A 72,089-nucleotide genomic window follows, 5' to 3' on the forward strand; every position below is an offset into this window, starting at 1 on the left:
GAAGCAAGATATTTGGCATTTAGTTTATTGCACCATAAAATAGAAGAGGAGGAAAGTTTCCAACCTAATTCAGTGAGCAACATGTGTAGCCACAAGAGTTCAATAGTGGTGGAGGCAAGGTTGCAATACTCGAATTCTGTATTGGGGTGGGATATGGTATTTTGTTTGCGAGAACTCCATGTAATCAAATTGTTACCAAGATAGATGCAAAACCCCCTTGGGAATGCCTATCCACTGGGCAACTGGCCCAATCAGCATCTGAGAGAGCCTCAAGTGTGAGTGGCTAAGAGGGACGAAGAAGAAGTCCATGATCTAAGGTGGACTTGAGGTATCACAAAATCCGTTTGCTGGCTGACCAGTGAATGATGAGAGTAGAATTTATCATATTTTTTATCCCCGATTATTCTATCTTTTATACTAAATTAGCATCTAATTGGACTCATATTTCTTGTATTTTGGTCCAAGGTATGAAATAAGACATCAAGAGCAAAGAAAGACAAATCGGATGATTTTTCACAGTTTCGACATCGTTCAGTGATTTGGGCCTAACTCGCATCTCCAAACTCTGAGTGGGCTTATTCAAGATCCACTGAAAAGATAAGAGAAAAAGCCACAACTTTCATGTTTTGGGCTTTCGTAGATTCGGCCTGCATCGAAGTCAATTCCAGGCCCGAAGTCGTGGCAAATTCATAGGAAGGCCCAATCCGTAGCTGAAGCCCAACTCGCAGAAAAGCTTGGCTGAAGCCCAATTCGCAGAGGAGGTCTATTACGAATCTAAGAATAAGAAACCAAGAAGAATCCTTCTAGATTTAAATTCTTGATGTAATCTTAGTGTGATAAAAGGATTGAGTTCAAGAGATAAAGAGATAGGATTAGAATTAGGATAGGACTTTCTATTTCCTATAAAAATCAACTTCAAGAGAAAGTAGGAGACCACCCCCTCCCCTTTAATCTATATAAAGGAGGGGGCGGACCAGCTTTAGGTATCACTGGATCACTGAATCATTCAATCATTCAACTTCTGATTTGAATCAAGAAGCAAGGAGCAATCAGTCAAGAAGGGTTCAAGAATTCAAGAAGCTTCAAGAAGAGGAGATTTCAACACCATGGACGAATTCAAGGGTTCTTTCTTCCCCTTTGTTTGTTTTAATTCTTACATCATGAACTGATTTGTTTCTTGCTAGGGCTATGGAAAGCCTAATCATGTTGATGAATATATTTTTATTTTCTTGATTTATCCAAGATTGTGATTTCCATATAATCTATGAATTATTGTGTTTAATGCAATTAAGAGCTTGGCCACCTCTTAATTGATTTGGGTTATGTGAATGAATTGAGAAAGGAGTTCACATAATTGACAGAATAATTCATAGTGTGAATTGAATGATATATAGAGATATATATATACATGATTCATCTAAATTCAATGGTTTTCTTGGACTTAATGTACTTCCATCTTGAGAGCTCTACTCGAGAGATCGAAGGGTTACCTGATGGGCGTAGGTTTAGTATATCTCGAGAGAGAATATTAAATAAATTTGTGAAAATTTCAGCTTATGGGAATAACAATTAGTCTTGGATAATTAAACCCATCAATATTCATTGCATTGGTTAGGTGGACCAAAAGTCCTAGCGATTCCATCATTTGCATATTCGATTAGTGATCACCCTTGTTTTTACTTTTCTTTGTTCCAATTTTTATTTTCAGTAGTTCTTGTTTCCTTAAATCTAAATTTCGACTGTCCAAATAATTAGGGAAGACTGTGATTCTAATACTTATTTTGTTAAATCCCCACGGGAACGATATTATTATACTACTTGATAACTAGTGCACTTGCTAGAGTTATATATTTATAGCTATCAAGTTTTTGGCGCCGTTGCCGGGGATTTAATCCTAAAATAATATTAGAATTTGTTAACCTTGTTTAATTTGGACCTTTTATTTCTGTTTTTTTTATTATTATTCTATTTTCCTTTTATTTCTGGTATTATTTTTATTTTTATTTGTTTGTTCGAATTCTTGTTAGTTCAGAATTACTAGTGCATGACATGCACTAGACAGGAAGGATTAGCTGAATTCGATCCTGAGATTGAAAGGACCCTTCGTTTGTTGCAAAGGGCCAACAAAGGAAAAGAAAGAAAAGAGGTTGTCATCTGCGAACTAGCCATAGAGATAGAAGGAGAGATGGTAGAAGGAAATTGCACCCTCTTGGAATATGCTTGTCCAAACATTGATGGGGTGACATCCAGCATTTGCAAGCCTACCATCCATGCCAATAATTTTGAAATAAAGCTTGCAATAATTCAAATGATCCAAACTAGTATTTAGTTTAGTGGGTTACCAAGTGATGACCCTAATGCACACATCGTTAACTTCCTTGAAATATGTGATACATTTAAACACAATGGAGTTAGTGATGATGCAATTAGGCTAAGATTATTTCTTTTTTCATTGCGTGATAGAGCTAAAGATTGGCTCAACTCACTCCCTGTAGGAAGCATCACCACTTGGAATGATTTAACCTAGAAATTTTTGGCTAAATATTTCCCACCCTCCAAAACAACAAAGTTAATTAATGATATTACTACTTTTGCTCAATTTGAGAGGGAGTCCCTGTATGAAGCATGGGAAAGACTTAAAGAGATGCTTAGGAGGTGTCCTCACCATGGGATACCAATTTGGTGACAAATACAAACCTTTTATAATGGCATTACCCCCTCTAAATGGTCCATTATTGATGCAGCCGCAGGTGGTACAATCATGAGAAAAACTCTAGAGGGAGCATATGACTTAGTGGAGGAGATGGCACCAAACAACTACCAGTGGAGCAATGATCGAACCAATAAGAGGGGAGTACACCACATTGATTCCTTTGCATCCTTATCTGCGCAAATAGCCAATTTAAATAAAAGACTGGATAATTTTAGTATTGCAGCCATGAATACACCATCTAGCATCTCATGCGATTTATGTGGTCAAATAGGACATATTAATTTTGATTGTCAATTAAACAGTCCTTTTATTTCCCATGAGAATGCTAATTTTATCTTTCATACTGGCAGGTCAAACTACAACCCATATTCAAATACATACAACCCAGGGTGGAGGAGTCATCCAAACTTTTCATAGAGCAACAATCAGCAAAAGGCACTCATGGGATTCCAACCACAGCTGCCCCCACAAGAAAAAAAGAGTAATTTGGAAGAGATGATTTCTAAGTTCATCAATGCTACTGAAGCAAGATTCCAAAGCCATGAAGCATCGATTAAGAACTTAGAAGTTCAAATGGGGCAAGTGGTGAGCATGTTATCAGAGAGGAAAGAAGGAAAGCTGCCCAGCAACACAGAAAAGAATCCCAAAGAGCATGTGAACGCCATAGCCGTAAGAAGCGGGAAGGCAGTTGGCGAAATCCAAAAAGAAGACAAGAAAGCTGATGTGGCCAATCTGCAAAAGGAGGATGAGGGAAGTACACCTAAACTGAATTTACATGAAATTAAACTCCCTATCCCCTACCATGGAAGAATTTTGAAAGCTAACTTAGATAGACAATTTGAGAAATTTTTAGAAGTTTTCAAAACAAATACACATCAATCTCCCCCTTCTTGATGTATTGTCACAGATGCCAAAATATGCCAAATTCTTGAAGGAGGTGATGTCAAATAAAAGGAAATGGGAGGAATGTGAGATGGTAAATTTGAACGAAGAATGCTCAACCATCTTCCAAAATAAATTGCTCCCAAAGCTCCAGGATCTAGGGAGTTTTTCTATACCTTGCACCATAGAGAGAACTGAATTTGAAAAAGCTTTATGTGATCTTGGTGCTAGTATAAATTTAATGCCCTACTCTATTTTTAAAAGGCTGGGATTGCATGAACTAGCATCTACCACTATTACCCTACAGTTGGTCGATCGAAGCATTAAATACCCTAGGGGAATAGTGGAAGATGTCTTAGTTAAAGTAGGGAATTTTATCATCCCTGTTGATTTCATTGTATTGGATATGGAGGAGGATAGATCGATGCCATTAATTTTAGGGAGAACCTTTCTTGCTACTAGTGATGCTTTAATTGATGTGCAAAAATGTCTACTTACCCTTAGAATCAATGGTGAAGAAGTGGTGTTCAATGTATTTAAAACCATGGAACATCCCAACACAATTGAATATAAAATTTATGCAATCAATAGCATTGATGTTGGTGCAGCTGAAATTAACACATTTAAATTAGATGACCCCTTTGAAAGCTACATTATTAATTCATGTAAAAACATGCAGGTCATGGAGGAAGAGGTAAAGAAGGCGATGAACTATTTAGAGGACGACCGAGAAGGGTTCAAGCCAAGAAAAGGTAATGCTCATTATATTCCTAATGAAAAACCGTTACCCTCTGTTTTGCAGGCCCCTATTCCAGATCTGAACCCGCCCATGATGGATGAAAGGGGAGCACACCGAAAGCTGCAACCAAGAGAGTTAGAGGATCCGATTCATGATAGGGAAGTTCGTTTTTCTTTTTCCTTTTGCTTTTAGGTTATGTTTAGGTCGTGCTAACAAAAAAATAATAATAAATAAAATAATAATAATAATAATAATAAAATAATAAAAATAATAAAAATAATAAAAATAATAAAAATAATAAATATTTTTTCTTTTGTTACTTATGATTGTGTGTTTTTTTTCCTTTCTTAAGACCTTAATCATAGATAGCAGGGAAGTCCTCTTAAATCTCTCTCCTTGTTCTTGCTATGCAGATTCCATACATTGAGGACAATGTAGATCTTAAGTGTGGGGGAGGATTAAGGGGTTGATAAAATCTTTTTGAACTCTAATATGCTTTGATCATCACTTTTTAACCTTTACTTTTGAAATTTCTGCTCCTTAGAGACTTGTTTTTGAATAATTGCAAACCACCTTGAATCATGTGCTTAGGCAAGATAAACAAGAAAGGATGTAGGCAAATCTAGCTGAAATTTGTGACTATGGAAGGTATCTCAGTAGTTTGAAATAATCAACGAGCAAGATGCAATACAGAATTGACCCTTGTGAGCATTTGGTTTCTAATGGACAAATAGGGGTTGATTATTCTAGAACTTGTTTTGTTAGGCATGTTGAGACCACGATAATGAGTTCATGTATTGGAACGTGTTATCCAAAAAAAAAATTGAAAAAAAAAACTCGTGTGAGATGGAGCATAAAATGCACTCACACCGAGAGAAAAAAAGAGTTAGGGTGAGATGGAGCATAAAATGCACTCACACTAAAAGAATAAAAGGGTGAGATGGAGCATAAAATGCACTCATCCCTAGATCCCAAACCCTAATTCACCTTTTGATGCATTGCATTCATGATAAGTGGTGGAGATGTGATACATGAGCAAGCTTATGGTAATAGCATTCCTTGTTTCGTTCTGAAGAATCATGAGAGGGTATTTTTTGAATCTTGCCACATGTGATTATGAAAACAAAGAGGGCTTACTCTAGCCCTAAATTATTCATGCGAAGAGATGCCTGCTTCCCTTGATTGTCAATCTCACTTGGGGACATAAGGATTGGCGATTTAAGATTATTCCTTGACAAATTAAAAAGGAAAAGAAGTGGATGAATGGGAGGACCATTAATACTGGATCAAGGCATGCGGGAGAACAAATACCCTGTTGAGAGTAATCCAAAACAAATCTTTAGTTAATTTGTTCTTGTTTTAAGTTTGTTTTGAGTTTTGTCTTGCCCGAGGACGGGCAAGAGTTTAAGTGTGGGGGATTTGATGAGAGTAGAATTTATTATATTTTTATCCCTGATTATTCTGTCTTTTTACTAAATTAGCATCTAATTAAACTCATATTTCTTGTATTTTGGTCCAGGGTATGAAATAAGGCATCAAGAGCAAAGAAAGACAAATCGGATGATTTTTCACAGTTTCGACATTGTTCAGTGATTTGGGCCTAACTCGTGTCTCCGAATTCCGAATGGGCTGATGCAAGATCCACTTGAAAGATAAGAGAAAAAGCCACAACTTTCATGTTTTGGGCTTTCGCAAATTCGGCCTGAATCGAATTCAATTCCGGGCCTGAAGTCGCGGCAAATTCATAGGAAGGCCCAATCCGCAGCTGAATCCCAACTCGCAAAAAAGCCTGGCTAAAGCCCAATTCGCAGAGGAGGTCTATTACGAATCCAAGAACAAGAAACCAAGAATAATCCTTCTAGATTTAAATTCTTGATGTAATCTTAGAGTAATAAAAGGATTGAGTTCAAAAGATAAAGAGATATGATTAGAATTAGGATAGGACTTTCTATTTTCTATAAAAATCAACTTCAAGAGAAAGTAGGAGACCACCCCCTCCCCTTTAATCTATATAAAGGAGGGGGTGGATCAGCTTTAGGTATCACTTGATCACTGAATCATTCAATCATTCAACTTCTTATTTGAATCAAGAAGCAAGGAGCAATCAGTCAAGAAGGGTTCAAGAAAGGTTCAAGAATTCAAGAAGCTTCAAGAAGAGGAGATCTCAGCACCATGGGCGAATTCAAGAGTTATTTCTTCCCCTTTGTTTGTTTTGATTCTTCCATCATGAACTGATTTGTTTCTTGCTAGGGCTATGGAAAGCCTAACCATGTTGATGAATATATTTTTATTTTCTTGATTTATTCAAGATTGTGATTTTCATATAGTCTATATAATTGGACCCATCAATATTCATTGCATTGGTTAGGTGGACCAAAAGTCCTAGCGATTCCATCATTTGCATATTCGATTAGTGATCACCATTGTTTTTACTTTTTTTTTGTTTCAGTTTTTATTTTCAGTAGTTCTTGTTTCCTTAAATCTAAATTTCGACTGTCCAAATAATTAGGGAAGACTATGATTCTAATACTTATTTTGTTAAATCCCCGTGGGAACGATATTATTATACTACTTGATAACTAGTGCACTTACTGGAGACGATTGTACTCGGTTCCACCATTAGTTTGTAGAATTTTGATTTTACATTCAACCAAATTCTCACCATTCTTCTAAAAGGATTAAAAAAAGTAGATACTTGAGATTTATGAGTCATTGGATAGATCCATAAAAATTTACTGAAGCCATCCACAAATAGCAAATAATATCGATATCCATGTTTAGATAAAATGGGAGTTGGTCCCCAAACATCAGAATATAAAATTTCCACTGGACGAGAAGCAACAAAATTACTAGATGGAAACGACAAAGAATGACTCTTGCCTAATGGACAATCAGTATAGAAGGTACAGTCCTTATTAGAAAGAGGTAAACTAAAGGAACCGATAACATGCTGAGTAATCTTTGGATTGGGATGTCCAAGTTTGCGATGCCAAATAGAAGAGATGGTTCTATCTCCAAAATGAGCTAAGAGTTCACCATTATTATGCACTGTACAAAGCTGGTAGAGACCACCATTATCTTGCTTGTGGAAGAGAATTTTCTCGATCATATTGTCCTTTATAGAGAAGCCAGTAGAGTTAAAAATGAAAGTAACTTTATTATTACGACAAAATTGGCTAATCGAGAGAAAATTCTTAGAGATGTAAGGCACTCGCAGTATATTATGTAAAGTAATAGAGTTAGAAGAAGTATAAAATGTAGAAGACCTAATATGTGAAATGGGTAGACCTGCACCGTTACCCACATAATATGGTTAGTGTCATGATAGCCTTCATGAAGAGAGAGGTTCCCCAATTCCTTGGTCATGTGATTGGTTGCCTCGGAGTCAAGATACCAATTATCATCACGTGGAGAATGAGAGGTTGATGTAGTGTGAACCTGCATGTTGTTGGACTTAGTACTTGCTAGCTCAAGATACCGACGACAAGTTGTTGTAGTGTGCCCTTTATAGCCACATAACTAGCAAGTAACTCCAGAGGTTCGGATATCAGAATTGCCATTGTATGGCTTCCAATTGTTGGAATAAGTTGGCTTTCGATCAGAATCACCACCATGATTTGATTAAGGCTTAGTCATTTTTAATGAGGGGTACTGTGTGTCTTTCTTGTTATGAGCAATATTTGTAGATGGAGTATCTAGAGAGTGCTGCACATGATGGCATGCTAGACGCTTTTCAAATGTAAGTAATAAAGTTAGAGTATCTGAAAAGGATAAATTATCAAGTCTAGTAGCAACAGATAAAACAAATGTATCGTACTCTACTGGGAGTCCTCCAAGAAGATAATGAATCAAGTCCAATTCAAAAATAAGATAATTGGATGTAGCTAAAGAATCGGAACCTTTAATTTTTTGAATATAATCAGATGTTGACAAATTTCCTTTTTAAAGGTTGGAAATTTCGAGTTTGAGATCATGAACTCGAGCTTTATTGGTTGAAGAAAAAAGAGAATGTGGTATATCCCATACCTGTTTAGAGGTAGTGCATCCCACAATCTAAGCCAATATAGGTTTAGTTACAAGGGATAATAAGCCAACTCATAATTAATTGGTCTTGTTCATGCCAGGCAATGAAGCCAGGATTGATCCTTTTTTCAATGTCTCGACTAGAGAAGAACTCAAATATTTTGATGGGCATGGAAAGAATCCATCCACATACCCATAGAGTCGGTGGCCCTTTAATTATGGTGTAGTTTGCATGATCCAAAGTAGAAAGTTTGTGCCATTAAGCTTTACTGAGATAACATTCATGAATCCTGCTAGGAAGATGGTGTTGATTGTTCGACCATTGTTGGGATCAGACTGAGTTTGTGCTGAGGACGTTGAGGTATTCTGATGATTTCCAAAAGCCATGTACATTTGTCACCATATTGACTCTAATACCAAGATAGTGTAACACAAAGGATGGAAAAGTGTTGTTATGTAAGAGATATGAGTCTATATATATATATATATATATATATATATATATATATATATATACGACTGTGGTATCGATCTGATAAAGATTGCAAAGAGATAAACAATAACAGGTTACAATAGAAAGATAATGATTATCCATATCTATTGAACAGAGTGATAGGGATTATCTTCATCTGTTATTGAGTTGTATAGCTGATGTGGCTTCTTTAACATTACACTTTCTACATCTGCAGCTGATGGGTTGATTGAAATTTGTTTTATTAAATAAAGTTTCTTCTACCTTCCCTGAGGGGCTTACATTGCTGTCACAACACAAGTGTGACTCTTCATGTGGTTGGAAGATAAACCAAACAGGTTTTGGTCATGGGGAAGTGGACAACCATATATATTGAGGTTAGTAAGCACCAGATCAAGAGGTTCAAGCATGAACTCTAAGGGAACTATGCCCTATGTAGACCATGGTGAAGCATGGAAAGATTGAGAGGTTTGTCCTCATGGTGGAAGCCTAGAAGACAATGCTCTAATTGTAGTATCATCATGGTATATTTTCCATAGAAATCCCTATAATGGAAAAAAATAATGTTACAAAAAATTTCGAGTTGAAATAGTTGTCAATTAGCTAGCTTAAGCTATTAACCATGTGACAGAGGACCAGTACCATTTATTAAGCTCAGAAAATCATAGTAGAAAATTGCAATTAGGAGTGTTAATGAACTGGTTTTGGGTTGGACACCGTCCGAATCAGAAGTGTTATGGACTGACTGGGTAGTCCTAAAAATGATATGGACTTTGACCGGTCTGAACATGAATTGTCCATCCATAGAATGGACCAAAAGTGGACAAAGCCAATTAGTTTGAACAAGTCCGATGGTCTGTACATTTCATTTGAAGCTTGGAAACTTTTGAAGGCTAGGGCTCGGTGCTTCCATCATTCCATCCTTAGAGTTTAAAGATTGAACGAACACTGGCAGTAGTCCGTTTTACTCCAACGATATTCTCCTAACTCGAGTGGTAGCCTCGGTGGTATTTCTCTCTCTCCAACGATTTATCACTGTTTATTTTCTCTCTCCCTCTCACTTTCTCCAGCGACAACACTCCTCTCAGCAACAACACTCTAGTGGTAGTCTTGGTGGTATTTTGGTCCATTTTTTCTCTTGCATCTCTCTCTCTCTCTTAAGCAATGGGGTCCTTAGACCCCTGACCTCTGCGATTGTTAGGTTCATTTAGGTATTTTCTCTCTTGTTCATTTCTTTCTCTTCTCTAGCCTCTTATATTTGGTTTTAAGCTTGTTCATTAGGTTTATTTTGAATAATTCAATCTATAGTCGTGGAGCTCTGTTTTAATCCCTATAAATATTTGACATTTTGATACCTAGCAAGTTATAGAGGTTCCAATGAAATTAGACAGTTAGGTTCTTTACTTTAATATGAACTGATATTATGATTTTGAATTATATTCTTGCTTGGTTTCACAATAGATGAAATTTCCTATTTAGATTGCTTGTTAAAACCCTCGAAACCCTTAAAAATTGTAGACCCCTCCCCTCTTGGTCACTAAGTGTATGTTATGCATTACTGATTACATAAAGACAAATTGGTGCCCCCATCATTGTTCATCTAGATGATGAAGGATCCCATATCATCATATTGAGTTTTGAGGGCAAGACTTTATTCAAGATTTGTAACCCTCAATTATAGAGCATAGTTATCAAACAAAATTTTAACTGAAATACCCTCAAATCCACCGTTAAATCCATTAAATTCCCTTTCAATGGTCCTGGTTATGCTACATCACCATACCTATTACCCAACCAGACCCCGTTACATGAAACCAAACCTTCAAACAACCAATCACACCAAATTTCAACTATAAATTCTTTGATCGCCGTTCATCCATCAGAGATTTCATTTTAACACATCTCATACTATGATACTTTTTGAACAAAAGCCTATGATCCGCACATACTTGACATAACCAAACCCTCTTCACAACCTTGTAATTCAAATCCTTGCCACTCTGCCAAGCTTAAACCTAAAATTTCCTCATTTACCTATTCATTAAGCTAAGATTCCATTTTGAACCCCTTCATTAGTCAAAACACCCACGACATAAATTCCAACACCCTTAAAACCATCAGACACTCCTATTAGACCCCAAATATTCTAAGATATCCACTGCCAAAATATCAAGTTAAAAAATCCCCATTTTACTCTTAATACATAAAGATTCCAAATCGACCACTCTCGTTGCTCGTTACACTCAAAATCTTAGATTTCAATCATGACACCTCTACCGAGACATTCAAACCTTCCCAAAATCTTCAACAACCACTTGATTGACCACCTACCAAAATTTAGACCTCAAAATGTCCATTTTTCCCTTTACCCAAAAAGATTCCAAATTGACGATCCTCATTAGACACCATTCTCCTAATCTGAGATCTTCATCGTGATACTCCATCCAAGACTCCAAAACCTCCATCAACTTCTCGATCAACCATCCACCCAACTTTAGACATCAAAATACACATTTTGTCTTCTATCCAAAAAGATTCCAAATCGACGATCCTCATTAGCCATCATTCTCCTAATCCAAGATCATCATTGTGATACTCCATCCAAGTCCCCAAAACCTCCATTAACTTCTTGATCGACCATCCACTAGATTTCAGACCCCAAAATGACAATTTTACTCTTCATTTAAAAAGATTTCAAGCCGACTACTCTTATTGGTCGCCACTGTAAAAATCTTAGATCTCCATCACGGCAGCTCCCCCAAGATGCTCAAATCTTCCTAAAACCTCCATCAAACCCCCGATTGGCCATCTACTAAATTTCATACCTTAAAATGATCGTTTTTTTTATTTATTTAAAAGATTCTAAATCGATGATCCTTAATAGTCGTCACTCCTCAAATCTAGGATTTCCATCATGACACACTATCTAGGACCTCCAAACTATATCAAAACCCTCAGATAAAAAATCCATCACATTTCAGACACTAAAATGACTATTTTACCCTCTACTTAAAAAGATTCCAAATAGGCTATCCTCATTACCCGATATGCCCCAAATTTAAGATATCTATCGTTACACATCATCCAACACCTCCAAACCCCATCAAAACCTCCCGATCAACGATCCATCACATTTCAAACCTTAAAATGACCATTTTTCCCTTCATCCAAAAAGATTCCAAATCGATGATTCTCGTTGAACGCCACTCTCTAAATCAAAGATATACATCATTACACATCATTCAAACATCTCCAAATCCCATCAAAACCTCCTGATCGACAATCCATCACATTTTCTACCCTGAAATTACCATTTTACCCTTCACTTAAAAAGATTCCAATGGATTATCCCCATCACCCGATATGCCCTAAATTTAAGATATTTACCGTTACCGATCATCCAACACCTCTAGACCTCATCAAAACACCCGGTCGATGATCCATCACATTTCAAACCTTAAAATGACCATTTTGCCCTTCATCCAAAAAGATTCCAAATTAACGATCCTCGTTGATCGCCACTCTCCAAATCAAAGATATCCGTCATTACACACCATCCAAGCATTTCCAAATCCCATCAAAACCTCCCGATCGACAATCCATCACATTTCATACCTTGAAATTATCATTTTATCCTTCACTTAAAAAGATTCCAACTGGCCATCCTCATCGCCCGATATGCCCTAAATTCAAGATCCATCATCACACATCATCTGACACCTCCAAACCCCATCAAAATCTCTCAATCATCGATCCGTTAAACCTCAAGCCTTAAAATTACCATTTTGCCCCTCATCTATAAAGATTCCAAATCGAAGGCTCATTGGCCACTACTCTCCTATTTCAAGATCTACATTGCGTACACCCTCTGATACACCTAGACCATGTCATCACCTTCCTAGACACTCGGATAAATCCTCCTCCATTTTTAGACCCAAAATTACCATTTTACCCTTCCATCAAGAAAAATCCTAATTCGATGGCCCACATTTCTCAACACACTCCAAATCATGATTTCTCACTTTGATACACCTCTCGAGGCCATAAAACCCTATCATTTCCCTTCTCAAACACCTTAAAACTCCTGTGGAAAATTTCATTACAAAATTCCCCATTTTACCCCTTCATCAATGAAGATTCCAATTCATGTGATCTCATTGGTTGAGAAAAACCCTAATATCTTGAATTTTAATCTCAGCCCTTGAATCCTGCACATTACACCCCTTGGACCTGCCCTCTCATTGTGAAAAAACCCCTTTTTGTTTTTTCACTCAAGTCCCTTCACATTTCTAGAAATCACCCCAAAGCCCTCACTAAACCTATAATCAATCCTAGCCCTAGATTTGAGTCCCCCTTGTTTCTCCACCCTAGGATCGGCTTAACCCTCACTTCCACTCCCAAAAACCCTAAATTCTAAAACCCTAGCCACCACCTATCCATTCCCCCTCAAATTCAAATTTTAAATTTAGAACTCCCCCCATTCTAGGCATTAAAGGAATGGGGATAGGGGGGAGAAAATCAAGGGAAGTTGATCAAAGCCCACAAAGAGGTGAGTTATTCACCTCACGCCTTTTTTATTTTAATTTATTTTTATATTTTCTTCAATTTTACTAATATTCTAGATATATTTGTTTTCAGCATTATGTATCTTGTTGGTTAAAGACTTGTTTTTTTTTTTTAAAGTTGATGTCATAATGTTTAGGTGTAGGGAGCATTAGAGTTATTTTCTTTATGTATTGGAATGAATATTCATCATCTTGGGTAGAGTGATTTAATTTAGTTTGAACCAATAGTAGTGCTTACATCCTTCCCTTTTTCATAGTGCTCCAATTCAGATTTGGCAAGTTAAGTGAATATGCATGTTTTTTTTTTTTTTTTTTGAATGTGAGAATAAATGTGTAATGGAGATTTAGCTTATGTTAAACTTTAATTCCAAGCTAGTTTTCTATCTTGTTTATTGGATATTTTTGTCACGTTTTTTTTTTGTTTTAAATCCTAAATGTATATTGTGTTTAGTGAGTCCTAAGTAAGGTGGCTCATAGAGGATTGATTCCCTTGTGTTTTGATTTCTCTCATTAGCCTAGTAGGAATGAGGGAACCTTGGATAAAAAAGGAGGATGCATGTAGTTGCCTACTCCTTTGCTCCTTTAAGGGTTTTCCTCATCCAAAAAGAGAATGAGAGGGTTGAATCACTTGGAAAACAAGCCACCATGACTATCCTCTTTGATGGATAAGGTTGCTAGAAATCTAGTAGGTTTTGTTTCCTTTAGTTCTTATACTTCTTTACTAAATTAGGGGAATGGTACCACTTATCAATTGTGAGAGAGGGCTGCCTAATACCTTCCCTCTCTCCCTTAAAAAGTACCTAGATTAGCTTTGTTTTTGGGTGTGAGTCATGTATTGTTTTGTTTCTCGAACTTGAGAGGCCCATCACTCCCATGTTCCTTGCATTGATGGGTGGCGACTCTATATTTCAGCCACTAAGTGAACCCCAAACTCAATTTGGACGTTCACATGGGACCCACATCATTCTACTTCCCATTTTACTTCTCAAAAACAAAGAAAATGATGTAGTCATGAAAACAGGGGAAGCTTTTCTTCTTTTTCATGTAAATTCTTTATACATGCCTTAGTAGCAAACAGTTGGAAACTGCTAGTGTTTGAACTTTGTTGAATATTTGATAGCAACAAAAAGTTGCATTGCAGACTACAGCCACTGGAATTCTCCAAGCTTCAAAGTCACATTCCTGTGTTTCAAATTCAGGCTTTAACCAACAAAGGCCACACGGATAAGGATTAACTATGAGTTCAAGGAGACTAAGCCCATGGATCAGAAAATGTTTAAGAACTACATGATATTATGAATTGGCCAGATTTAAATTCCTGTCAATTAGCTTGGCAAGCCTGCCCCACCTATACCTCCTAATTGACAGGAATTTAAATCTGGCCAATTCATAATATCATGTAGTTCTTAAACATTTTCTGATCCATGGGCTTACCCCACCTATACCTCCTAGTTGATGTGTTCACTGACTAGCCAACAATCACAAATGGGGCCTCCAATGTTGCTCCTACAGTGACTGCCTAGCCATTTTGTTTTGTCAACCTCTAATCTATGCATAGCATGCATGCTAGGATGTTCTTGTTTCTTCCCTGTTGATTCTATATTTAGGATCAAGAATAAGGCTTTCTATATCTATGTACTGTTGCACCTTCATTTTACTTGATGAAATGCATGTTTTCATTGTTGATAGAAAATTACTTTGTGAATCTAATTGACAGAAATATTTTCTGTTTCTTTGTACTGATTCCCTTTCTGTTTGGTATGTTGGGACTTGGTATTCATAACAGCAAGGGGGTTTTCCTTAATGTATCATATAGATTTTAATAAATATATGTGGTCCTATATTGGATTGAACTGAAATTCTAAAGATTTGTACAAATCTCTACAAAAATGTTTTGAATAAATGCATATAATAAATTTATGTATTTCCATAAAAGTAGCATTTATGGAAATACTGGATTCTATAACATTATTCTTGATAGAGTTTACTTGATGCCTCCAACATTTTTGTAACATCTCTAGTAAATATAACAAAAAAGGTAGGGTTAGGAGCTACTCATGCTGCCATCCCTGTATCTCTGTGTTGGGTGACTAAATAGAAAATACTGCTGCACCTGAACCCTTTCTTGAATTGAAGCACTCCTAAATCTTAGTTTAGATGTCCCACAATATTTCCTTTACATCTTCATTGAATTTTGTAAACTACTTCTTACATTCTAGTATAGTTGCTTGTGCAGAGAAATAGAGAAACAAAGTTTACTACTTTTGACAGAAATAGAAAACAACCTACATTTAGCATCCCTGATGGGACTGACTGACTAGTGAGAGCAACTAGTGACTGGTGAAGGGATGAGAGGAGCTTCCTAGAACCAAAATGCTCTTTGGCATCAAATAATGGAAGCCCAATAACTCATTGGGTAGGCTTTTTATTTAAGATGAATTAAAACTTTTGCGTAAAAAAATGCTATTATATATATATATATATATTAAAACAAAGCGGTCAAGAAATTTTCTCCTTTTTCTGAATTTTTTGTTTTTTTATTCCATGTTATTTTTGAAACAACCAATGAGGTGCACTTTCCCAATAACCTAAATAATCTATTCTCCTAAAATTTATCCTAAACTACCTCCCCACTTTCTCCAATAATTATCTATAATTCTTATTTATCTTCTAAATTATCTCTAATTCCTATATATCCTCTCCCATTCTTTTTATCTATATTTATCTAAAGAAAGTTTGGGCTAAAAAATATAAGAATTATTTAAATATTCTAATAAAACTATAGAATAACTTTAAAATATTTATTAAAAGTATAAAAAATAATTTTGTATTTTTACAAAATATATCATGAAACTATGTATTAACAATTTAAATTATGTTTTTCCGGATTATCAATTTTAATGTTGTTCAAATATTTAATAATATGTAATAGCTTTAAATAAATAAAATTCAAATAACTAAAAAAAATTAAATATTTTATTAATTATTTAAATATTTAAATAACTAAATATTTATCATAACTATATTTTAAATAGTTAAAATAACGAAATTATCTAATAAATAATTTTATATTTTTAAAAAATATGTCATGAAATTATATACTAACAATGTAAATTATGTTTTCCTGGATCATCAATTTAATGTTTTTCAAACATTTAATAATATGTAATAGCTTTATATAAATAAAATTCAAATAACAAAAATTTTTAAATATTTTATAAATTATTTAAATATTTAAATAACTAGATATTTATCATAACTGGATTTAAATAGTTAAAATAACAAAATTATGAAATAAATTTAAAACAAAATTCTTTAAAGCAGAAAACTAATTATAACATAATATTGAAATTAGTAATAATTTAATATATTACAAAATTAATAATGAAATTATGTAACAATAGTATAAATTATGATTTTATGGATAATTAAATTCCATAAATAACTAGTATTTTAAAATTTAAATATTTTACATATTATTTAATTATTTAAATAATTGGGTACTTTAAATAACAAAATATTTAACATAACTATATTTTAAATAGTCAAAATAAAGAAATTATGTACTAAATTTAAAAAAATTCTGAAAAGTAGAAAAATAATCATAACATAATATTGAAATTAATAATAATTTAACATTTTTTCATAATATTGTAAATAACTAATTTCACTTGTATCAAGTAATAATTTGAGAAAATAACTTTCATAAAAATTAATATTTATTAATAATAATTTTAAACTCTTAATCTGTATTTATTATATAATTATAAATATTTATTATTTTCAATAATTATTTATTGTTATTGTCATAAATACATTTTCAATGGTTATGTATAAATTTATTTTGTTTTGTTATTTAATAGAAAACTTTCAATAGTTATTGGAGATTAAACTACTATTAGTGAAATTTTTAAATTTAATTTATTATACGTATTATATTTATTGTATTTTGGTAATAACTTTTTGATTAATATTTATTAGAGATTAAACTATTATTTGAGATTATACTATTTATTGACTAAGTTAATATATTTTTAGTACTTATTGTATTTTGTAATTATTGTATTTTTTTCATTATCAATATATTTTCAATAATTGTGTATTTTTTCTATAAATTTTCAATAATTATTGGAGATTAAACTATTGTTATTTATCAGAGATGAGATTATTAATTTAGCTGAAATTATGAGTGTTAATGAGTTGGTTCGGTTCAGTCGTAGGCTATTTGGCCAACCAAATTGACCTAGTCAGGTTGGGGAGTTGGTCAGCTGAAATCGATTGACTTTTTGTGAAAATCGATCCACTCAAGTTGTATCGGTTTGGGTCGATTTTTTGGTTAGTCAATTCAAAAGATTTAAACTTACAAATTAAATTTAATTTTAAAAATTATAGTGCAATTATTAAAAAATAAATTTAAAAATTAGATTTATGATATAAAACATTTTAGACTAAGAAATATGGCAAATTTCTCATTTTTCCATATTAAAAATTATATTTGAAATATAAAATATTAATATATATCCATGGTTAGGTCGCTCGATTTTGGTTGGTTTACAAATGGCCAAAGTGAAATCGATTCAACTTGGTCTAATTGGGAAAATTTTGAACCAAAGCCGACCTAAAATACTAGAAAATTGACCAACTCAAGTCGAGTTGATCGGGTTGATCGGTTTCATCAGTTTGATGAATAAACTCAACTGAAATTAATTATTGTTATTTTTGTATTATAAAAAATTTATTAAAAGTAGTATATAAAATATGAATAGTTATTAATTATTTAAAAATTCAAAAATATAAAACAATTGTGTACTCTTATGTGATTCTATTAGGGTCATTTACTAGAACACATCTTATAGTTTTACATATTTACTTAAACCTACTTTATAGTTTTCATTTTATTAAAACATCCTATATATTTTACAACTTATTTACTTAATCAACCTTTCGTTAAGGAGTGTTTTTTTTACTATTAGGCCCATTATTTTTTATTTCAAAAATACTCTTAACACTTTTTTTTGTATAGAAAACAAAATTAACCAAATATAGCCAATAGAGTGGTTGCCCGTGACTAATAAAGGGCAAAAGTGGTATTTTTATTTTTATTTTATTTTGATTAAATTATTTAAATGAACATTAGGGCCAATACTATCATTTTCCACTATCATTTAATGGAAGATTGATTAAATTCATTGCAAATTATAAGTGGTGTTTTAGTAAAATTTTAACTATAGGGTAGATTTTAGTAAATCTATAAAACTATAAGGGATATTTTAGTAAATGACCATTTCTATTATTTATCTTTTGTTCATGGGTCCTTACTAGTATGTTTTATTAGATGTAAGTATTGGTTATTTCTTGTAACTTTGAGGTTTAATTGGCTGAGTCAGTGTAGGATGAACTAAACCTTTCTAATGTTTAGAGTTAGAGTAAACACCAAGAAGCAATGCTTTAATGCGAGGCTCGTGATGGGAATTTGTGGAGTTCGAGAGTTTGAGACGAGTTCAATCAATCTCACTTGTCAAGATTTTGCCTGATAAGTGGTACATGCTCAGCCACTAGGGATGGCAACGAGGTGGGTAAGGGGCGGGGCACCGCCTCCCCGTTCCCGCCCCATAGCTAAAATCCCCGTGCCCGTCCCCGGTATCAGGATGAAGATTCAACCCCCATCCTCGGCCCCGTCGGGGATGGGGAATCCTTGACATGTATCTGCCCTGCAACCAATGATCTGGGGACGAGTAATCCCCGACATTTCCCCGGAAGAAAGGAAGAAGATTGCAGACAAGGAGACAGCAACATATAGTAATGTGAAACCAGATAAACATAAAAAATGGCAGCACATGCAAATGAAACCAGTCTCACTATGCGCATTTAATCAAATCTCCTAGATTGTAGTGGAGTAGTTCAACACGAAGTCAGGAACAAAGTGAAATGCTAACCTGAACTCCACTTAGCGATGAAAACAAAAAAAAAAAAAAATCGGAAAAGAAGGAAGAGAAAAACAAAAGGCCTATGATAGATAAGTTGATCTTTAACACAAAGATCGGTCGGCGAACGAACGGAGAGCAAGAAAGGAAGAAGATTGCAGACTGAGAAACTAAGAAGTTTCAAAGACGAATACTGAACTGAAGATGATTGCAGACTGAGCCGCACCTCTGCGCTACGGTGGTTGGCGGTTCCTCTGTGCTACGGTGGCGGCAGCGCCCGATGGTCGGCGGTTGTGCGAAGGTTGAAGGTCTCTGAGTCTCTGTATGTGGCTATGTGCGAATTGCGATTCTGTGAAGTTTGGGGATTTATAGGCAGAAGTTGACGCCGATGAACGGGGAGGAAGAAAGGAAGAGAGGAAGAAGATTGCAGACTGAGAAGCTGAGAAGGCTCGAAGACGAAGACTAAACTGAAGACGATTGCAGACTGAGCCACACCTCTATCCTACAGCGGTCGGCGGTTCCTCTGTGCTATGATGGCGGCGGCGCCCAACGTTTGGCGGTTGTGCGAAGGGTGAAGGTCTTTGAGTCTCTGTATGTGGCTATGTGCGAACTGCTAAGTGCGAAGGTTGAATAGTGAAGGAAGACGTAGGGAAACACGAAATTACTCCTAACCTAATTTAACACATTATATATATAAGCGTATATTTCAATATTTGTAAATTACAACCGGGGTCGGGGATTTATAGACAGACCCATATGCATTTGTGACGGGGAAAATCTGTCCCGTTCGGGGGCATGGCAGATCGGGGATCCGGTTTTGTGGGTAAAATTGCCATCCCTACCAACTACAAAGATTCACAGAGATGGCCCAAGTCCAATTATAATAATAGGTCTATTCACAAACGGTCTAATAATCCTAATTGGGAAAAGTTTAGTATATTTCTACATTTTTTTATATTTTTGGGATTTTATGTAAATTTCAAATTTCATTTAGTTTGGACTGGATTGGATCCAATCTGATCTATTTATATTTCAATCGGATTGGATTGGATCCGATTTATATAGGGTTTGAACTGAATTTGGTCCAATCCATTTGTAAATGGGCCAATATTGGACTGGATCGGATTAGACCAAATCCAGTACAATTGACAGTCCTAACTGCAATAATACTCCATGGCTTTGGCCTACTCTTCGAAAGAGTTCTCATGGATTGATCAGTGTCAAAGGCTGAGCCAGAGAAAAATGCAATGCATTGGTTACTTGACAGCTGGGTATGTACAACTATTCCAAATAAGAAATTGAGAGGTGTATATAACCAATCTCTGAATCGAAAAATAAGAAAAATGACAGAAAGTATATATAACTAATCCAGATAAGATCTGTAAGCCCGTAAATAGTGGGTCACATTCTCTTAGATAAAATAGATTGTGAATTATCAACTAAGTTCAAGTCTCTAAATAAAATAATTTACCATATAAATAGTGGTTCGGGTCCAACTCTCAAACAAAACAACCACAACCAGGTATAGATGTTTCATATATGAGGTATACAGGCAGTCATTAATTAGTATGGCAAACAAAGCAGGGTCCACCCACACATGCACATGAGACCCACATGTTATGTACACAGAAATCTGGCATGTTCACTCTTGATGGGTCCTGTAGCCCGGTGTGTATGACTTCGTTTGTATCCCATCCAGACCCTAAATTTATGAGGAATGCTGAGAGTGCCACACTAATGGAGTTATTTGGCTTTTTTTTTTTTTTTATTCAAAAGGTAAGTTGCATTTTTGTGATTTTTGAGAAAACATTTAACCATGGTTGCTGTTTGGTTTTATTGTTGTTTTATGAGAAAATGGTGCCACATAAGAACTACATCAGCCACCATACCAGAAACGATTTGAGAAAAGAAAAACGTCAAAAAGTAGCGTTTTCTAAGATGGATCTTTTTTATTTTGAGAAAACAGTTTACCAAACAGCATATGCTGATGTTTTTCTTTTGCCATTTTCTCAAAATATGATATGACTGACATGGCACAGTTTTTTCATAAAACAGTAATGGAACTGAACACCACAAATTATGGATATGTTTGGTTCTGTAGGCGTTTATTGATGGGGTGTTTCTCAGATAAACATTTATTTAAAAAATGTTATTTTTATTATTTTTATTGTTCGGTTGGATGTTTTAAGTAATACCCCCGTAAAGGTATTTTCCACCTTAGCTTAAAGTGCTCCATATAAGCAGTTTGTTTTAATAAAATGCCCAGTCATCGGGGAAAACAAAAATTTGACATTTCCCCCAACACCTTATGCACAAAAATCAAAGTATTTCTGCTTTTTTTAAACCAAACAGTGGTTTGGTGCACAATAAATGCTAATGCCTTTATAGTGCTGATGTGGCAGCGTTTGTCCAATAAACCCCCACAAAACCTAACATAGCCAATGTCTATTAATTAATAAATCAGATTATACTTCAGTACATTTGTACACATGTGAATCATGAGGAACAAGCTATTTAAAACATTAATGTTCTGGGATATATATTGCAGTGGGCAGAGAGGAGATACATGTTAAACCAACCAGATGTGTCGGGGAGGCTGGGCTGATTTATTGTCAACTGAGGCCCAACCCTGTATTGAGGTCTAAGGCCTGAGCCCAGGCTGGTCCCAATGTTTCCAACCTAGGCCCAGCCAAATTGAAAATTGACATACTCAAGTTGCGCTCAGGCTTGGGCTGGTCCCAATGTGCTAAAAAGTTGTACAAACCTATTTAGCATCACTAATTAAATATTTAAATAAGAATTTTATATATTTTTCATATGTGCATGCATGCGTGCATGTACATATGCATGTGTATGTATAGGGATGGATTTGAGCTGAGGCAAATATTTAACTATTCAAGCTCAATTGGCCAAAAAAACTATGAGACTCGAACTTGAGCTTGAGCTTGAATACAGCTCGACTCAAAAGCTCATAAATTCAAATTCAGTTTGGCTTGAACTTGACTGTGAGCTAAACATTTTATAAATATAAAAATTAATTATAAAACTAGTTATTGTTATACATATAAAAAATAAAATATTATATATAACATAATACATATAAATACAAAATAATATGTATGTATGTATGTATGTATGCACATAAGAGTTGTGTTTGGTTGCAGTGCAAATTTATTTGCACTAGTACAAATGCATGGGAGTGCAAATGTAAAAAATGTGAATTCTTGTTTAATTTTGTTTTGGATTTTAATTTATTCTGCTTTATGTCTTAATTTACTTTATTTGTACTGCAATCAAACAAAATAAACTAAAATTTAAAACAAAAATAAATCAGAATTTACACTCAAATCATTTGCACTGCCATAATTTTACATCAGTGCAAATTTATTTGCATTGCAACCAAACACAGCAAGTATTAAACTATGTATATATGATGTGTATGGTCGGACTGGACTTGGAGTACCCAAGGGTTGGGCCGAAAATGCCTGGGGTCTGAAAATCCAAGCCAGTTGCCAATACAAAAATGAAGGCAGGGTCGGTCCTAGCTCGAGTTGGGCCACCAAAGTTGCACCCCTATACAAAATTTTCCAATTTGCTATTTCAGATACATATAAATATGCTGAAAAGAGAGGATTCACCGGCGATTCTTACTTGCAAGATGAAACTTGTGGTCTGGCAAATGACCCATACTGAAGATGGCCATTTGGCACCGTTCCAAATTTGGAGGCGTTCATGGGGGATCGAGTTTAAATCAACTCCCACATGATTGTCCCCACAACGTCCAGTACATCTCTGCTGTATATTGGGGGCATCTGCTGATGATGGCATCACCATTCCTGATATTATTATTGGGAGATGTTTCTAATATAGGGCGGGGATGTGTTGTGAAATGTTGTGGAGGGCTGATTTGTTCTTTATGGGACCAAACCTATGAAATTGGAGGATGTTTCATGGTGCTGGTGTGCCTCACGTGCCACTCGGGATTTGCTGCTCACCACATGGCCATTTGTAATTGATACAATCAAATTGCAATGCCCAATGGAAACATGCCATGTAGCCCACATTAGACGGCAAAGTAAGAATTTTGCTAGAATTCACATCTCCAACTCTCCCCCCACATACCCCCAAAACTCCCCACATGCATAACTTACCGTACATTGAGAACATTTCTCGTATTTATAATTGGAAATTGTTTCTAATATACGGTCGAGATGTGTTGTGAGACATTTTTGGGGCGCATTCTGTGAAGGGAAGATTTGAACTCATTTTGCTTAGCCAATCACAACTCCTTTTTAATTAATGGCTACATTGTTGACCAACAGCCACCGAATGCCAAGTGATAAAGAAGAGACTAATTGTTTGTGAATATTGTGGGCTTTTCTCTACCTTTTCATTTTTTTTCTTTCATTTTTTTTTTTTTGAATTAAGCACACTACACACAACCGAGTAGTGCGTCCCCAAAAATCAGTAATAAGCAGAAAAAAAATAAAAGAGGCAGAGAAGATAAACTAAAAGTTAAAGAATTCGAAGAAGAAATTTGAACCTCATGATCTATGGTTTGCTTATCGGAATACATGCCAGTATGTTAGTCCTTTGTCAAACAATTCTCTTGTACGAATGCAGTTTGAAATAATGCTTCTCAGCTTCAAAGGATGTTCATGTTGATTAATTCTTAATTCTTAATTCCACCTTCTCATTAATTCTTAATTTTCATTACACTCTATTCACCTCCACAAACCTCATTTATTCATCGATTTCATTCAGTTATTGGTATCTTCAAAGCTTCATGTTGATTAGGGGGTGTTTTGTAGTGTAGATGAGAAATTGGTGGGTGTGGATTGATCCACACTACACTCTGTGGAAATGATCAATCCATGCCACATCATAGTCCATAGTTATTCTAAATTGTAGACAAATTATTTAGATTGGACCAGTCCACACTCACAGTGGTGTTCTATGGGCGTGGTGTGGACCAGTCCACACAACACTTTTTGATTTCATGTATCTCATATACATTTATTAATGATTTACACCAATATTTTAAAAAAACCCGAAAATGGAACCGTTCTGACCACCGGTTTCCGAGTCGATGGTCTGATCATCCGACTGTCCAATTCAAACAGACAATCCATTTTGACAAATAAATTAAAAAATAATTAAAAATAAAAAATGGTAAAAAAACGTTGAACTGGTCGATGGTTCGGCTGCACGGGTCAACGGGTTGTTGACTTTTCAATGATTTTTAGCCAAAAACCGGGTTTGGGGTAAAATGGAATCGCTTGCCTGGACGGTTCCTAGGCCAAACGGTCCAACCGTCTAGGTCAACAATGATTCAAAAACTTTGATCTACACAGTTAATCATAAATATCTAATTTTTGCATTTTATATGATAAATATATTGAAAAATGCATTAATGAATTAATATTAACCAATAAATATTATTTTTTTATAAAAATAATAGTAAAATAATTAAAATTTTAAAAAATACTATTTTATTGATAAAATAAAAAAAATTACAAAAGATTAAGTAAAATAATTAATATTTTATTGACAAAAATATTAAAATGTGAAACAGACAATAGAGTTTCAGCCTTTCTAGGAAAGTGTGAAGTAGGGGATAAAAAATCAAGTGTGGATGGTCCCTAACCACAAGATTTTGCCGTGGATGAGAAATTAGGGTGTGGACGGGACCGGTCCACGATGATATAGCGTGGACGTGGACCGGTCCCATCCACAGCCTACAGAATGGTTGTTCATCCCGTGGATCAGTCCCATCCACGAAATAAACATGGTGCTGAACACCGCCTAGATCATCGAAGGGTCCTCCCCAAAAAGTTGAAGTCCTCCAAGGTCTCTAATGGAAAATTGTAATTGTAGGTCTTCTAAGCTGGAGAAGTATTCCATATCTCTCCCTGTTGCGAAAATGAAGAACATCAGGAACCAATCACTACTGAACATACTTATGGTCCACTTGGTTTACAGGAATAGGGGTCTAGAATTGGAACTAGAATGCGCTATTCCGATTCCAATTGTTTGATTGGGCAGAATCGGAATATCATTCCCATTCCAATTAGAATGGCATTCCCCCATTTGAGGGAATGCCTATTCCCCTGCCCCTCCCTTGGGAATGAAATCCCATTCCTATTTGAACCAAACAAACTATAGGAATAGATCATTCCGATTCTAATTCTGATTCCGGTTCCAACTATGAACCAAACAGACCCGTAGTGTTCTGTACACATGGGACTACACTCGTGTATGGTATATTCACATGTGACTGGTTATATAACGGATGACACAGCGTCATAAGCAGCAGATCCTCATTCCGGATTTCCGGGCTGTCCCGTGTTGTATCAAATTTTTTGTCCTTTCTAATTTTTCCCTCTAAAATTAAATCCATTTTCTCGCGGTCATAGTTCAGATATTTGAGCATTGTGCCCTTCCAATTTTAAATATTCCAATTTTTTCGATAAAAGCTACCTTAAACTGAAGCATTCTCATGGTTCCAAGGGTGGGAAATTGGGTAATGAGGAAAAGTGCTATATGGGGTGGAAAACCCATCAGAATATCTCGATGACATTAGTCCTCTTGGGCCCGGAAGCTACTATAAGTCAGATTTAACGCCAGAATATGGGATTGATAGGTTCTCCTCCATTGATTCTTTGTTTTTGTGTTAAACATAATACAATAATACACCAACTGGTAATACTTTAAACAGAATTTCCAAAACCACCTCAAGCGTCAAACCTTAGAATTAGAGGTGTAAAACGGGCCGTCCCGAGCCATGCCGCCCTCCCCAGGAATATTTTGGGGTCGGCATGGCCCACAGCCCAAGCCCGTGCAGGTTCATGCCATGCCATGGGCCTGGGCTGGGCTGCAGGCTGTGTCTGGTTGGATCACAGGCCGGGCCTTGGGCGTGGGCTGAATCGATCAGAGTGGTTTTTTACCTTTTTTGTTTTTTTTTTGAATTTTTTTTTATTTCTTTGCTAAGTAAAAATGTAGAATTAAAATATTTGACTTTCTTTTGGGCTTTGGGAATTATTTGAAAAAATAAGAAATGAGAAATCTAACAAATACATGAAAAAAATACTTAATCAAATAAAAATGAAATAACAAATTGGAAGAGGAATATGAATTTTATTTCATTTAAATTTGAATGATACAAATTACAAAGCATACAAAGATTCGATACTTGGGTGAATTAAAAATGAAAATTGGAAAATGGAATAAATTAATAAAATATAAAATACAATATAGTTACAAATTGAAAATACAAACTTACATTGTTAAAAAATAGCAAATAAATTAAATAAAATTAAAACAAAATTTACAATAATTTGAAAAAAATCTATACAACTATTGTTCATGACTTTCATCATCTACTTCAGGTGAAATATCGAGTGTAATGCCCTCTTTGTCTTTTAATTTGTCTTCAGCATCTAGTCAATTTTTAAAGCAGATGTACATTTCTATACTTTCGTCATTCATACAACTTCTCTTGTCGTCCAACACCCTACTACCTGCAATAAAACAAGACTCCAATGGAATTGTATACACCGAAGGGGTTAGTAGATCAAGTGCCATGGCGGCAAGAACTAGATAATTTTTTGAATGTCCACTCCACTAGGATAAAATATCAAAATTATTTGTTCCCTCACCTAAATTAGAAAAATTTGCTTGTAAATAAAAATTAAGTTCAGTAAATGGACTTGTTGTTGAGATAGCAGATTTTTGTCTTCTATTTAGTAAATAAAAAAGTTTTTCTCTTCTATTATTGGGTTCAAGTTCAAAAGTAGAAGATGTGGTTGTACAACTTATAGAATTATTTCTTATTACTTCAGTTTCATATAAACTGTACATTTCAAATAATAAACTATCAATTTTTTCTTTTTTATTTCTAATTTCAATATTCATTTTTCACAATCTGTTTCAAGTAAAATATGTAAACCATCTTTCCTAATCCTAGGATCTAATATTGTAGCTAAGCAATAAAGAGGAGAAATGTTCTCCCAATATTTTTAAATTTATTTTCCATTATTTCAACAATACTTTTAAATTATGGATCAATTCTATATTTTGCAAAACAATCACTAATCATCATTAATTGATAAGGTAAATTACAACTACTTGGATAATAAATACCTAATAATTCATTAGTTGCATCATAAAAATATTTTAAAAAAATCTCTTATACAAATTGTCATTTCCTAGTCTTCCTCAAATATAATATCATTAGGCATTTTTGCATTATAAAAATCAATAAGAATTTGTTTATGAGAAATACAACTTTCTAACATAACATAGGTAGAATTCCATCTATGTTGAACATCTAATATAAAATATTTCTATTTTAAACCATAAGTTTGACATAAATATTTAAATTCTTATTTTTTTGTTTTATAAATATATATATATATATATATATATATATATATATATAATACAATTTCTAATTTTAGAAATATGAGTAGAAATAATATTTAAAGCATCCTAAATACATAAATTTAAGATGTGACATGCACATTTGATATGAAATAATTTACCATTTAAACATGGTTTTAATTGAGATTTTAAAATAATTATTGCTAAATCACTATTGCTAACATTATCAAAACTAATAGAAAATAAATTATTTTCAATTCCATAAGCATGTAAAATAATTAAAATGCTTGCAACAATAGTTGGGATAATATGTGGCCATTCAAGCCTAGTAAAACTTAAAATTCTTTTATTTAAAAATCAATTTTCATCAATAAAATAACCGATACCACAAATATAACTTATGTTAAATTTAGAAGTCCAAACATCAGAAGTAATTGCAACTTTAGAATTAAGATTTAATAACATATAAATTAAACTTTGTTTATATGAATAAAATTTTTTTTAAAACATATGATCTAATAGTATTTCTAGAAGCTTTTATATATTGTGGATTTATAGAATTATGTAACAAATTTTCAAGTTTAGTATCTTTAGCTAACAAAAATGGTTGTTTAGCATGTATAATGTATATTTCTAATTCTTGCCTAATTTTTTTTTTTGAGAATATTTAAATGTACCAACCCCCTACCCAATGTGTGTTTGTGTTGTTTCTCTCCCTCCTCCTCCTCCTCCTCCTCCTCCTCCTCCTCCTCCTCCTCCTCCTCCTCTTCTTCTTCTTCTTCTTCTTCTTTCTCATGGGTGAGCAAATGTTAACTTAAATGGCTAGTACCACCCTTACTACAATAGCTAAAGTCTTTTCTACATTTTTGGCAAACAACTATTTTTCCATTTCCCTCAACATTCTCTACTTTAAATATTTTCCAAACTAAGCTAATGAACTTCGAGTCCCTCTTTTTTCTTTCTCATAGTATCAGTACTAGGGGTGGAAATTCCATCAATATCAATAGCATCCGTATCGGTGTTAACACTATCATGATGCGGATGAATATCATCGACATTGAACATATTGGGGAATTGGTTTTGGGAGGTGTTAGATAGTTTTGTATGCCCTTAGCTTCAATCAGAATGATGTCCTTTATGAGTTTATTGTAAATGAATAAAAGTGCATATTTGATTCATATTCCCTTGGTATGTTTCTGTGTAATACCCTTAAACTAGACACTTAATGAGACTCGTGTTAGTTTAGAATGTTCATAGCCAGTGGGTCGGTCTGGGGAGACCTATCCTGACAAGGCTGACACTGTGGTGCCACCAAGTCGGTTGGGGTGGCCTGTTTCAACTGCCAGGGTGAGACCCTAGGCACATACAATGTAGGATTAATTGAATCTATGAACTGGACCAGATTTTCAGTATTGCCCTGGACCTTGGAGATTGATGGGCAAAACTGGAAAGTTGCACCCGACCCCTAAACTCGATTATGATATTGCACTACGTGTCGAATTGGGCTGTCTTTGATATACCAATCAGTGAGATCCTTAGCGGGGGTCAAAACCTGGGTATGTTGGGACAATCTAAGAATTCATCTGAGTGGGTGATCATAGTGGCAGGATCAGCCCCTTTGTCGGACAAAGGTAATGATCGGGGATGCACTCTCACTGATGGAAACCAAGACTGTCGGCAACCGATTTCAATCGTTGAGATTTATTTTGCAAAATATATTTTATATGAGATATAAAAGTATATATATTATGGTTCCTAAAATGTTTGCAAGAAGGTTTTAATTCCCTTGATCCATATAAGCAGAGAGTGCAACATTGTTCCTTGCAGCCAAGGGAGATGTCCTCTTTTGTCGGGCAGTGTATAATCATTATGGGCTGAGAGGTTAAGTGTAAGACCATTGAGGATAATACCTGATAGGCTAATCTTGTATCTGCTCACAGTCCTTGGGTGTTACAAGGTGGCTTGGCCCAAGGACCACACAGGGTAAGTGTTGGGCCCATAGTGCCCATTTGATGGGTTTCAGGGGGTGCACTGTCCATAACAGTGTATTCGACCAGGCCTTGTAACAAAGGCTAGGCCGAACCCATGTGGTTGATGTGTAGATCAATGCTTGGGTCCCACGCCATACAAGAAAGCCCAACTGAGCAGCAGTTAGGAAGGTTAAGTGAGCACATAAGCTTAATGGGCCTAAAGCCCATTTTGAATTATGCTATTTAACTAGTTAATTATGGGGCGAATTCTGAGATGGATTAGCAAATAGGATATGGTCTTGACCCTATCCACTCAGAGAGTCCAGATCTGAATGTGATTCAGATCTATAAACCTTCTAATGAGATTAGGAAAAAGCCGATCTAATCTTCAGATAAGATAAGGGTTTATCCTTATCACCTGAAGAGAAGGCTGATCCAAATATGATTTGGATAAGTAGCTCCTGATAGGATTAGGAGCTGATCTTTTAGGTTAACAAAAGAAGGAGGGGGCAGCAGCCTTGAGAATGATTCATTCAGATCTTCTTTAGTGATGAAATCAAAAGAATGAAGAATTAAGCATCCCTGCATAATTCTTTCTTGCCGCCCTGTTTGCCAGTTCAATATCCAGTTGTGAGAGAAGTCAAGATTCTATCTTGACATCAGTTCTTTGAGAAAGAATTGATAGAAAGCTATTTTCACGTGCCATCCTACTGATTCTTGCGAATGACAGAGTTCTTGGAGAAGAACACTGTTGATTCTGCTCCATCCTACACTGTGCCATATTCAGTGGGAGCAGTCTTTGGATCCTTCCTTGGGCGTGAACACCTTCGTTGGGGGATACTATTTCTCTATATCAGGTATAATCCTCTCCTACTCCTTTTTGGTTCAGATCTGGTTCAGTTTATGGTTCAAGAATGATCATTGAAAATATGATTTTCTAAATAGGGAATGCAATTCCCAGTTGAAGGGAGAGAAAATTTTTGAAATTCGCCCCTTATTCTGCAATCTTTAGGCGTCCATACGATGGATCTCTCATCCCTTCAGTGGTATCAGAGGCAGGTTCAAATCTTGAACCAATTTGTTTCAGATCTGAACCTGCACAAATGGGCAGAAGGCGTTCTACCCGTTTTGCGCAGATATGGGTTTTGGGAAATTTGTTTCCAAAATTAATGGGCAAATAATCTAAAATTAATTTTATATAAATCTGATTATTATTTAGAACTGTTCTTTATGATTTTCTTGATTTATGGGTTGTTCGTACAAAAGGAGATCGAAATCTTGATTTGCGTAGGGAACCTGTGATTTTGTAGATTTTGGTTCATTTTGTTACATTTGGTCTGTAAAATAATTTTTTTTTTATTTTTAGAATGAATGTATATGTATTCGATCTAATGTAATCATTAATACAAATAGGATTTCTATTTTTTTTACTTTTGATCGAAGATGGCGGCACAGAAAGGGAGATTTCGTAGAGAAGGAGGTTTCGCAAATGGGAGAACTACAATCTACGATTTGCAGTTTATGAAACTGCAAATTGTGATCTAACCTCTGTTTGGCAGGATAGATTGTGCGAACAACCCTGTTTGACTGATTATTGATTTTCTTTTATCAGTATTTAATTTCAGATTATTTTCTTGAATTAAAGATTTAATTAAAGATCAAACCCTAGACCCATTCGGACCAAGATTGATTCAAACTGTTTGGACCAAATCTAGGGTTTAATCAATGCTGAAAGTCAGCCCTAATTTTTTCACTAATGGGCCTAAGGATTGATATTTAATTAAATGGTTAATTCGGCCCAACTTGTAAAGGCCCAGTTTTAAATAGTTAAAACTGCTAAAAGCCCACTTAACACATAAAGCTATATGGGTTGAACCATTCAACCCATATACCTAGATAATATTAATGGTTAATATTATGGATTTAAAATGGGCTTCAAATGGGCCTTACAGATGATTAATTGATTGGATCAATTAATCCCTGCATGAGATGTATGAATGTGTGATGTGCTACGTACCTGGGCCATAAGTGCTTGGCCTATGCTCAATTGACAGTGGCTCTTGCGCACATCATGGTTGAATGCACATCATTGCCATAGTGTCCATTTTGGTCATTGGATGACCTCCCTCAGTGGTGGGCCCCATACCTCATCAAGAGGATACATGCGGAACCCTAGCTGATTAAGGCCCACAAAATCTGACTTTATGAAAGTCAGTGGGAGTCACTTTGGTTTGACCTAAATCAAACTAAGGTGTAATAATTGTTCCCTCCAGCTAATATGAGTGCATGTGATAGGGAGATTCATATGAACTCTCTAAAGGCCTTCCATCATTAGTATGAGGATGGGTCCTTCAGTAATGAGGAAATGCACCAGAAAATGAACTATCCATTTGCTGTTGGGCTTATCTAAGTGTTTCATAAGATGATAGGGCCATCATAGACCGATGTGGGAGGGGCTTCACCAGAAAATGGGAACTCTCTCACAATACCTTGGCGTTCACGAATATGATGGGTAAGCACTCACTGAACAGAAATGTTTACCTGAAAACGACTCTGAATCTTGTCTGACAGAGGCCAAAGGAAAAACTCATATGATGAGTGGATATATCCTTCACAGAAAGGTGGTGGGGTTATGCAGCTGAAACAGTTGGCTCCATGCACCCTATATGATTTTCCACATTTATAGAGACAACTCGTAGTCTCCGTCACTGAGAAAGGAGGGAAATCTCAAAGATGAATAAATGGAAATGAAACGTAGATTAAAATCCATATCTATGTAATGAACATGAATCAAATAAGGTTATGGACTGATGTTTGCTCTTTTATCAAAAAATGGCAAACGAATCATTTGTAAAATTGTTTGATGACAACAAGTTGAAGGGCCCAAACTATGTTGGTCCTAGCTTCTGAAAAGCTAGACAAAGTGGCAAAGAATCCTACCCTAGAGCATCCGGGTGATATGGCTTTTAAGGCCCGAATGAGAGGCTATCAGGAATGGGAGGAGAAAAATTCCATTGCCCAGTGTTACATCATTGCCTCATTGGACAACCCAATATAGAGGCAGTTTGATCAGATCGAACTTGCCAATGATATATTGGACAATCTCAGGACGATGTATGAAAAGCAGAACCGTTCTACTTGCCAAAAGGTCTTGAAACAGTTCATGATCGCACAAATGACCAAGGGCCAACAAGTTCACGACCATTGTCTTCGGATGATGGGATATATCAACGAACTGGAGGCTCTTGGATCCGGGTGGACCTTACAACCCAAATAGGTGTTATCCTTAATTCTTTGCCTCCTTCCTTTAATCCGTTCATTATGAACTATAGCATGAACAAGCTGAATGTCAGCTTGTAAGAGCTCAGCAATATGTTGCAAAGAGTTGAAGAACTGATTAGAAAGGATGAGCCTGTAGCTATGCTTGTTGAAGCTAGCAAGACAGGAAAGAGAAAGAAGAAGGCAAAGAAGCCTCAGAAGAAAGCCACTAAGGGCAAGAAGCAGAAGAAAGACAAAGCATCAGATGCCTGTCACTTCTACAAGAAGACCGACCACTGAAAAATGAATTGTCTTGCCTACCTAGAATCCAAGAAAGGTAATTTCGAAACTTGTGTTATTGACTCTAGGGCTTCAACTCATGCGTGTAATTCACTACAGGGGTTCAAGGTAAGCAGAATGCTGAGTGAAGGAGAAGTCACACTCTACTTGGGGACTACTACAACTTTTGCAGCCGTGGCCATAGGAACCGTGGAGTTACTTTTTAGAGAATGAACAATTGTATTGAAATATTGTCTTTATATACAAAATTTAAGGAGAAATTTGATTTCTATCTCAAAACTGTGTGCAGATGGTTATTTTGTCTTTTTTAGTGATACGATTACTATTAAAAGAAATAACAGATTCATCGCATACGAGGAACTGGAGAACGGTCTCTATGTTCTACATCATTATCTAGAAACTAACATAACCGAAATTACGTTAGCTGAAATCCCCAAGAAGAGAGTCTGTGATACAGTTAATCCCACGTGTCTGTGGCATTACCAACTTGGCCACATCGGTGTTGACCAAATCACAAGGTTGGTAAAGGATGGTCCTTTGGATTTTCTAACTGTAGAAGATCTTCCCACCTGTGAGCCTTGCCTACAAGGCAAGATGATGAAACGGCCATTTAACAGTAAGCCTGAAAGATGTACAGGCACACTTGACCTAAGACATACTGATGTATGTGGTCCCCTGAGTGTTAGGACACGGAATCAACAAGTGTATTTCATCACCTTCATAGATGATTTCTCACGATATGGTTATGTGCACCTAATGAGATACAAGTCTGAATCCTTTGAAAAGTTCAAAGAGTTTAGACAAGAGATCGAGAAACAGTTAGGGAAAAAAATTAAAGCCCTTTAATCAGATTGAGGTGGCGAGTATCTCTCTAACGAATTCAGGGACTACTTAAAGGACAATGGGATAGTATCACAATTAGCTCATCCTGCTACACCACAACTTAACGGTGTTTCAAAGAGGAGGAATATGACCTTATTGGATATGGTCCGGTCGTTTCTCATACACTCAGAGTTACCCACATCCTTTTGGGGTTACGCATTAGAGACTACGATTTACGTGTTGAATCGGGTTCCAACCAAATCGGTTCCGAATACTCCATATGAACTTTGGACCGGAAAGAAACCAAGTGTCAAACACTTGAAGATTTGGGGTTGTCCAACACACGTTAAAAGAACGAGTGCTGATAAGTTGGAATCCAAGACCAGTCGTTGCCTATTTGTAGGCTACCCAAAAGGCTTTGTAGGTTACCTATTCTCTGACCCAAGTGAGTAGAAAGTGTTCTACAGTCGAAATGCACAATTCTTGGAAATCGATTACATCCTGAACACCCATCATTAGGAAGTTGTTCTTGATGAGGAGAGCTCAGGAACAATGGGAGATGTTCCACAAGTTCCAGGTAGTGACCAATCTAGAAGATCCACTCGGGTATCCAGGCCACTAGTTCGTTATGGTTATGACCAGGACAGTTACCTGGTGGAAACCTTGACTAATGAGGAGGATCCCGTGACTTACGCGGAAGCTATGTTGGATATAGATTCCCAGAAGTGGGTGGAGGCCATGAGAACAGAGATGGACTCAATGGAGACCAATGGAGTCTAGACTCTAGTAGATCCACCATTCGGGGTAAAAGTAATCAGTTGCAAATGGATTTACAAGAGGAAGAAGGGCCTCGATGGTAGGGTTGAGACCTTCAAGGCTCGTCTGGTGGTGAAAGGGTACACTCAGAAAGAGGGCATCGATTATGAGGAAACCTTTTCGCCTGTGGCCATGCTTAAATCCATTAGGATCCTGCTAACTATAGCGGCATACCATGATTATGAGATTTGGCAAATGGATGTCAAAACTGCATTCCTGAATGGAGATCTTACTGAAGATATCTATATGCAACAACTGCAAGGCTTCATTGCTGCAGGTCAGGAAAATATGGTATGTAAACTTAATAGATCCATTTATGGACTTAAGCAAGCTTCTAGAAGTTGGAACATCCGTTTTGACTCTGCTATCAAATCGTTTGACTTCGAGCAGAATCCAAATGAACCCTGTGTCTACATAAAGTACAGTGGAGATAAGGTTACCTTCTTGGTTCTGTATGTAGATGACATTTTATTCATTGGGAATGATGTAAGAATGTTAACTACGGTGAAAGTATGACTTTCACAGCAATTCTCCATGAAAGATCTTGGAGAAGTCTCCTATATATTAGGTCTTTGACTCTATAAAGATAGATCGAAGCGGATAATAGGATTATCCCAATCTGCTTACATTAACAAAATAGTAAAAATATACAACATGGAGAACTCCAAGAAAGGAAATGTTCCTTTCAGGCACGGAGTCACTCTCTCCAAGAAGATGTCTCCCAAGACTTCTGAGGAGATTGATGGCATGAAAGATGTTCCCTATGCCTCTGTCGTAAGAAGCATCATGTATTTCATGTTGTGCACTCGTCCTGACATTGCTCAGGCAGTGAGTATAGTAAGCAGATTTCAGGCCAACCTAGGTAGGAGTACTGGACTACTGTGAAAAACATACTTAAGTACATTCGAAGGACAAAAGAGTTTTGTCTAGTATTCGATGGTAGCTCACTACAGATCCAAGGGTATACAAATGCCGATTTCCAGTCGGATCCAAATGATGGAAAGTCTACATCTAGATATGTTTTCACGATAGGATCGTGTGTTGTTTGCTGGAAAAGTAGCAAACAGGGGTCCACTGCAGATTTCACGACAGAGGCCGAGTACATTGCCGCAAGTGAGGCTGCCAAAGAACCCGTGTGGATGAAGAAGTTCGTTCACGAGTTGGGAGTAGTTTCGTCCAGCACATCACACATCCCATTGTTGTGTGACAACAATGGAGCCATTGCTCAGGCTAAGGAGCCACGAGCCCACTCGAAGTCAAAGCACATTGAGAAAAAGTACCACGTACTGCGGGTGATTGTTGGTAGAGGGGACGTCCTGATTCAGAAGGTAGCATCAGCGGAAAATGTAGCAAACTTATTGACGAAGCCACTATCATAGAAAGTGTTTGAGAAACACGTGGAAAGCATGAGACTTCGGCTTGTACCTGATTGGACCTAGGTGCAATTGGAAGCTGTTAGATAGTTTTGTATGCCCTTAGCTTCAATCAGAATGATGTACTTTATGAGTTTATTGTAAATGAATAAAAGTGCATATTTGATTCATGTTCCCTTGGTATATTTCTGTGTAATACCCTTAAACTGGCCACTTAATGAGACTTGTGTTAGTTTAGAATGTTCACAGCCAGTGGGTCGGTCTGGGGAGACCTATCCTGACAAGGTTGACACTGTGGTGCCACCAAGTCGGTTGGGGTGACCTGTTTTAACTGCCAGGGTGAGACCTTAGGCACATAGAGTGTAGGATTAATTGAATCTATGAACTTGACCAAATTTCCAGTATTGCCTTGGACCTTAGAGATTGATAGGCAAAACTAAAAAGTTACACCCGACCCCTAGACTCGATTATGATACTGCACTAGGTGTCGGATTGGGCTGTCTTTGATATACCAATCAGTGAGATCCTTAGCGGGGGTCAAAACCTGGGTATGTTGGGACAGTCTGAGAATTCATTTGAGTGGGTGATCATAGTGACAGGATCAACCCCTTTGTCGGACAAAGGTAATGATCGGGGATGCACTCTCACTGATGGAAACCAAGACTGCCGACAGCCGATTTCAATCGTTGAGATTTGTTTTGCAAAATATATTTTATATGAAATATAAAAGTATATATATTATGGTTCCTAAAATGTTTGCAAGAAGGTTTTAATTCCCAGGATCCATATAAACAGAGAGTGCAACACTGTTCATTGCAGCCGAGGGAAAGGTCCTCTCTTGTCGGGCAATGTATGATCATTATGGGTTAAGAGGTTAAGTGTAAGACCATTGGGGATAATACCTGATTGGTTAATCTTGCATCTACTCATAGTCCCTGGGTGTTACAAGGTGGCTTGGCCTAGGAACCACTTAGGGTAAATGTTGGGCCCATAGAGCCCATTTGATGGGTTTTAGGAGTGCACTGTCCATAACAGTGTATTTGACCAGGCCTTGTAACAAAGGCTGGGCCGAACCCATGTGGCTGATGTGTAGATCAATGCTTGGGTCCAATGCCATACAAGGAAGCCCAACTGGGCAGCAGTTAGGAAGGTTAAGTGAGCACATAAGCTTAATGGGCCTAAAGCCCATTTTGAACTAGGCTATTTAATTAGTTAATTATGGGGCAAATTCTGAGATGGATTAGCAGATAGGATATGGTTTTGACCCTATCCACTCAGAGAGTCCAGATCTGAATGTGATTCAGATTTAGAAACCTCCTAATGAGATTAGGAAAAAGCTGATATAATCTTCAAATAAGATAAGGGTTTATCCTTATCACCTAAAGAGAAGACTGATCCAAATATGATTTGGATAAGCAGCTCCTGATAGGATTAGGAGCTGATCTTTTAGGTTAACAAAAGAAGGAGGGGGCAGCAGCCTTGAGAATGATACATTCAGATCTTCTTTAGTGCTGAAATCAAAAGAATGAAGAATTAAGCATCCCTGCAGAATTCTTTCTTGCCGCCTCCTTGTTCTATCCGCCTTGTTTGCCAATTCAATCTCCAGTTGTGGGAGAAGTCAAGATTCAATCTTGACATCAGTTCTTTGAGAAAGAATTAATAGAAAGTTATGCTCACGTGCCATCCTGCTAATTCTTGCGAATGACAGAGTTCTTGGAGAAGAACACTGTTGATTCTACTTCATCCTACATTGCGCCATATTCAGTGGGAGCATTCTTTGGATCATTCCTTGGGCGTGAACACCTTCGTTGGGGGATACTATTTCTTCGTATCAAGTATAATCCTCTCCTACTCCATTTTGGTTCAATTTATGGTTCAAGAATGATCATTGAAAATATGATTTTCTAAATAAGGAATGTGATTCCCAGTTGAAGGGAGAGAAAAATTTTTGAAATTCGCCCCTTACTCCGCAATCTTTCGGCGTCCATATGATGGATCTCTCATCCCTTCATGAGGAGCCAATCATTTTTTTTATTCTAAAAAAATTAATTTAATTGGACTTACCTGGATTTTCGGTTCAGGATCCTAACTTGATTTCAACGGTTGAAGCCTTTCAACTCCAAGAGTCCAAGCCTCTCAAATTGCTAACTTGAGATACTTGAGCTAGTTGAGCAAGTTTTCTTCTTGTTTAAACTTCAATAAAGTTGAGAATTGGAGAATTAGTCAATTAGAGTTCAAATCACTTCAGACTTCAGAGAATATACAAGAGAAGAGATTAAGAGAATTGTTGAATTGGTGTGATGAGAATGGTGGAGGATAGGGCTATTTATAAGAATTGAAAATAATTCAATTGCCCAAAATACCCTAAAACTAGTCATTTTTTAGTTGTTAGGAGGGGTATTTTGGTCATTGTAAAGTTATTTATCACTTTATCCAAAATTCTCCCTAAACTAGATATTATAGATATTGGGGGGCATTTGTGTCATTTTTTTCCCTCCATAACTAAATACATAAATACCCCCTATATAGTTGTTAGAGGGGTATTTCTATAATAAAACCCAAAAAGTTGAAACTAGATGGGGGGGAGTCCACAACGGCTAGCTCTCGGGCGGGCTGAGCGTGGCCTGCTACAGGTCTGCGGGCCATGTCGTGCTGGTCCGTGGACTCCAAACCCTAGGTCCGGCACAACACGGACCATTGTATCGGACTTGGCACAGCTTGTGTGCCATCATGCTGTGCCATGTTGGGCCGCAGGTGGCACGAACCAATTTACACCTCTACGCTTGGAACAAATTCTCATCTTTTGTTCATCTCTGTTGTTTGAAGAAAATATTAAGAAAAAAACATGAATAATATTAATAGTAACAATAATAATAGAAAAAAATCAAAACAGAAAGAGAATAAATTGTCAATGTGATGAACAAAATTCAAAATCCATCCAAATTAGTTGTTCTAACTCTCGGCATTTGACAGTACACAGGTTAGGAGTGCTAGAGTATTGTAGCCAGATTCACATGGGAGTTAAGGCATGAGTTGAGCAAAATGATATACAGAACATAGAAATAGAATCAATATTGTTTGATTTGTGATGTAGTCGAACTGATTTACTGACGGAATGGCAATTGGACTCTCCCCTTACTGTTACTGGGGCTAATTATTACTATCGACAATGAGGGGGTACTGAAATTGACTCGTCTTTGAAGAAAAATCAAAACAGGGGGACCACCTCTCTAGCGAATAAGTGGGTGAGATGGGTTGAAGGGAACAGATCAGGTTGCCAAAGTAGTAGTGAAGGAATGGCTTTGCTTTTCATAGGAGGATTTTAGTGTTTGTGATAGAGAGATTAGGCTCTATTTCATTTTCTTGAGGAAGAAGATAATGAATAGTGTTTTTTTTAAGGGTATTTTTGACATTTTCAAAAGTTTTAAGTTGCATATGATGTCATGTGCTACACATTATTGATGGTCCGTTAACAGTAGATACTAGATTGGCACGTTTTGAAAGTTCAGGTACTACTGAATTGTCGCGTTTTAAATTTAGGGACCAGTGTGGCACTAGGCCCAAAGTATAGGACACTAATCGGGAATTTTCCCTAACAATAATAATGAGATGGAACTTTTGGTCTCAAACCCTTAAGAGCACTCAAGATATGTTGAGAGTAGAGGATTCATTATTTGTGAACAAAATCTAAATGGTAAATTACAAAGACCCCCTCTACTATGAGTTGGGTTAAGGGTAAATTACAAAGACCCCTCTACTATGGGTTGGGTTAGTGATAATTACCCCTTGAACTTTTATTTGTGACAAAGATCCCTCAAACTTTTACTTTGCAACAAATACCCCTAGCTGTTAATTTAGATGACAAAATGCATTAAATTATTAAAATAGCCCTCTAAATTTTCTTATTTTCTTTTCCTTGTGCTTTTCTCTTAAACCTTAATTGACTGAAAAACACCTCCATATTCTTCAAATAAAATCAGTTAAAATAACAAGAATCATTTCATTGACATAGAACAACATGAATGTCTCTCTTCATCTTAAAATATAAAAAATATCCATTCCTCTCCACTAATCAAGAAAAATCAAATGAAGCCTTAAATTTATATCTATTAGAAAGAAGCCTCTATCACTTCATTTAAATATTAAATCCAGTAAGAAGTCTACAATGATTAATTGGAGCAATTAAGAGAACATTAATATTATATTTAAAAATCTAATTGAAGCATACATTATTAAATAAATAAAAAAGGATAGTTTAGAGATTTAAAAAAATTAAATAATTGAATGAAAATCCTTTTTCTTTTGAATTTCACCGAATTCTAATGATCACAAAGTGAAAGTATTTGTTGCAAATAAAAGTTCAAAGGGTATTTTTAAGTATGTATAATTGTCACTGACCCATAGTATATGTTTGATTTACAGTTGAGTCATTATCAGAGTCTACGAGCAAAATCATTCTGGATCTAGAGAAAGCTAGTTAAGCAACTAATGTAAGAACATGCTTGATGATATACATTATTAGAACTGATTTTTTTTTTTCTAATTTTGTTAACATATACAATTGAAAACCTAACTTATAAAAGATCGGGCTATCCTGCGACGAAGATTGATACATCAAAGGATGACTCATTCACGCAGGATCATCATTTGACAATTTCAATAGGGCAGGGTCAGTGCTAGAATTTTACAAAATCACCTTGGGTTCTCTATAGACTATTACTTTATTTAGTTCAGTTGGCGTTTATTGTAAAAACGTGGCCACATCAACACCATATAGGCGTTGGCATTTATTAGATATGAAGTAAAATGAAACAATTGTTAAAAACTGAAATAATTTGATTTTTGTGCATGGGGCATTTGGGGAAACGTCACATTCTTGTTTTCCCAAAGTCCCAATTTTTCTTGAAATCAAATGTTGATGTATCACATTTTAATGGGTATTAATTTGCGATAAAGAATAAAAAATGTTTAAATTAAAGCCCAACCAAACAACAAAAACAAAAAGCGTTTAAAATGAAAAAATAGAAATAAATGATTAAAATAAAAGTATAAATAAACAGCCACACATAAACATAAATGAAACCAAACACCCTCTATATAATCTTGTTCCTTTAAAAAAGAAGCTCCCAACCCTAACCCTAGCCCTAATTCTAAATCCGCTCCTAACCCTAACCACAACCCTAATTCTAAGTCCTAACCCTGGCTTGCCTTTCTTTATAAATGCTACCTACCCCACAAACAGAATAACAAATCTCTCACTCACCATGGCATCTTGGGGCAATTGATTCGATGTTCCAGTGCATTCAGCTTTTCTTCTCCCTCTCTTTTTTTTTTCGATATCTGTATGATTTATCTTTTATTTTGTTTTGTTGTTTTCAATGGCTTATGATGAAACATCACTATCTTAGCGGATTTCAGTGAGAATACATGTCAATGATCTGATTGTTACACACACTGAAGCCTATTTTAACTTTATTCATTCATTCCAATTTCAAAAGAAAAGAAAAACTTCATTCATTTTTTTCAATCAAAGGGAAAAAAGAAAGAAAACCCGTTTCCTGTAATTGGTTTTGTTTCCTCGAGTGCAATTGTTTGTTTGTTTGTTTTCTTATTAACAAACTGTATGGAGAGTAGGGGTTTGATGCAATGACGAGCTTTAAAAGTTGAAAAGAGGCAGTGGACGGGACCTAAGCTGAAATCTCGCCGTGAGCCTTTTTCACCAATAAATGACTTCTCCTTCCACTGAGCTCAAATCCCCAATTCCAATGGGCTGTGAAACCAATAAAATCTGGTCTCACTAGCGGCGGGTTATTGAAAGGAGAGGATACTCCATGTGTGAAAATTTAAAAATTAATATATTCGTTTTTTAAATTAAAGAAAAGAAATAAAGGAATAAGTGGGATAACCTGTCATATGTTGCAGGAAGCAGCAGCCAAGCTTTTCACCATTGGTTTTCGCTTCAAATACAACATTCAAAATGCCCATTGTTTTTCAAAGGCCCATTGTTTTCAGCGCTGAAACCATCATATTTGGGTTTCTTGTAATGGATCCAATGGATTGGCTGGACTCCAGAAGGCTCTAATATGTTCCTTTCTTTTACCCTTTTCTTCTTTAAATCCTTACAGTATTGTTATTGTCTTCCAGCTTTAGACGGCAAATGGGTATGCATATGATCTCTCTCTCTCCAACACTCTACATCCTCTTACTCTTCTGAAAATATACTTTGAGAGATTTGGCACGTACAATTTTTTTAAATTGATTTGGGTTGTTTAATTCATTCTTTTTTGGGAAAGATAGAAACACTCCCATATTTGATTTCTTGGATAAGCTATAGTGACATCTTTGTCTTTGTGCTAGGGTATATCTATTTATTAAAAATAAGATATGCCCTAATTACTCCCATTTGTTTATTACATTTGTGTATTTTCATATTCTGGACTTGGATTGGATATAGATTGGTCTTATCCCATTCCGATTTGATTTGGATCAGATCAGAGTAAGGTCCCCAATAACAGCACAAGTGGCATTCTAAACAGGTGAAGGAATCAGCAATGCACCAATATCAACAGTTCTTTCTATTCGAACCCATATTGTTTATACTCTCTCTTAGGAGTTCACATCCGTGCTCCACTAGAGGCGCCTCACAATGCCCCATAGCACATCCCACCTTATAATAGGAATATCTTTCGATGATGTCTCATTATAAAAATACTTATTGTCAGGAGATATTCCCAAATACAAGATAAGGATTTATTTTGAGGCATTATGGGGCGCAGATGTGAACTCCTCTCTTATAAAATGTATTGCTCGATTTCCATATTTTAGATTTGGATCTGATCTAAGTTGCTGTTATCTGATCCAGATCGGATCAGAAATGAGGCCTGTAAATTACTCAATCACTGATACGCTTCATAATAACAACCAGTATCAAAGGTCCATATTTAATGGGTTGGGTCGGGTCTATGTCATAATTGATTATATCCTATCCTAAGTCAACTTTAATGATAGCTTTTAAAAACTACTGTTTTAAAGTAGTGTCTCATATACTTAATAATGCTTTAGTTGTTCTACCGGTTAGAATCAATAATAAGGTTTCACACCAGTAATAAATTTATGAACTTAAAAAATACAAGCCTCTTTTATTTAATACTGAAGTAGAACCTTATCATTAATTCCCCGTAAAACGTTTAACTAAACTTTATTCGTCCATGGATTTGGCTGGGATGGGCTTAAACACTTATGATAAGAGTTACAGATACTGAGATACCTAGGCCTGAAATATAGAAATATATAAAGAAAATATGGTAAAACACCTAATAAAAGTTCTTCTGGGAGGGAAAAATGAAGAGAGAACAACTTATCCGATTTGAGTATTCCTCCCCATCCTTAAGATGAAACGGGTCCCCATGTCAGATCCAGTTCATATGCCCAAGGAATCGAAAACTTGGAAACCTAGACATATACAAGGTTCTGCTTTATAAAATAGAAAACAACTGTTATGTCAACACAATGCAATTTTACTGATGTGGCATTAAAATCATGTGAATGATTTTGTTTTTTAAATAAAAAAATAACTGTTACATAAAAAAATGTATTGTTTTTTTTATTCTGGTATGACAGGTATTTTTGTTCTAGAAAATAAAACTATTCACATCGTCGAACATACCCTTAATCATCAATTGGGCCCGGGCTTTCGGGCTGACCCCATGAAATGCTCACCTCTAATCATTAGGGGTAGACATGAGTCGAGCCGAGCTGAATAATTGAATATTCGAGCTTGGTTCGGTAGAAAACTACAAGACTCGAGCTCGGGTTCGAGTTCGTTTCGAATCAGAAATGGAGGCTCGAGTTCGGCTCGAGTACAGAATGTATGTGTTCGAATTCGAGATTTCTGAAACACAGTTTGGAAAAATAACACTTTTGAAAACAAATAAATTCTATAATCACTCTTTCATCTCTTCCTCTTTTCTTACAAAACAGGTAAGTTTGCAAAACAACTAAGTTTGCAAAAATGAATGGTTTTAGGCGGTGTTCTACAACAATAATGTTTTTATTTATTTGTTATTGAAATCACCACATCAGAAAAAAAAAGTTCTGGAACTGTATTTCTGTTTTGAGAAGCAAAACAGAATGAAAAGAACTAAAGAAGACGAAAGCAAACCTAATCTGTCCTTGCCCTTGTACCGATTCACTGTGAGACTGTGAGTGTTGCGAGAGGCTGGAGAAGTGGAGAGCTGGAGAGGCTACGGCCTACGGCTGAGAGTCTGCGATCTACGGGCTACGACTGCGACCTGTGACTTGCGAGTTTGGAGTCTCTGGACTGCAACAACGAGCTTCAGTTGAGAGCTGAGAGGAGAGGAGAGACGAGAAGCGGAGCTGTGGTGGTGGTGACCGATGAGAGGCTGAGGCCTGACCGCCTGAGAGCTTGAGAGTTGAGAGGAGACTCGGAGAGGAGAGATGAGAGAACAGAGATGACAGAGAGAAGAGACGAGAAGCGGAGCTGTGGTGGTGGTGAGTCTAGTGACTGGTGAGAGGCTGAAGCTTGAGTGCTTGACCGCCTGAGACTGAGAGCTTGAGAGGAAACTCGGAGTCGGAGAAGAGAGACGAGAGAGCAGAGGCCAGAGAGAGAGAGAGAGGACAGAGATGAGAAGAGCACTGAACTTTCAAAGGATTAGGTTAGGTCGAAGGGTTTTCGGTTTCTGAAATTGTACCGTGTTTAAGGGACTATCATTATAAAATAGTTTCACAAATAAAATTTCTTGAAAAGGTATAATATTAATATATATATGAAAATATAAATTATATATAATTATAGCGAGCCTAACGAGCCGAACTTCAAAATACTTGGGCTCGGCTCTTACTATACGAATATGGTATAAAGCTCGAATTCGGCTCGAAACTCGATTTGAGCCGAGCCAAACCGAGTTTTTCACGAGCCGAGTTCGAATGGCTCGTGCAAAGCTCGAGTGGTGTCCACCCCTACTAATCATAAAAAAAAGAGATGTCATTTTGGAGAAGGAAAATAAATTAAAAAAGAAAAAAAGGGGAAATAAAGATAGGGGTGCAAATGGAATGGATCATGATCTGTTCCAATCTGAAGTCTGATACTATATTATGGGATACAGATAACTCTATTTTGGATCTTTGGATTGGATTGGATTAGATAATAGGATCAGATAATAGATCTATTTATCGGAATGAATTTAAATCATTCTTATCCAATTTGAGAAGATCTGATCCTATATATGTTATTTATTTATATAAGTATATATAACACATATATATGTTATTTATTTATTTATAAATAATATTTATATTATATTTTTGTAAATTTATTATATTATTTATTTTTTATAAAAACATGTATATTATACGATGAAAATAATTGAAAAATAATTTAAATTATTATATTTTATTTTTCTTTTAATAATTTTATTAATTTTTTAAAAATCAAACTAGATCGAATCAAACCCAAAAAACCAACTTCCTCATCGAATTCGAATTCAGATCTATGCTTAACAGTATCGGATCTTCACTCGAAACTGGTCCGATCCGTTTGCATCCCAGCTATGCACCCCACCCTGAGTGTAATGTTCCCCAATTATTTCACGCTCTCGACAAACCAAAAACAAAGTTATCTGTTCAGAATATCCAGTCGTAGGGGTCTGATAAGTTGTTGTCCATACTCCATGGTTCCAGGCTCAAGGTTCATACGAGAACAACCCAACGAATTAACCCTCCACGGCTAGCCTAATTTGGCATAGACCTTCCCAGAACTTGGCAAAAACCTGATTGCCGCATTGGCCTCCTTGAACGTCAAGAGTCTCGTGCCCGTGAGTTTGGGTTCGGACTTTAAATACTAGGTTCGGTCATTTTTCAGGTCAGATTTAAGACTTTTCAAATAAGCCTGGTTTGGGCCCGAGTTTGATCTGATAAAATCATATATAATAAGATAGCATTTATGTTATATAATATATATAATATTTATTTCTTAAATCATTAATAAATATTAATTTATTATTAGGAAATACAAACTAGTTTATTAATTTATTAAATTATTGCTAAATTAATATAATATTAATTTATAAAAGTACATTAAAAATAAGACATTTTGTGTACAAATCGAGCTTCGAGTTTTATATAAGGGCCAGATTTGGTTTCAAGATCTAGGTCCGATGGTTGGGCTGGGCTCAAGTTCGGGCTTACACATTTTCTGTTAATAAAGAGACAAAGACCCGCCCGGCCCAGCCCATGAATAGGTCTAATGGTGAACTTGAGATAAAGACATGAAAATCAAACATAAAGAGGGTTGTCGAGTTGTGCTTTGAATTTTTTGTTGCGGCGTGTTCTGACATGTGTGGAGTGGAGAAAAACACAAAATTTAATAATATTCTATAGTGGAGTGGGAGGTATGGATCCAATTCATTTTCAATTTATGGGTCCGATATGAATATCTATATAAATATATTAAGTTGAAATGCGTACATAAGAAGGCCTAGGATGAGGGAAACGGAATCTAACAATATTTTTTGTCTTTTTTCTTTCAAATTACAAGAATGCCACTCTCTCTTACCAGTTCTATCTCTCTTGTTTTTTTCTTTCAAATTACATGAATGCCACTCTCTTCTACCAATTCTCTCTCTTTTTCTTACAAATTACAAAAATTCCATCTCTCTCTCATTATAAATTACAAGAATGCCACTCTCTCTTCAGCTTGGCATCTCGGCTACTAGGGGACTTGCAATCAAAGGTAGTCGAGTTCAAGTCAAGTCGAACTCGAACTTCTGAGCTCAAACTCAAGTCCCTAATTTGAATTGAGCTCGAGCTAGACAACACCTCGACCATTGATGGAGACCTCGGCTCGGCACCTCAGTCACTAAGGGAGATCTCGGCTCAACACCTCGACAATTGAGGGAAATCTCAACTCGACACCTTGTCAACCAAGGGAGACCTTAACTCGACACCTCGCTTGTTAGGGAAACCTCAGCTCGACACTTTAGCAGCTAAGGGAGACCTTGATTTGGCAGTTCGAAAATTGAGGGAGGCCTCGACTCGATACCTTGGCTGCTTGAGAGACCTGCAATCAAAGGTAGACGAACTCAATTTTTCAAACTTTTGACTCGAGCTGAGCTCGAGCTCAAATCTCTAATTTGAATTGAACTCAAACCTGATAGTTTATGAGCAAGGCCCCACTAATTTTATGTTAAGTTGCGGGGGGGGGGGGGGGGGTTCTCTTCTATGTATCTTTAATTTGCATAAGAAGATAAAGCGAGTTTGTGAGTGTGAACTTAGGTATATTGGGACTTAGGGATACTATGGGAGAGTCTGCAGTTTGCACAACATTGTATTCTGCATTGCTATTTTCTACAGTGGATTTTCATTTCTCTTTTGCCCATAGATGTAGGTTGTAAGCCAAATTTTCTCTTTTCTGAATTTCCTTTTCGTTTTCTCATCGTTTTTTGTTTTGGGTTTGCTCTACTTCAACAAGGGCTAGCAACTCTTTTATTTGATATTTGTAAAGGATTTTTTTTTTCTTTTATTTTTGTGTGGTTTTGAAAATGCAAAGCTAAAAATGAGATCCAACGTTGAGGAGAACGATGTCCATATTTTGAAGGTTTTGTCGATTCTAAGGAGCAAAATTCAATGATTTTTAAAACCCTTGTTGACCTGAATCGTTGGAGCTTTGGGCCTAAAAACTATTCAAGCAATCAATTCCATTTCACCTTGATTCCTTTCTTTGTTAAAAATCTTTGACTTGATCAATGACCCACTGATCGAAGCAATTGAAATTGTTGACACGTTTAAGGTTCAAAGTATCGATACTGGCCGATATGCCGGTAAAGTGTATCGGCCTGTATTGGTCCTTTTTTTCTTTTTTTAACGTTTAATTTTTTTTTCAATTTTGATCTAGAGGGATCGGTTTAAGTCCCGGTTACCCTCTGAACCAGGCCCTGACCTGATACAACCCCTGTAGAGACGTATCAGGAAGGGCCTAATATAATACGTATCAATTGATACGGGCCGATACATAACAATTTTTTGAACTTTGGACACATTTAGTCTTTTTGACCAATTTTTATTTTTTAATTACAATGAACGTTCATTTGGACCAAATGATCGAACCACTAATCCAAAAACCGCTTCTGGATTGATTTGTAAAAGGAATCCGGAAAATTGTTTATGGATAAAGCAGGTTTATGTTTTACCCATTATAATGATAAAAGGATAAAAACTTCAAGACATAAAAGTTTGAAAGCTAGGTAGGAGATGTCCCTTGCCATAGAGGTGTAAACCAGGCTGTGCCACCCGTGGCCCGGCCCGGCACGACACGACAGCCCATTAGCCGTGCTAGGCCCGACACGATAGTTCGTGTTGTACTGGGCCTAAGGTTTGAAGTCCACGGGCTGGCACTACACCGCATGACCAAGCGGGTCGTGTTGCCTCGACATGGCATGACCAAGCAGGTTGTGTCGCCCGGTGGCTTACATGTTGACATGACCCAGCCTGCCGCCTAGCCTAGCACGACCCATATATACTAGTTAAATATTATATATATATATATTATATAAATTATAATTATATAATAATATATAGTATATAATATATTAATAAAATAAATAATTGTTTTTAATTTTATTATACTAATTTATTTAATTATTGTATATATAAGCAATTGTATACATCAAATTCATATAAAATTAAAATTTTAAATTTTTTCAAAATTTTAAATAAATAAACAAAAATAGATTTGATCTGGTCCATGGCCCGACTTAGGCCAAAGCTTGACCCACGGGCCAGCGTGACCCGCGACACGACACAGCATCGCATGCGTCCGCACGGGCCTAGGCCGACCCCCAAAACTTTTGGGGCTATAAAATTCTGATATGGGCTGATTGGTCATTCTCCTAAATTTTTATCAGGAATGGCAGGACACGGCCCACTCTACAGCCACGGGATGGCACAACCATTTGAAAGCTACGATCGAAATTCGAGATGTGACTGCTTGGAGAAACGCAAGCACGCAAGCACGCAACCGCATCCGGTAGTAGGGTGAGCCCCACCATTCAGGCCTGACTCCAGAGATACGAGATTCCTTTCCATCGCGACTAACTGTGTACAAATTCTTTTTACATCACATGTATTGATAAAAAAAAAAAGTTTTTTACAATAATTTTGAATTATTGTAGATCTGTAATTTAATTCAGAATTGTGAGATGGATTGCAGTCTATTAATCCCTAAATAATAACTTAATATCATCCTCCATCAATTCCTTATTGTATTTTTCTTGCTAAGAGCCTTGCGTTGTATCAAAGAGACATGAATTTAATCAAGTGCCTTAACCCACCATATGGAGAACTCATATGTTATCTTATGTTTGTTATGTAGGAGGTAAAAATTAGGGTTGCAAATATTTGTGATTTAAATTTGATCAGTAACCCCAATTGGATCTGTTTATAACTGAGCTAATCATGGATCCGTGATCCATCCCAGTCCAATTTGTTAGTATACTAAGGCCGAGTTTGGGAGTATTCCTCTAACGTGTATGTTTGGGAAGCCAGAAGCTAATTGCTCAAAGCAAACAGTCTTTGTAAATAAAAAAAGCTTAGAGAAAAAAATTCCATTTAGCCTTTTGCGTTTGTACGAAGCAATTTTAAATAAAAAGAAACTGATGATCAGCCAGCAGAACCTAGAAAAACATTCTTGTTTTCAAAAAGTGACTTTGTCCTTAAGCCCATCTAAGCAAAAAATCACCCCTTAATATGGCCTAAAAGTAAAAAGGATAGAATTAAAAATGAATAAATTGCTAAGAACCTTAAGAGTGGTCCTACTAGTCAATAAAAACAATGAAACTATGAAAGCACTGAGATGGTTTTATTAATCACATGTAGAAAGAGCCAACTACAACATCAACTAAAAGGATGTTAGTTGGTGTCGTTTTAGTGTACAAGTATAAGCAGCTAGACATCTTCATAGCTGGGGAATTGGGACCTAAAATGTTCCTTTCGGCGTTATCTTTACATTAAAAAATTCGAGCTTTTAGCTCATTGTCAATTGTCACACAACACAACAGAATATATATCACTAATCCTTTTAACAAGTACTAAATTAATCAAAGCACCAACCTCTAGCTGTCGAAGTGTAGACTAGAAGAAACATGTGCTAGAGATGTATGGACGTAGTTTATCATAAAGGGAACTTTTCCTTCTAGGTGAAGTCATGTCACCTATTTTTGTAACTTTTCTCACCCAGCTAGTGAACCTCCGAATTTTTTTTTTAACATGTATTAATAGATTCATTACTAAGTTGTGGCATGAATTATTTCTTTAACATGCATCAGTAGTTTAACCAGAAAAAAAAATCTTTAGAGCAAATAATAAATCAATTTTCGAGCTTCCTAAATGACTCAAGAATCTTTAATGTCGTAACTTAATTTGGGGTTGCCCACACCCCTTATTCGTCGGCCAAAAACTTGTCCAAATCCTTTACGAAATTGTCGATCAAAACCTCTTTTCTTGGCAACTCCTAATTAAAACTAAAACAAGGGATAAGAAGTTTTGACTACCATAATTGATCGGACAAAATTCTAATACAGGTTGAGTGTAGGGATGATGGGGACTGTGGCATTGGACGAGACGACATATGGTCAATCCAATGCGCAATGGATCCCTGTTCGTTTTGATATATAATTTCGATATATGAACGAGGCAGAGATAGTTGGGTTAATTTAAAGGGAATATCTCATTAAGAAACCCTTTTTCTTTTAATTTTTCAATTTTTTTTACCTGCATAACCATCTAGAGTCTAGACTATGATGAATAATATTAATAAGACAACATTTCACTGCTTTCAAGCTATTAATCATTTTTTGGTAATTTCAAGCTACTAATATATATATATATATATAAAAGAAACAAGAAAACACAAAGAAAAAACTAAAAAGAGGACCTTGTATCAGTAAATTGGCCCCAAGCGTCAAAGAAACATATAAAATTCAGTTCTGGGTCGCCAGTCTATCAACTGCGTAATTCGCTTACGTGATTGCTTGACATTCTCGGATGAGGTTGTTGATGTTCCATGGGGGATCCACTCTGCTTCACAAGCTCTCAATGATGATGTTGGAATCTCCTCATTCCAGCATTTCGATTCCTTAATAAAATCACACACCTCATAGTTCTAATTCTCCAGAGAATACTTAATATGCTTTCTAAGTTACTGCTGTCTATCCAGTAGTCACTCTAGAACCGGATAGACTTCCCACTTCCTACCTTCCATCCGATCCCCTTTCTTAACTCCTGTTCTAGAGTGACTACTGGAGTGGGAGGTTTGGCTTAGATAAAAGGAAACTCGGATGTTCCATGGGCTTGGAGATCTGTGATAGACTTCCCACTCTAGAACCGGATAGCCCATGACATTTTCCTCTTCTTAATAGCCTACCACAGATCTCCATGTTTGAGATATTTTCCTTTTATCACTCTCACCCATAGGTTACTACGATCGGTTAATATTTTCCATCCAAGTTTGGCTATACTAACCTCATTAATCCATTGAAGATTTTTTAGCCCTCATCCTCCTCTATCCTTCGAAGCACATATTCACTCCCACTTAATCAAGTTTACACTTTTTGCACCCTTTTGTTTCCAGAGAGAACCTCTCTGTTGTTTTTCAATTAATATTCCAAATGGTTGCCTTAGGAAGTTTGAACACCCTCATTAGAAACTGGGGCATCATGTTCACAGAGGATTTGAGAAGGGTCACCCTCCCAACTAGAGAGCCAATTCTTTTTTCCATCCTGCTAATTCCTTTTCCACATTCTCTTCCACTTTCTTGAAGGTCTCTCTCTTAACTATCCCCTCAATTATAGGGGCTCCTAGGTAAGTCTCCTTCTTTTCAATGAGAATTTTTAGTATATTTGAAACAATTCTCTGAAATCTTCCATGTGTGTTTCTAGAGAAGAAAATGGTAGATTTGGTGAAGTTAAGATTTTGCCCTGATTCTCAAGCAAAAGTCTCCATAATTTCCTTGATTCTATTGGCACAATCCAAATTTGCCTTAGCAAAGATGATGTAGTCATCTGAAGGATTGGAATTGTTGGTCCTCCTCTTGAGGCCTTGAACCCCAAGATCTCTTTTCCTCTTGAATTATTTTTCCCCACCATTGTACATAAGGCTTCACTACAAAGAACAAATATATAGGGTGATAATGGATCCCCCTTTGATACCCTTACTAGGCTTAAAACTCTTTGTAGGAGAACCATTAATTAAAATTTGGTAGGACACTGTACTGATACCTTGATTAACCCAATTAATCCATTTTCCTGAAAGTTTTTTTCTATAAATTTCCATTCCAGTTTACCATATGCCTTTTCTATATCAATTCTACAGGCTATGAGACCTTGTTCACCTTTCTTTGTTTTCATGGTGTCCATTATCTCATGGGCTATTAAAATATTGTCTGATATTTGTTTCTCAAGAATAAATGCACTTTGAAATGGAACAATAATTTCACCAAGAATAGGTTTCAACCTGTTCACTAGGATTTTTGCAATGATTTTATATATTGTATTACATAAGCTGATTGGTATAAACTTATCCACCTGATCCGAGTTGTCTGATTTTGGGATTAGAGTATTGAAAGTTTTATTAATTTCCCTCGTCTTTTTTCCTGAATGGATAAAATTTTAAGTGTACCCTCCACCAGCTCTCCAATAACATCTTTGAACTTTTTGAAAAAATAGGTATTAAGTCCATCCGGTCCTAGTGCCTTTGCATCTCCCATGGAATTGGCAACATCCCAAATCTCCTCGGAAGACTCTCTCCCCTTCTTTTACCTAAATGCTTATTAACTACTTGATGGATATAATGCATGCTCACATTCAGTTTTACTTTAATGCAATTAAAAGCAAAAGATGTAAAATTATTATATTATCAAAGGTAAAACTATAAAAACCTTTTCTAGAGTTTCTGACAATTATAAAAACCTCCTATATAGTTTCACTTTAATAGAAGTCTCCCTTGAACTTTTAAAGAATTCGATAAAAACCTTCCTTTTGCCATTAATTCAGACAAAAAATTGTTAAAATTATAAGATTGCTCTTAATTATTCAAAGTGTCACTAAAATATTTCAAAACATTTAAATTGCCCTCACTAGATATTGCACATTATCAACAAGGAACCGAGTGTGCTTGACTTGGTTCGTGAACGATTGGGATACTGAGTAGCTGAAAGCTTGTGTGGGGTAGCGTCTTGCGGAATCTCCCACAACTATATCCTGGTAGCTAACTCCTAGAGAGGCTCATCTCCAAAATTCGGAAGCATTTGGACTCCTTATTGCTCAGGTCAAATGCTTGTTGATAGAGAAAAATCTCGATTGAGTTAATTCTTCTTTCTAGGGTTCTTTGGTCTTTGTCCACAATTACTTTGCGTGAGTAGTCTTTAAATTTCTTGGGGTGGTTTTTCTTTGGATAAATTACAAATAGGAACCCTGTATTTTGGGGGTAGTGATAGATAAGTATCTTGAAATTTCAATTGCAACACTTAGAGTACCTTGAACTCTCAGAAATAAACACTTAGGTTCATCCATTAATATTCCGTCGGTTAAACATTATATAATGTCAAAAATACTCTTCTCATGTATTTTTGAGATCATTATATGGAATAAAATTATCACTAGAGAATGCTGTCATCGAAAAATTTAAATATGTTATTTTTTGTTCATGTGAGAATGTCACCATGGAGAAATGTTTGGTTACCCGAGAATGATATTAAAAATTCATGAAAAATGTATTTTTGACATTATGTAATGTTTAAATTAAATTGAAAGTTCAAGGTACCTATCTATCACTACCCCCAAAAGTACAGGATGTTTGTAATTTACCATTTTTCTTTCTCATCTCTTTACTTTTGTTGCTTTTAATGGTTTTGCGCACGCGGGTTTCGACATGAAAGTTGCTTTTCTTGATATTCGAATGCTCGAGCAGGCAATGGTGGATGACCACCTTGTGATTTTTATTCAAGAAATGTCTGATGGTGAAGTTCAAGGATCTATTTTCAAGACCACATTTGCCTGTATCTCTTCTATTTCATTTCTAGCCATGTTGGGGGCACTTGATAGTGTGGCCATTTGTTGTAAGAAGACCAAATCTTTAAGAAAAAGGGTTTCTTTCTCTTGGGATTGTCTTTTTTCTGGTTCATTCCGGGCAAGAAAAATCCTTCAAGACCCGGGTCAAGACTTCCCTAAAATCTGTTTTGAAGAAGCCTAAACCTATCACTATGAAGCTCCCATTTGGTCTCTGTGGTTGCCAAGAGGAGAACACTGAGGGTCGAGAAATTGAAGAGATTGACATTGACAGGTACAGACATAGTCAAGGAAATGGCATCGAGAACTCAAATCATAAAGTTCAGCTTCAGAGTCCCCTACTGGTTATATCCTTCATTATCTCTATTGATGAGTGGCGTAGAAAATCCTGTCCAGCGAAGAAGAGATTGAGAGATGGCATTTGAACCCATATCATATTGAGTTCCTAGATCAGATCAGAGCGAATTCTTTCAAGGGGGTTTATAAGGGCAAGCAGCTTAGAGAGTGCGAGAAAGGAAGTGCTTATGAGTTTGAGATTAAAAGAGTTCTTTTGGAGCTGATTAGCTATGGTCACAAGGATATTTTATAGTTCCACGACATTTGCATTGAAGAAAATCATGGGCTGTGTGTGGTGACTAAGTTAATGGATGGGGGATATCTGCCCATGACATCATTCAAAAGAGAAAAAAAAAGCTTCAAACTAAGGCGATTATAAGAATCACCATTGGCATTGCAGAAGGGTTGAAGTTCATGAACAATAATGGTGTTACATGCATAGACTTAGTAGGTGTTTGGCATTGGTGCTGGGAATATCACATCGTTTTCTCATAAAAACGGTGTTGGGCATGTGTTGTTGTAAGCATTGTTTTCTCTTATTTTTTGTTTAGAACAGGTGTTGCCACATGGGCATTTTCTGAGAAAAGATGACTGGTTTTGTTTGGTACCGGTGGTGGCAATAACATTTTCAACGTTTATCTATATTATCCAATGTTCAACATGATACCATCATTGCATTGTTGGCAGCAACACATTGTTTTCTTACAAAACATTGAATTTGACATTGCTGCAGACCACACTTTTTTTATTTTCAAGGCATAGTCTGGAGCAACATTTTTTTTATAGAAAAATAGTATCAAACAAGAGGACGTTGTTTGAAGCACCGCTTTCTTTGATGTGGCACCTACATCACACCGTTTTCTCAAAAAATGGCATCGGTGCCAAACATCACCTTAAATAGGCCGAAGATCCTACTGGACAAGCAGGGGCAATTTCAGTATTTTGAAATATTTTAATGACTCCTTGACAATTAGTCAGGGACAATTTCGTAACTTCATAAGTTTTCCGTTTGGGTCATAACAAAAAGGGTGTTTTTTGTCGAGTTCTTTAAGAATTCAGAAAGGTTCGTGAAACTATAGGAGAGGTCTTTATGATTGTCATAAACTTCAGTGGAGATTTATGTATTTTACCCTGTTATTAAACGTAGCAACATCCGTTTTTCCATGGCTATGATGGAAAGGGGGAGAGAAGCTGAGTGAAAGTTTATCATCTTTGGCTTCAGATTTCGCGGCTAATGCTACACATGCATCAAAACTCAAGAAGCTCATGATAAGGCCTGATGCTTCGTAGGAGGTGGAAGATATTGCAAACGGCCCTAGCCCCTAGTGCTAGTGAATCTGACCGATCTTCACAACCTTTTTGGATAATTAAACTTTCAGATTTGGGCTTTTAAGGCCTAAAAGCCTGTTTGGGAGGGCTTCGATGTTAATTGAGCTGTATTGACTGAGTCTCTTTAGAGAAGCTACAAAAACTAACTTCACTAGAAAATCGATTTGTTTTAGATTTATAAACATGTTTTTGGCTTTCCAGGTTTTCACCAAACATGGCTTTACAACTAAGGTTCAAAATTTCAATACAATATGCTTGATATGAGGCATATTATATCATATCTTTTGACTCCTGATTCATCTATCTAAAGGGAGTTTTGATAAATATTGTTTTTAATATATAAAGTATATAAAATAATAGTCTTGTGAATTAAAAAAAAAAACTAAAAAAAGATAAAGGTAGGAAGGTTCAAAGTATCGATACATCGCTTCCACCATATTAAGGTGTATTGATATTTTGAACCTATTTCACAACCTTCAATCTAGGGCCTGCCTTGCAACACCAGAAGTCGCTGTGTGAAAGCCCTCCCAAACGAGCATTAAATGGGTCTTCAAAGTACTTTTGCTCTAGATTATTATGCTTTTAAAAGTGATTTTGACCAAACGTTTAAAACCAATGTTTAGATTGGATCAAGTGTCAAACCAAAAAAGGGATCATGAGTCAGAGGTTTAACCGATGCCTAACCAATGGTTGAACCATGATGATGTATATATAATTATATGATATATATACATAATAATATTAATTATATACTTATATTCAAAATATATAATTATATTTTGCTATAACATATGTTTTTCTATTTTAGTTTCAATTTTTATATTCAAAATTGAATGCAAGAAAAGTGTTTTTTTTTTTTTGGAAAAAGTAGTGGGGATTCAATGCCTTGGAATCATGTAGATATCAAAAAGTTTCCTAGAATAAAAAACAGTGATCATCCAAACTAGACAATCGAGTGCAAAATTATGATCTCTAAAACTTTGCATTTAAATTTTAAAAACAAATGAAAAAAAACAATGATTGACTACACAAAATCAATATTAATTCACCACTTCCTAAGTCGGATTGGTTAGGTGGACAGTTTTAGCAGGTATTTTGGCCATAATAGTTTTAGGGGTATGACTAAACTAGCTGGGCAAAATACTGTTTGGCTCATTTTTGTTCCCATAGCCTTGAGGTCAATGCAAAAGCTGGTCCAAACGGAACCTTAGAGGTAGTCAATTTCCCAATTTTTTTAATTCTTGAGGGGACCCACCTCGAGTGGGGTGGGGGATGGGGATGATTTTCCCTCATGGGGAAGGGCAGCAACCCGGATAGGTTTAGACTGTGTTAAGTTTGAATCCTTACCCAGCTCAAGCCCGAGCTGTTGAACTGTTGAACTCCAAACCTAACCAACCTGATCTTCAACCTGTGTTATTGAAGTCTAACGAGGTTAGCCCAGCCCGAACTGTTTTAAAAAAGAGGCTTTAATTTTACCGTTGAGCTAGGTCAACTTTTGGATACCCAAGATGCATAACATATCTATGGAATCCCAAATTCATCATTTCCACTCCCACACTCAAAAGTTTGCTTAGTTAGCCAATAAAAAAATAAATAAAATCACTAGTGCAAGTATATATAGATTCTCTCTTGTTGCCTTGAGAGTAGCTAATCATATCCTTTGCACCTATTTGATTGTTTGATGGTTTCATGTAGAAATGCTGATAGAATAGAAGTCTAATATTTCTATTATCAAATCTCTCTCTCAAGTCTCAACCCATCCTTGATAGCGTAGCAGAATCAATATAAATAATGCACGATATCTAGGTCCCACTATACAGGTATAAAAAATATAAACAGAAATGACAAAAGAATATAATCCACCTTTACCTTGTCTTCGTGTCGCAGCTGATTAATTTATGGGTCCAAAGGCAAAGAGCTATAGATCCTTTATTAAAGCATCCTGGATAACTTGCCAAATCAAGGGGAATCTTAATAGGAGCATATTTATATAATTTCTTCCCAGTTTTCAGCTGGTGGATCGAAGTTACATATTTCTATTTCAGGAAAATACTTTAGTAACCAATGATTTTCTCTACTTTTTTAAAAGCACTTCTCTCTGCTCCAAGAAGGATTAATGCTAGCTTACCTCCTTTTTCATGGTGGGCGAAAAGAAAAAATCTTAAATTTCTGATGATAACATGAACGACGTGGCTCTGTTGCCCGCCCCTGGATAGGAGCAAAGACAACTGCCTCCTTATAATTTGCTCCACAAAAACATAAATATATGAGGTTCTTCTCTTTTCAAATCAGTATCAGATACTGATTAGATTTTTTATCACTTCCCCCGTTATTAGCATTTGCAGTGTTTTTATAATGTAATAATCATGTACTTCTCTTATTCTCTACTCAGCATTTGGAGTGATTCTACCAATAATGAATTTATCTATTCATATATTGTTATTACTTATTAATACATGTTTTTTAAGCTATATATATAAATGTCTATATGTATATATTATGTATATATGATTTAAGTCAACAGTTTTAAAAATCAGACCCCCTCCCCCCCCGCAAAAAAAAAAAAAAAAAAAAAAAAAAAATTGACTTCAAGTTCTGATTTGGACGGGCGAATTATTTGACTTCGTAATGGTTAAGCCAGCTTTGTACAAGGGTGTATATCCAATTCTTCTTCGACAAGTTATTGACAGCATCTTACTAAAGGCATTATGTTTTGATCCATCTAAACGATTTGGCCCTTTAATTAGGAAAATGATGTAAGTGATTACGATCATTTTCTTTATCTTCTTTTCCAACATGTTATGACTATATATATTGCAGCATTCTAACAAGAGTTGAGGTAATAAGGAGATTTAGGGCCTCAAAATTTAAAATGGATATGGCATTTGACATAACAGAATGGTAAACACCGATTCATTAACTCATCCCACACTATTCAAGACCCATACGATGCATGAGTTTTGTTTTAAAAAATTGAATTAGGAGTCGTATCTCATTTTTGATTGGGTATGTATTGTTTGATAAAACTATATTACTTTTTATTAAAATTTAATTTTGAATAATGTTTATAGGTGTCATATCATAAGCCCACCATGAACCTGATCAACAGTCAAAAAAATCACCTATCAGGGCAGGGCAAGTCGGAACCCTAGCAAGGGTAGGTTAGATTGCCATCTTTACTTGGGTTATCAAATGCATTATAAAAGAATACAATTGAATAGATGAAAGTTTGGTTGGCATCAAGTTGAACTTCTATAGGTTTGGAAACTAAATGTCATTAAGTCGGGTTTGAGAAGAAGCATTGGCGGGTCAGATTATGGTGAAGGCAAACTATACTGAATCCAACTTGTTTCTCATTATTTTAAATCTCATTTTTACTTTTATTAAGTTTTAATTATTTAGTAAATTGCTATTGATGTATAATTTAAGTTATGATATTATTCTAAGGATTTTATTGTTTAAGATTTTTAATAATGTTAGAATTTGTTATTATAAATTAAGCATAATATTGTTGTAATTAATTTTAAAATTAAAAAAATCAGTAATTTATTTTGAGTCTTCTATTATGGGGCCGTTTGGCATCATTGCCGTTTCCTGGAGCAACGGCACCACATCGGAAAAAACAGTGCTCCAGTAAACAGGCATTTGTTTGGAACCATTTTTTCATAAAAAAAGCGGTGCTCCAAGACACACATCAGAAATCGGGAAGTCATGGCTTGGAGCAACGTCAAATTTGGCATTTCCTGGAGCTGCAGCTCGTTGCTGCCAATAGGGCAGTGATGTGCCACTGATGTGGCACTGGATAATGGGCACTAGTGCTGAAAGCGTTTCCTAGACCAATGGTACCAAACAGAAAAAGTTGTTGTTGCTCTAGGAAACATCTTATCTGGCAGCAATGATTCCAAACAAAAATAAAGGCACCATTCAGAAAACGGTGCTCTAAGCCACACATCAGAAAACGGTGGTGCAATTGCAGCATTGATGCCAAACATATGCTATGTTAATCATTTTAAATGGAAATTAAATGAATAATTTTATGAGTTACTAACATTAATTAGCTAACTAATTAATTTTGCAACTGTTATTATTACTAATTGTGTTTAACATACATTATTACGGTTAATGAGACTCATATTCTATGTTATACTCATAAATAATTCAAATTGTCTCTCTTTAATTGGCCCATGTAAATGGATAAAAAGTAATTAAGAGAGTATTTTAGGAAAAAACGTGAGTCAATTTGACACAGATATATTTTAGGAAGATTTATGAGAGGCTTTAGGGGAGAGAGAGAGATAGAGAGAGAGAAAGAGAGAAGCATGAGAGGGGAAAAGGGAAAAAGGAGAAGCATGCTTACATGGAGCACTTTGCTTTATATATATAGTATAGATGTTACTTTTTCTAAAAGAGTTGTTGGTGAGATATCAATCTTTGTTTTTTTATTTTTTTTTTATGATAGGTACAATATTTTCAATCTAAAAAAAGGAGTACTGCAGGTTAACTCAAAAAATAGAATAGGTTTGTGAGCTCAACCTGTTAGGGCTGCCATGAGGTTCCATAGTGGATGAGAAGACTTAGAAGCCTTATACATTTACTTCTTCATTACCTTAGAAAAATACATGATGAAACATAAATTAAAGGAAGGTTCTTCTAAACAATAGATATAGGTGCCAAAGCAAACGTTTTACTTGGAACTTCTAGAATGTGAGGCCCTTTATGAATTAAAAACTGTATCTTAGATGAATTAAATATATCACTGTATGTTAGATGAATTAAAAACTGTGCTGTCTAAATTAAATATATCACTGTATCAAACCAAATATGATCGCAAACTCTCTCCTCGTTTCTGTTTGATAGTCATCAGCAAGACAACGCTTTTTTGGGGACGTCGGCTGTTGATGAAGCAGGCGAGGAACATGTTGGAAAACTTCTCCCATGAGGTGATGGATCAAGGAGGGAGGCTAGAAAACCACCGCCGAACAGCTCCCTTGAAGGTCGCCTGGAAAGTCCAACACGTCAAGGCATCGAAGTATAGGTACAGGATCATGAGTGCCCTGAAGCTCTCTAGGTGGTCGTCCGAGTCTATATTCCCATCGTACATCTCCAAGGCGGGAGCCTTGAAGTTCGAGAGTAGAGGCTCAGAGACGATATTAGGGGAGAAGGCATCCATTCTCCCTGGGCAGTTACTTTGTCCAACCAAGGTGTCAATTCTGCCTTCCTTAACTTGTCGAAGCTCGGCTTTGATAGCTCCGAGCTCGGCTCGGAGTTCGGCGAACATGGGGTCGGGCATGGCTTGCGCGCCATCCCAGTCTTCACAAACACGGTGGTGCTCGACACGGACTCTGGAGTGCTCGGAGTTGAGACCGCGTGCTTTGCGCTTAGCGTGGCGGTCGTTAAGACGTCTCGGAGGTCCGAGACGTGAGGGGAAGAGGCTCGACGCCAGCCCTCAGCCCTGGAATGGGCGCTAGGGTGATCGCGGCGTCCGCCTTCATCCCTTGGATTAGCCCTTCGGCATTGGTGATGTTGCTCGGAGGGCTGACAACTATCCTCTGATCATTCCAGTTCCTCCTCCCTTTGGCTAGGAGGTCTGGTAGTTCGGGAGAGCAGGTCGGTTGGACGAATGCTACCAGACTCTAAGGGCTTGGTCCGCTACGCGTGGCCAAGGCTAGGGACCGATTGGCTGGTGGACCCATGCCGACCTAGCTATGTTGACTCCCCGGCAGGGCGGCCTCCTGCCTGGGGGTAGTTCTACTCAACTCACTATGTCAAGTATTCCAAGCAGTCGAGCACCGCCTGGAACTGTTCATTGGTGACAAGATTTTGTGTATTTCTTATTCTTCGTACCATGTTGGTTCGTTGGAGCTTGGGGACTTGTTAGCTTGTTAAAGTTCTTTTAGGGAACGTCCTAGCAATGGTTCCCATAGGCGGCGCCAATTGTTGATGCTTGAGATAGCCAAGGACAACAAAGTAATTTTGCCCCTAGAATCCGAAGGCTTCGAGGGTTCGGGGAGATTGTTGCCGAAGCCAAGATATACGGGCCGATGCAGAAAGGACTTCGAATACTATAGAAGCCGAAGGGAGGTGGCCGAGGTGCTGCAAGATAGAATGCGTTAGAGGCCCTAGGTGAAAAAGATCGCCCCCTAAACTCTACTCATTTATTTACTTGTTGGGTGGAGATGGTGGTGGTGGGTGGCGGGAGACTTTGTACAATAAAATTGAATTGGAATATATCTCCTTCTCTCGATCAAGTCCAAACAATTAATATTGGGAGAACATTTTGGCTGTCTATACGTACATACGTTTGACAACCAGGGTGTTTCTCATTGGTATCATGGAGATAGAGAAATTAATAGAGATGGAAGAAATGAAAAATGATAAATAATGAAGAGTTGATGAATTTCCTTTGAGCGCTGAAACAAGGATAAAAGAGTGAATTAATGGGACTACTGATGATGATTAGGTAGCTAGCATCCCCGGATCAACAAGTGTGAAGCAACCAATGAAGGTCAAACAAGTTTGATGCCTGAGAGAGATTATATATTATTATTCCCCAACAAGAACAAGGTTTTCAATCTCACAACAATATTCCACCAGAATAGGAATATATAGCAGACGGCCCACCTAGTTTTGGGGTGCAAAGGTGGAAAAATAGTTACAGCATATTGATTGATATTGGAGTGTGCAATAAAAAGTGGATTCCGGTCATACAAGGAAAGTAAGAGGAAAAGATGCCGGCTGCCTTCAGTATATATATAGCTTCCTCTCATCATCATCAATTGCCCCAAGTTGATTGCTATAAGTACTACTTGTATACTTGTAGCTAATTAGTTGGTTGTGTTGTTTTAATTTTCAACCATGTCGAGGAGAAGAGACCCTTTAGTTCTTGGTCGTGTGATCGGGGATGTGTTGGATCCCTTCGATAAATCCATATCCCTTAGAGTATTCTACAACAATAGGGAAGTTAACAATGGGTTTGAGTTTAGGCCCTCTGAAGTGGTTAATCAACCAAGGGTTGAAATTGGAGGGAGTGACCCAAGGAAGATGTACACACTGGTAAGTTGTCACACTTGCTCTTTTCAGGTAGTTACTTATGCACTAGCTAGCTACTTAATTACTGCTTAAATCCTCTACAATTCCCATTTACCTTGCATCACTAGTTTCTTGCTTCAACTATATATGCTTCTTCTCCTTTCAGGTAATGGTTGACCCTGATGCTCCTAGCCCAGCTGATCCCAATATGAGGGAGTATTTGCACTGGTCTCTCTCTCTCTCTGATACTGTTTCAATGGAGCTATTGATTCTAAAGCATATACACAGGAAAACAAATTGTAAACTTTACCATTCATCTTAGAAAATACTTTTAAATGATTCATAATTTTTGTACTACTGGTAGCTTAGATGTCAGCCATCTCTGTTGGTGCTCCTGAAGACTAGGGATTGAATCCCATTTGGCAACTAGGGGTTCCCTGCCGTCTGGAACAGCTCGTCCTCACCCAGTTGGCTCTCAAAAGAAAATAAATAAATAAAATGTGTTCCCCATATCATCATCATCATCCTCTATTCTAATGGAAACTTTAACCCATAGTCCCTGTCACATGTTCTAGACTCCAGAGCATATCACCTGCAGGACCATTGACTCAAGTGACTTCCTAACCCACCCCTGTTTTCCAAACACACGGGTGGTGACTGTGTCTACTGTTGGGGAATTTATATGAAAAAAAAACACCCAAATTGAAGGTTTACGTGTCTGCTTGGGAAAGGAACAGAGTTTGTGGACTCTGGTCAATGGGTTAGAGGATCCCACCTAAAGAGAGAACACATCTATGAATACAGAATTCACATCTGCATTACTTTATTGGGACTCCACTAAAAGGTGTCAACTAACTTATTAGCAAGATCTCTTGTTGGCTGTAGTAATCCCTCTTTAATCAGCCTTAATAAGGTCAACACTCAACTCTCTAACCTTGAGACTGTCGAATGCATATGTCCTAGGGATTTGAGTACATCTTCCTCTGAAACAAGATTGAGCTTTGTAATGGGCAACAAATCTACCTGATTTGGCCACTTATTTTTTGCAGCTTATCATATATACTTGTAGTACTGACAAGCTTTCCATGACAATCTAGGTTGATGAACGACATTCCCGGAGGAAGCGAAGCAAGTTATGGTAAGTCTAAAAGCAAATATTTAGAAGTAAAGATACACATAATCATAATTTTATGTTCAAATGTTCTATTCTATTTAAAGACTTCTGACAGCTTCAGAGGTATCCAAGCGGACCAAGCCCGACAGAAAGGATTTTTTTTTTTTTCTTTTAAAGCCTTAGCCTGGACCAAGCCCAGCCTTTTTCAAGAGATATGGGCCTTTAAATTTATTGAGTCCGATCGTGACCCATTGATCGGAAGATGGTCAGTCAGGCTCAGGGGGTCAACAGGCCAACCCTGTCCATGTCTAGGAAGACCCAAATATTTCTATCATAAACAATTTGTAGGCGAGTGATTGGGTTTATAAGCCGGGAAGGTTTTGTAATGAAACCGGTAAGGCCTTGTTTGGTATCAATGCATTTTTTAGGCAACGGCAATGCTTTTTGAAATTCATTAAACATTTTGCATTCTATGCATAATTTTTTAGGGATAAGTAGATTGCGTTCCACTTAAGAATTCTAAATTAAACTACAGATCTATAATAGTTCAAAATTATAAATACCTCTACCTATAACATCCATATCCACCCGTGAATTGCCATCAATTCCGAACCGGCACTTAGGATTTCTGAAGGTGAACTGAACAGTAAAAACCCCCATTTTTTATTATTATTTGGTGCCAGTTAGGCACCACATAAACATAGGCAAGGAAAAAAATGGTTTTTCCATTACAAAAAACATCATTTTAGTATAAAACCCAAATTATGAGTATTACTTAAAATTGTTTGAAAACACTTGATCAAAATACTCAATTAAATAAAAAGAAAAGTAGAGAGGAAAAAAATGCCTATATGGTATTGATATAGAGAAAATGCACTGCAAAAAAACGGCATTCATACCAAACACATGCTAACATAAGTTTTATTCATCTGTTGTTGGTTTCACTTTCAGGTAATGAGATACTATGCTACCAGAGTCCACGTCCAGTGGCTGGAATTCACCGTATCGTGTTCGTGTTATTTGAGCAAACAGTGAGGCAGGAGACTGATGCTCCGGGCTGGCGTTCAAATTTCAATGTTAGAGACTTCGCCGAGGTTTACAATCTGGGGTTGCCAGTTGCTGCTGTTTATTTCAATTGCCCAAGGGAGATCGGTTCCGGTGGAAGACGATAACAAAGAGCTAGGTTTATATTACTTTTGAGTTTTGAGGATGATCGATGCAGAAGAAAAACAAATTACGTATTTATGCTTGTTAGTACGTTGTACTCTTTGGCTTTAAGTTCAGATAGATGTTATATGTCTTTCTTTAAACTGTGATATGTCTTGTTACCACTTGGCACCTATTAATTACTTTCATCGGCAAACTTACTCCTATAAGGTTTCTATCATGAAAATTGAAAACTCTATTTTAGACGTTGAATTGTTAAGCATCTTTTATTTAACCCACAAGCATAAGACAGCAAGTATCGGTTCGTTTTTCTATAAGTTATTTATCCGAGTAAATGCAATTATCTACTTATCCAGGTAGGTGCATTTATCCATGTTCTTTTATTCCCAGAAAATAAGGCAATGACCATTTAAGCCATAGAAATCCATTATTAAAAGAGGCATTTTTATCACATTCAAATGTTGGTAATTTTCTCCCCTGTGTGGGAAAATTATTTATCCACCTAGAAGATGAGTATCACTTTCCTAGGCAAATAATACCCACGAAAATAAACTTTTCCTGGTTCCCACATAAATCTGAAAAAAGAACATGAGATTTTTAGACAATGGGAACCAAAATCCCATTGACCAACTTTCCCCCCTCTCAAAATCTAAAAAAAGAACACCCCCAAGTATGATTTAGATTTTCAATAAAGAAAGAAAATCAATGCTTTAAAACTCAATTCAGAGGGTGCATTATTTTTCCTTTGGATCAATGGCTCAATGGTTCAGCCGATTAACTCGTAACGTCATGGTATATATGTAAAATATAAAATAAAAAGATAAAAATGGTAACAGACTAAGTGTTTAGCATCGGAGCTGGGAACATCACACCGTTTTCTCATAAAAATGGTACTAGACATGTGGAGTTGTAACTTTGTTAGGAACCGTTTTTACCACATAGGTGTTTTCTGAGAAAATAGCATTGGTTTTGTTTGGTACTAGTGCTGGCAACAACGTTGTCAATATTGATCTATATTACCCAATATCTACGATGATGCCACATCATTTCATTACTGGCAGCAATATGCCATTTTCTTAGAAAACATTGAATTTGGTGTTGCTCCAAACCACACTTTCCCGATTTCCAAGGCATGGTTTGGAGCAACATTTTTTTCTGAAAAAACGATACCGAACAAGATGGCATTATTTGAAACACCTCTTTCTTAAAAAACAACATTGATGACAAACACCCACTAAATGAGCGGAATGGGTCAATGTTCAACCAGTCAACAATACGTGATTATTAGTAACTGAACCAGATCTCCTACCCACATGACACTACACCTGTGCATTAGGAACATCTCTCCATTAATGGTAATATGTTAAAATAGAAGATGTTCCCAATGTACATCTGTAGTGTCTTGTGGGTAGGAGATCTGAGCTCGAATTAAGGTTGGATCAAACTCAAATGGTACAACAAGAGTTTGAGTTAATCAGTTAGGGCCCATTTGGTTTGTGGGAATAGGGGTATGAATCTGAAATGGAATGGGCCATTCTCATTCCCATTCCAAACCGGATTTCCTGCCCACTACTCTCCACCCACACTCTACCTATCTTGAATTGCAGCCACACATCACCATCTTATATTGTAAGATGTGCGGCTGCAATGTATTATGGGCCGGTAGGGTGCAGGTGGAGAAAGTAAGTAGGAAATCTGTTCACTTCCCATTTCCATTCCTATCGGAATGTCATTCCCCCATTTAAAGGAATGACCACTCCCTCCCCTTCTTTGGGAATGAAATCTGATTTCAATTTATTTTAATTTTGATTCTGATTCTTCTGTTAATCAAACAGACTATGAAAATGAATTATTCTAATTTCAAGATATTTTGATTCCAATTAAAAACCAAATAGACCCTTAATTTCTCAATCAGTTTTTTTTTTCTTATTTCTTATTTTTTATCTTTTTAATTGGTGAGATTCTGGTCAAAATTGTTTAGCTTGACTATAAATTTTCTTTTGTTTTTCTATTGTTATTTCATAGTGATAAGGAGGCGAGGGAGGATCATGACCCTCCTAAAGTTTTGAAAGCACCATCAATATAAGTTGGGCCCCAACTATAAAGAAGGACCCCCCACCCCCTTCTAAGAATCTTGACTCTGCTGCCCCTTATGTTGATTTTATTGGCGGACTTGACAATTCTTTTGGGTATCAATTCCTCTTTTTTTTTTTTTTCTGTTTTTCATACTAGATGATGCAGGTCATAATAAACAAAAGTGATTTCTTGATCTAGAATACCATCGTTACTGTACCTTAACCTTTAGCTTTTTGAGAACAAAAGGCAGTGGCGCATATATAGCATTTTATTTTCTATATCTTTTTTCTTTCATGTGATGAACCAATACAGTCCACTGCTTCAATTCCTAATAAACCTCTTGCTTTCTACCTTCCACTAAAAAATTTGTTGTTTTTTCACCCAACTGAAAATTCCTGAGAGGTCTCTTTCATTAAAGAGCTTTTCTTGCAAATATACGACTAAGCATCTTAAAAAAGGAAACAGATCTTACGTAAAAGCATTTGTTGATTATAGGGTGGCTCCCAAATGTTGGACACGTCTATAACACGTGTCTGATGCGTATAAATAGGGCAGAGACTGATTACCCGTTGGACAATCCGATGATCCGTTGGACCGATGGAAAGGCGGGTTTACTTATGCTTGATCACCTATGAGGAAATGCTTGCCGAGCAAGCCACTCTCCTCTCTTAATTCTCTCTTCTCCAATTCCTCTCTCTCAATTCTCGTATCTCTCCCTACTCGGTTGCTCAGTGATAGTTGCAGTTGTACAATTCGTGTTTCCAACAATCAAAGAAGACTGACGGGAGAGTCTCCCTCTTCGAGAGAGTTCCTTGTCCTTTCGATTTTCCCCGTCGTTGCGAAAGGAGAACGAAGGACGGCCTGTCTCCTCATCGAAGGAAGGTCTCTTTCGTTTTGATGTCTCCGCTTTGCGTAGATCTGATCGATGGCCCTGTTTGCGCTGCTGTTGAAGACGGAATTTCTTGCTTCGACATTTTCACATGCTACAGCTCGATTTCCGAGGGGAAGTGTCACATTGTTGGGTTTTGCGAAATTTATAGTTGCGATGAAGGGTGATTTGGCTCGATTTACGAGGGGAAGTGCCACATTGTTGGGTTTTGCGAAATTTATAGCTGCGATGAAAGGTGATTTGGCTCGATTCCCAAGGGAAGTGTCACATTGTTGGGTTTTGTGAAATTTATAGCTGCAATGAAGGGTGATTTGGCTTGACCTAGTCAAAAGGAGATATGTGGACATGACTTCATTAAGAGATGACAACTCAGCTTGACACGTTCAGTTTGCAACAATGGAGTTCGCATATTCAGTCACCTCGGCACAAAGGCCATGGCTTAAGGATCATCTCGGAGTAGAGTTACTTCAATGCAGGTCTCACCTCGGGATTGAGGCACATCGGTATTCAAGCCAATTCAGAACTAAAAGGCCGAAGTACCAGATTGCAACCAACAACTCGAATCGACACGTAACCAACTCCAGAGGTCTCTCTAACGACTCCCGAATCCCTTGAGATCACGATAAGTTAACAGACCCCGACCTTTCCGAGATCACAATAAGCACTTATCCTCACTCCGCCAGAATCGGAGGAGGAACGAGATAAGCCTTACCTGTATACTGTTCATTCGGAAGTGAATCAAACTCCATCTACACGTCCTGGATATCCCGGAACTCTTTCGTGTGCCCCACGAATACTTAACTATATAAAGGCTCCAACCCCGATGGCATGAGGTACGCGTGATTTCTCTACTATCTAGCTCTCTAGCTCTCTACATTCTCAAATCTATTTCAGCTCGCAACAACTTACTAATTTAAGGATCGGAGCAACCTTGCCGGGCTAGCCACCCTAGGTTTTCTGGTCTTACTTTGCAGATTTACCTAGCTTGCCATCCGATTGGAAGCCAGATCATCCTCCAGCAGGGAGCAATCAGATCGCGCAACATCAATTGGCACCGTATGTGGGAATCGCTACAAAAAGTCTTCTCCACAATCAACAGCTCATTTGAAATCAATGGCATCTTCCAGTCACGCCGAACAGAGCACTGAAATGAACGTCTCTGGGGGGCAACCTCAATTTCCATCAGTGTGCATTGGTCAGTTCACCATATCGCTCACTGCGGCTGGGATCCCAACACTGACCGTGCCACAAAGTGCTACACAAGTAAACGCCTCGCTCCCTCCAGTCATGGGCGCAACCTTCGCTGAACCATCTATGGTTCCCCCTGGAGTCGGGCAGTCCCAGTTCGATGACCTGGTACACTGTGTGCAGGCCATTCAGGTCCAAATGCAGTAGGTCCAGCAATTCCAACAATATCAACAACATGTGTTTTACTAGTACTACCAACAACATTTCCCTCCACTACCGCAAAGCCAGCAGCCGGTTCCACCTCGGCACCCAGCAACTCAATAGAACCGACCTCGTGTGCAGAACACTCGATCTCCCCACCGAAGCAAGGAGACTTCCCAGGTCCCACTTCCTCTTGGGAGCCAAGTCTCACCTCGCAGCAGGAGAGACAGATAGATCACTCTACCCGCTTCACAAGGCAACATCGGAAACAGGTCCGGAGACACACAGCCCAATAGAGCTACTCTTCCTCGGCGTTCGCATCAGGAAGGTGGATCACTCACAGGTAACTGGTTTGGGGTGCTGGCCGCGAACTCAAGGCAAGGCCCTTCTATCCGCAACGGTCAACATCAAAACCCAAGGAACCAAGAGCTACCTTGCAGCAGAGCAGTACCAAGCCATACAGAGGTTAGCAACACCGATACCGAACCTATGTAAAAGCAGCAACGAAGGCATCACAAGGCACGCCAAACTTCAGCTCAGAGCAGCCAGCTCGCGAGGCCAAACCAGTAGGAACAAATTAAAGGTAAAGAAGAGGCGAGCTCGGTAGCCACAAAGACCGCTCCTCTACTCTCTGGGTCGTCCCCTCTGTCCTCCGAGCTCTTGGCAACCCCGATGCCCAAAAACTTCAAGATGCCTCCCCTCGACAAGTACGACAGATCTTTTGATCCTAACGATCATGTGGACTGCTTCCAATCCTAGATGCACCTAGTTGGGGCTGACGAGTCTTGCATGTGTGTAGCTTTTTCCACCACATTCAAAGGAGTAGCTCGCACATGGTATTGGAACCTCACGCCAGGATCAATCAAGAGTCGGGCGCAGTTCATGGAGTTGTCCACCTCGCACTTCATCACCAGCAAAAAGTGTCTGAGGTTCCAAGAGAGTCTCCTTAATGTAGTTCAGAGAGAAGGGGAGTCCATCAGAAGCTACATCAAGTGCTTCAACGACACATGCCTGTAGATCCCCGACCTAGACCCAACGGTGAGACTCACGACAACAAAGAAGGGCATAACTCATAGGGAATTCAAATGGCATGTGGTAGCCAACAAGCCGAAAGATATCACAGAATTCCTCAAGCTCGCTAACTAGTTCATCAGAACCAAGGAAGAGATGAATTAGAGGACCGATAATCCAGCAGAGGAGAGAAAAAGAGAAGGTGACAACACAGGTAATGACAGGAATAAGAGAAGAAAGAGTAAGTCCCTGACTAGGGGAGGAAACAAGTCTGGGAGCTGATCTCCTTCGCGATCTTGCAAGTTAGGTCAGCACTCCAGAACCCCACCTATATAAAGGACGAACTACACACTCCTCAACGGTAAACAAGGAGAAATCCTGATGGCTATCAAAGACTCCTCCTTTGTCAAGTGACCTCCTAGGTTGAGGGGAGATCCCGTCACCAGGAACAGGAACGTTTACTGTCACTTTCACAAAGACCATGGACACAGTACAGAGAACTGTAGGAACCTCTGCGATGAGATCGAAGAGCTCATCCGTCACAGGTATCTGAAAAATTTTATACAAAGAGAAGAAAGAAACCAAGCAAATCGGCAAACAAACCGGCAGGGGGACTAGAGAAGAAATGCTTCCGAGTCCAGTAACTGACAGAATGAGTAGCCGCCACGGCAACTGCTCAAGGAGAGACCAATCTGCGGAGTAATCAATATGATTATTGGTGGGTCCATCATCGCGGGCTGCATTTCGGCAGCAGGTCGAACTTCAGTTCGTGAATTAGAAAGCGAGGAGAAGAACTCGCCAAAGCGACCTAGAATTGAAGAGCCGATCTACTTCACAAAGGATGATGTACACGGTATCCAATATCCCCATGATGACGCCCTAGCGATAAAGCTAAGGTTCAACGACTTTGAAGTCAAGCGCATCCTAGTTGACTCAGGTAGCTCGGCCGACATTCTATTCAAGGACGTCTTCGACAAACTCTAGCTCCAGGAAAGCGACCTTAAGCTAATGGATACCCCCCTTGTAGGCTTCAACGACGAGTAAGTCAGACCCCTAGGGCGAGTTTTCAGTGCCTGTGGAGGTCGACATGTGGCCGAACATAGCGAGGTTCGAGCACACGTTTCTAGTAGTCGCAACCTCATCTCCCTATAACGCCATAGTAGGTCGGCCCATTATGCACGCTCTACGTGCAGTAGTATCCATCTACTACCTAGCAATGAAGTTCCCTACAGACTACGGAGTAGGGGTTGCACGAGGAGATCAACATGAATCTCGCAAATGCTACGTAGCCGCCCTCAAGGGGAAATCCAAGCTAGCGGCTGACGTCGAGCTCGAGCGACCTACGGAGTATGCCGAGGAGTGAGCTACACCGACAGAGGAGACAATTCACATCCCAGTCTCGACTAATGATCCCGTTAGACAGTTTTGTATGC

General features: G+C 37.1%; 1 protein-coding gene, 1 long non-coding RNA gene and 3 other non-coding genes across 5 annotated transcripts; 3 read left to right on the forward strand and 2 right to left on the reverse strand.

Annotated features, from left to right (window-relative positions):
• Nucleotides 1-2,566: 2,566 nt before the first annotated feature.
• On the reverse strand, nt 2,567-2,673 carry LOC148878417 (small nucleolar RNA R71). Its single transcript, XR_016106340.1, has one exon. It is a non-coding gene; the product is annotated as a small nucleolar RNA R71 (small nucleolar RNA).
• Nucleotides 2,674-41,618: 38,945 nt separating this feature from the next.
• Nucleotides 41,619-41,702, forward strand: LOC148878418 (small nucleolar RNA R11/Z151). Its single transcript, XR_016105987.1, has one exon. It is a non-coding gene; the product is annotated as a small nucleolar RNA R11/Z151 (small nucleolar RNA).
• Nucleotides 41,703-41,879: 177 nt separating this feature from the next.
• Nucleotides 41,880-41,990, forward strand: LOC148878419 (small nucleolar RNA Z152/R70/R12). Its single transcript, XR_016105978.1, has one exon. It is a non-coding gene; the product is annotated as a small nucleolar RNA Z152/R70/R12 (small nucleolar RNA).
• A 1,505-nt stretch (nt 41,991-43,495) lies between these two features.
• Nucleotides 43,496-44,948, reverse strand: LOC148878420 (uncharacterized). The gene is made up of 2 exons (XR_016102149.1): nt 44,401-44,948; nt 43,496-43,691 (listed from the first exon to the last, which is right to left on the reverse strand). It is a non-coding gene; the product is annotated as an uncharacterized LOC148878420 (long non-coding RNA).
• A 17,811-nt stretch (nt 44,949-62,759) lies between these two features.
• LOC148878421 (protein VERNALIZATION 3-like) lies at nt 62,760-65,536 on the forward strand. The gene is made up of 4 exons (XM_088954375.1): nt 62,760-63,034; nt 63,177-63,238; nt 64,108-64,148; nt 65,076-65,536. The coding sequence occupies exons 1-4, from the start codon at nt 62,837-62,839 to the stop codon at nt 65,294-65,296; spliced, it is 522 nt and encodes a 173-aa protein (XP_088810501.1). The 5' UTR covers nt 62,760-62,836; the 3' UTR covers nt 65,297-65,536.
• The last annotated feature ends 6,553 nt before the right edge of the window (nt 65,537-72,089 follow it).

Source organism: Nelumbo lutea, chromosome 1 (genome assembly GCF_056320005.1).
Source record: "Nelumbo lutea isolate HS-2025 chromosome 1, American lotus-T2T, whole genome shotgun sequence".
NCBI lineage: Eukaryota > Viridiplantae > Streptophyta > Magnoliopsida > Proteales > Nelumbonaceae > Nelumbo > Nelumbo lutea.

Excerpts from the sequence above, each read along its gene's own strand:
- LOC148878421 (XM_088954375.1), top strand. The coding sequence starts at position 62,837 with ATGTCGAGGAGAAGAGACCCTTTAGTTCTTGGTCGTGTGATCGGGGAT. Across the intron at positions 63,035-63,176 it reads CAAGGAAGATGTACACACTG|GTAATGGTTGACCCTGATGC; the intron begins GTAAGTTGTCAC and ends TTCTCCTTTCAG. Across the intron at positions 63,239-64,107 it reads ATGAGGGAGTATTTGCACTG|GTTGATGAACGACATTCCCG; the intron begins GTCTCTCTCTCT and ends ATGACAATCTAG.